Source organism: Megalobrama amblycephala, linkage group LG5 (assembly GCF_018812025.1).
Source record: "Megalobrama amblycephala isolate DHTTF-2021 linkage group LG5, ASM1881202v1, whole genome shotgun sequence".
NCBI classification, from domain to species: Eukaryota; Metazoa; Chordata; class Actinopteri; order Cypriniformes; family Xenocyprididae; genus Megalobrama; species Megalobrama amblycephala.
Window position 1 is genome coordinate 1,762,909 of NC_063048.1, and position 60,948 is coordinate 1,823,856.

General features: G+C 38.4%; 1 protein-coding gene across 1 annotated transcript; it reads left to right on the top strand.

Moving 5' to 3' along the window:
• Positions 1 to 31,152: 31,152 nt before the first annotated feature.
• ddhd1a (DDHD domain containing 1a) lies at positions 31,153 to 60,678 on the top strand. The gene is given in 16 exon segments (XM_048190359.1): positions 31,153 to 31,468; positions 31,831 to 32,559; positions 37,021 to 37,197; positions 39,122 to 39,217; positions 46,223 to 46,351; positions 48,620 to 48,767; positions 48,866 to 48,975; positions 49,238 to 49,344; positions 50,266 to 50,482; positions 50,485 to 50,527; positions 50,710 to 50,785; positions 50,862 to 51,011; positions 51,101 to 51,165; positions 52,493 to 52,659; positions 58,821 to 58,994; positions 59,378 to 60,678. Coding segments are annotated over 15 exon segments (2,526 nt in total). The 5' UTR covers positions 31,153 to 31,468; positions 31,831 to 31,877; the 3' UTR covers positions 59,563 to 60,678.
• The last annotated feature ends 270 nt before the right edge of the window (positions 60,679 to 60,948 follow it).

A 60,948-nucleotide genomic window follows, 5' to 3' on the forward strand; every position in this document is an offset into this window, starting at 1 on the left:
AAACAGATACCGTTACCTGTCGACTGCTGAGGATGATAACGCTGTTTGAGATGGGAGTGTTGCCTGCAGACCATGAAGCCAGTTACGTGACAACAAGCCATCTGAAAATGTAGATCTAAAATCCAGCAAAGAGAGAAGATACAGATCGGTCTTAGTCAGTCCTGAGATTCTCCAGAGATTCTCTCGTTCCTGCTAATGATCCACGTTATCACTCCAGAGGTATTTTGATACTGATAAACTTCCTGGATATGAAATAAGAATCACATTACAAAACACCTACAGGAAGATCTTGTCTCATGTTGGTCTGTAGGTTTTCATGTGTTTTGAACTCAAGCTCTTTTAATCTTGCTCTTCATCGTGGTTTTCCATCAGTACACAGCCCTGTAATCTTGACAGCTGTCCATCCGCCAAAGCGTGGCGTTTCACAGCTCTGATAGATGACTTAGACCTTTATCAGGACTCACATCCCTCATGGAATCACTCATGGGAAAGAGATAAATTTGCAGAGGTTATGAAAAAGTGATTGCCATTTAAAATGCAACCTCCAGGTTTTGCTGTGCTTGTTTGTAGGGCTGTACAATTAGGCAAAATAAATATTTTATTATAAAGAATTTATTATGATTATTAAAAATAAGAAATATAGAAAGACTATTGTAATAATTCTATTGTAGGGGTGTGACGATACACTTATCTCATGAGACGAGACGATATTTTAACACTATTTTTAAGAAAGCTTGGAAAGACTGGAAAAAATCTTTTATTCAACTGAAAGTCACAAAACGCAAAACAATGCAGGTGCATTTTGAAATGTTTTATCTAATCTAGTGCAGATTATTTTGGTAATCAAGTAATTGGTTGATTATTTTGAAAATTAATCGAGTAATCATATAATTATTGTGGTTATAAAAATAGACCTAAGTGAACAATAGCCTTTAAAATCACTTAAAATACATATAACAATAGGCAATAATAATTGGTTTATAAAGTAAAATAACAAGCTTCTGGTGTGACAGCCATACGCATTTGTTTTACAGCTAAAATGCGTTAACTTCCGCGACATAGTACGCAATGACATGACGTACTACATGTTATAATGTAGGACATAGTGTAGGGTGACAATACATCCTCTTTTTCCTATACATGTCCTCTTTTTGAACCTAAAATTTCTAGGATTTCTAAATCACCCAAAATGTCCGGGATTTGGCTTTTGCTTTCTGCAGTCGCTATTCCTACTCATGTGCAAATTTGGAAAATCACATAAAACATTTGCATTTCCATGCAGTGAGATGAAGAGAACAAAATCGTCACTTCCTGATAAACTGGTGCTAAATATCACTAAGAAAAATGGAAGTTGCTGCAGTAGAAGGCACTGTATTTAATCATTTTTGTATATAATAAATGACTTGCACCTCATAGCGCACAGATGAAAAGAAATAAACGCTGTCATGTTATCTTGCATTCAGATGCCTGGTGTTTGTGAACGCAGTCGTGTGAGACTCTTCTGGGAGGGAATTATACTGAACCACTTTAACGACAGACTTTGCTCAGGCATTACAGAATGACCAAAACAGCATTTCAGATGCTGTGCAACGAGTTATGTCGTCCCGTCGCAAAGTCAATTATGTCTTTTTTGATGTGCATCATGGAATTTATTCAATAAAAGTGTTTCCATCATAGTTTAAAAATGTATTCAACTTAGTTGAGCGCATACGTTTTTTTTTTTTTTTTATGTGCATTTTTGATTTTATGCACATCTTGGTGTTTCCATCTAGAGTTTTTTTTTTTTTTTTTTTTTTTTCAAAATGCGCATAGGTGGACACAATACAACCTTAAACACATGCCTTGCAAAGACTTTCATGCCTACTTGATTGGTTACAAAAGAGGCTTTAAATACATGAACTTAGGGAACACATGACTAAGACAACCAATGACACAAGGAACAAGGGAACCAATGACAGAACAGAACTGAGAAACCACATGACCAAAAACAACCAATCAGCACATGACACATTGACTAAAGGAGCACATGATAAGCAAGGTAAGCAAGCCAAGACACAAACAAGCAACATGAATTACAAAATAAAAGACACAAACCATGAACATGAAACAAAACTATACATTACAGTATGGCTGTCACGCCAGAGGCTTTCTTATTTTAAGTTTTAAATAGGGATATTTTTCTTACACAAACACATCGATTCCCTTCAGAAGGCTTTTATTAAGCCCCCGGAGCTGCGTGGAGTACGTCTTATGATCCATGGATGCACTTTTTTGAGCTTCATAATCTCATAATCTCAATTTGTTCATCTCTCAATCATTGCATTGCATTATATTATTTAAAACTACAAAGCTTTGATCATAAAACTAATCATTGAAAGTCTGCATGAACTGGACAAGCAGCCATCTTTACTTCAGTGTTGTGATGTATTTCCGAGTGAAATGGAATATTGAATAGATTGAATAGATTTTCATTAAAGATTACCACAACAAATTAATTTTGTGTGTGTGTGTGTGTGCATTAACTTGCACAGGTTAATTGTTCACCATAAATAGTAAATAGTGTCAATTTTGATTTCATGACAACTTTAAATATCATCTTACTATTATTGGCAGATATAGAGTGACAACTGACATTTATATGCATTTTATGTAAGTATCTGCTATACTGTTATAAAGATCTCACTGATTTACAAGAATCAGAATTTCATCTTTCTCTTGCTATGGTTCATATTAATATCAGCATCTGCACCAAAATGCATATTTGTGCTCAGTTTGGACCTCTGAATAGAATTGAGCTTATTTTTCCTCCACAATCTCACCTTTTTCAGACTATATGAGCCATAAAAGCCTGATGTATCAAATATGATGCACAAAAACACATTTGCAAACTTTAAAAAAATATATTTTGCCTAAAGGTTCCATTAAAAAAAAAACTCTTTTATTTCATAAGTCAGACTTTACAGGGTTAAGAACGAAGTAACATTTCAAACATTTCACAATATTGTTTGCATAAAATTGTAAGGTCTTTTAAGGTTACAAAAACAGTAATTTGCATTATCATAGTTTATGCATTTGGAGCAAATGCTTGTAGTCTAAAGTTCACCTGTACCAAACCTGCTTTCTACATAAAGTCTGATCTGCTGTCTGGCAGTTCGTCAGAGATCTGCTCTCCCTTGGCCACCTTTAAAATCTGGGCTCAGACTAGCTCATTTTAGGAAGAGCATGCATCCAAAAATAAAAGGTGCACCCAAGGACAGAGGCCTGGAATATTCATCCACTCTCGGTGTACAGTACACACACACACACACACACACACACACACAGGATCGAGCTCAAAATGAGCAGAAATTAAGGCTTGTGTCCAAAACAGTCTCTGGACTGCTTTCATACAAAACTACAAAGACAGGAATCCTTGCACGACATGAAACAAGCAGCCCCAGCCTTACATCTCCTTCCATGTTTCTAATGTGCCATACGGGCCAGGATGGAGAGGCCCTCATGCTTCTGATAAGAAGTTCCTCAAGTTCTTATCATCATGCATCGCATATTATTTCACATCTTATCAAAGTTTAGTGTTGAAAAGAGCAAATGCCCACATAGCACATGCAGGAAAACAGTGTCTGAAGCTAAGATGGTTTTGGCTCTTTGGTATCTGTACAGATACAAGATGAACATGGGCATCATATTTCCCACCTCCAGCAGTACGACATGTTTCTCTGTGAAGTGTGAACAAAGGCATGACATGGATTCCTGCGGTGTGAGGCTTATCTTCTGTTTTGGCCACCATAATTGCAATATGTGGACCCAGTACGATCAAACTCCCTTTCAAAACAGTATCATTGAGATGCTATTATAGCTTTTATTAAATTATTTTTATATTTAATTAGTTTTCTTTTTCATATTTTCATTTTTTATTTTAATTAACGTTTTAGTCATTTTATCTTTATTTTGGTATCACTTTACTTAAAGCTTTTATGTATAATGCATTATAAATGTAGTCATAATGTAATTTATAATATATTTTCATAAATAATTGTAAGCAAAGTTAAAATGTATTATAATTTTGCATATTCCTTGTTCCATCTGAAATTGGTTGTTTGTTGTGTTTTAACGAATTACACTTTCTAAAGGTGTGCTCCATGAATAGATAAGTATTATAATGTATTATAAATGTGGTTACAATTATTCATGAGATCATACAATGCATTTGAAGTTGCATTACAAGGAATAATTGTTGCATTAAATATACATTATAATGCATTATATACAGTATATAAAGGCTTTAAGTAAAGTGTTTCCGTTCCCTTTTGAGTGGATCTCAACGCTGCGTCATGACATCGATGCTATGGGAACGCTTCTGTGTGATCCGGTGTCTGAAGCATATGTGGAAAGACGCCAATCCTTATTGTATAGCATGGTCATGTGACACAGCGTAAGCATGTCACCAAGACCATAAAATAGATGTTGTCTTCAGGAAGCCGTTTGTTTGCATGTGTGTGGAAGTCTTGTCTCCTTGTTAGAAGTTCAAAATAAAAACAACAAAGACCAAAAACAAAAAGAAATTTGTCTGCTGTCATTGTGTGAAAGAAATGGCATAAAAAACTGAAAAGCAGTTTGTTTCGCCATGCTCTCGCTATATTACCAGGTATGACAAACACAATATTTGTGTCATCTGCTTAAGAGCGAATCATGCTCGATATGCTCTCGAGAGACAATTGCAGCACTCTGAGAAGTTCATTTTGAAGAAGCTCTGCTCACGTCTGGCTCACTTCATGAGAAAGCGAGTGCTGCGTCTGCCGAAGTTTAAATCATGGGGATCGCAGATGGATCTGGTTGATGAGTTTGAGACGGGCTCTGCCATTTCTCTTGCTCAATCAGCAGAATCCAAGGAGTGTGTTTTGGATCCAGAACAGTCCCGTGCATTTGAAGAATTGTTTGAGGTGATGACTCTCTCTGTAGACAAGCTAAATTTGGCTGGAGGAGAAAGAAGATGTTAGGAGAAGTAAGAGAAATAAGATGTTAGAAGACATCTTGACTGATTAAGGTCATATTGCACCCAAGGCTAGATTACGTTCCAAAGGTGCCGTTTTCAACCATCCATCCGGTCATGCTTCCTGAATCGCAAGAGCAAGAAAAGCTTCATTTTTGAGTTCAGTCAGGGCTTTGAGGATTTACACTGACCACTTAGGCTTGTGGCATAAATCCGACCAGTTACTGAGACTGAAATCCGACCAGTTAGGTTCCCCCTTCTCTAAGCAGTGGTTATCTTATTGGATTATTGATGCAAGTTTGTTGTTTCAGCTGGAATAGTCTTGATCCCACTGATTAGAAAATCTTTTGGTATACCTTTCTTTACTGACAGTAAGGTTCATAAACAACCTTATTGGGTGGCTATTTATTTTTCCACTTATGAGGGGTGCAGCATGCTTCTCATCTAGTCACCAAGCTTATCACAATGGGACAATATGAAATGTTTTGTGCTGTGGTTGTCCCTTTCATGTATGTTTGTTTTATGTGTTTTCTGTGAGCAGTTATGTCTTTATGTCAGGTCAAGTTCCTTTTCAGGCCTAAAAGGTGCACAGTATGCTACAATAGGCACTAGGAAGACTACCTTCTTGGAGAAGTATTTTAATTCTTATAGCTCTTTATGTTGGTGCTTGCCCTTTCCATACACATTCATGTATGTTTATTATTGAGTTGGTTCCTTTGGGTAACCATTCTTGGACCTCAGGGTTTGTGCTTGTGCATACTTGGATTGCTTGTGCGACATGGGTATTAATATTGAGTTTAAAATAAGTTTAAGGTTTTTTAAATTTAATTTTTTGGTTTTATATTGTTTTTTTAAGGTGTCCATGTTATGGTGTAATATTAATTAACTACATGTTTTTACTATAGAGTTAGGATTTAGTTTGGTTTATGGTTAGTTCCATGTAATTATGCACAATTTATAGTAATTAGTAACTACATGTAACACATGTAACAAAGACAAGTGTTTCCATTTTTCAAGTAATGAAAGTTTTTATGGTTTCAGTTTTAATTAACTATGATAACCCTGTTCCCAGCATTCATCAATGAAGTTTTTCTCAGTGAGTTTGTAATTGAATATATATAATGATATATTAAAATACTGGTCCTGCATGCAGGAACACGTAACACAGAACATCTGAGGTCTCATCTGGCCTGCTGCACACTCAATCATATGTGAGAGCGAAGAGATGTGAACACTAACCACAGAAATCTGGAATATATTTGCTCTCCAAAATGATTTTGCACATGACAGGCTGGTCGGTCTTTTACAAGATTTCATCCAGACCCAGTTTAAAGAACATTAAAGCTGATACCTTATCTTGCTAACATGGTGCTCACACATTTGCACTCTAACCTATGACATCTCTCTTTTGTATACATATGTATATGATATATATGATACAAAACAACTTCAACTTCTGATTCGACCAATTTATTGGGGTTAATTATGGCATCGGTTAATCATGGAAACAGTTGAGAGCGCATCAGTGGCAGGTTCTTTAACTGAGATGATCTGAGATGTTTTTTTTCAGTTCATCCATCAATTTCCCTCTTTGTCTACAAGTCTGTTGCTGAGCGTCCTTCTGTTTGTGTATGTAAACCTGAACACACTCATGCTCATATTTACACACAAAAATGTCAAACTGCAGCTTGATCTTGTTAGCACTGCGGCCATAAATGCAGCCACACCTCAGGACAAAAAATTAAAAGCAAGGGATAGAGAGCATTCACAGACCAGACTCTTCCCGCTTACATTATGTCGGGTGTGGATCCTCTGGATTCATTTAAGACTGACAGCACAGCTCTCTTCACACTGCCTGTTTCACTCTCTTGCACAGGACTGATGCGACCACCAGAGTCACCTGATTCCTGAAGGGATTACTGTTTACTCAGAGGAACAGCAAAGACAGATTGTGGAAAGTGCACAAGAGTTTTTCCCTAATGGCAAGAGGAAATCAAATGAAATTTGAGCAATAAATCACTCTTGAAAGAGACATTATTAAAGGGGTCCTTGATTATGATTTCACTGATTTAACTTCAGTTAGTGTGTAACATCTGAAAAGTTACGATACTCAAAGTTCAATGCAAAGGGAGATATTTTCTGTTACAAAAATCACTTTTTAAGGACTACAACAACTGGCTGGTTGGGACAACAGTGAGCTTCTTCCTGGGTTCGTGACATAAACAACATCTGCAAAGTTACGACGCTCAAAGTTCAGTGCAAAGGAGATATTTTCTTTTACAGAAATCGTTAACAAATGGCTGGTAGGGACTATGAGCTTCTTCCCTGGTTAGTGACATCATAAACCCTAAAATTTACATAAACCCCGCCCCCGAGAACACGCGACAAAGGGGGCGGGGCCATGTTGGGCTGCTTTAGAGAAGAGGAAAGAGTTGTTGTAGTAGAGTGTTGTTGTCATGCCGTCATTTTATGCCGGACTGTTTCACAAACGAGGGTCAATTCAACACAAAAGATGAACATGACGGCACATGCTAGTGGATGAGTTGAATCAACTCCACAGCAACTACATCAATTTATCCACTAACCATTCAGAAACGTCTAAAAGTTGTAACTTCTTCCTGAGTCTCTCCATCAGTGTCGACTCCGGTTTGAACAATGTAAGGCTGAACACCGTTACTGACAATCCTCATTTTGGCTGCGTGAGATTCTCCAGCTTTGTTGCTTGTTGAGCTGTTAAAGCTCCGCCCTCTTCTGGAAAGGGGGCGGGAGCAGCAGCTCATTTGCATTTAAAGGGACACACACAAAAACGGCGTGTTTTTTCTCACACCCAAATAGGGGCAAATTTGACAAGCTATAATAAATGATCTGTGGGGGATTTTGAGCTGAAACTTCACAGACACATTCTGGAAACACCAGAGACTGATATTACATCTTGTGAAAGGGGTACTATAGGTCCCTTTTAAGACAAAAATGGCTTGGAAAAAGTCCCACTATTACATACAACCTCATAAGTGTCACAATCATGTCTATTTAGTTTCATTATCATGTCCTTTTTCTGTCTTCTATGGTGTGGTTGCCATGGTTTATTATAAAATTAGGTTAATGATATGATTAATTTATTCCAATTGTATCTTTATTAAGCAACAGATTAAACCGAATGACCATTACTATTATTTGAAATGTCTTTAGGGATACACTACGAAAAAAAACAAAGAAAAGATTTTTATACTAAGTATTTTTGTCTTGTTTTCCAGTACAAATATGTAAGCATTTTTAAATGAAGATACATTTGATGTTAAGTCTTATACATATATTTCTTACCCTTTCAAATAGGGAAATAATTCTCCATACCAGCAGATGGCAGTGGTCTGTATTCATCATTCAAAAACAAGAAAACTGCATAGGTATGTTTTGCACACTTGATGTTGTCATTTGGGTACTGGTAGGATTCCAGAAAGACCACAAAAAACGGTGTGTGTACAAAAGTTTTTGAAGTCTGTTATTATGTCACTATTATGGGGATCAGTGTTCCATTTAGATTGCCAATTGGCCTTGACTTTTGTTAAATTAATTCCACTTTCAGCAATTGTTAAAAGTTAAGTTTTTCTTATCACTCACTGGTTTGCTAAGAGTGGTCTGTCTCACCAATGGACTCTGCCACAGATTCAACAATTTACCCAGCAGGGGTCCGACTAGTTCCAACGAATGGAACACCCCACAAAATCTTGGCCAACAGATGCTTAACAACCCTACATGGGCCATCTGTCAGCTTGGTGTCACACCATTTATGGTTAGAAATAATCAAAAACTTTGTAAATTTACAACATTGTGAGAATAGAAACACTCACCTAGAGGTTATACTATGAATGATCATTATTCATCATTTGACAGACTGGTTTGCAAATGTTCTCAATTTTCTCAGTTTTCAATTTTCAAAACACTCAATAGACCATGTGCTTTAACACTTTATTAATATCAGTGTAGTAAATGAATAAATAAATAAATAAATTGATGAACACATCTGGTGATTGTGTGTGTATGTGTGATTCATGGTTTATCGATCAATGAGCCTCTCATTTGTAATTCCTTGCGCAAATAGTGGCGCCAAACAGTATTTCCCCAACAGGTTGAGGAAGAAGGAAAGCACCACAGCATTTACACTCTTTAGGAAGTCAATCAACCAATATCTTACTTAAAATTGACTACATATTAAAGTGGGAAACTAGTAAGAATTTAATATTGCAGAAAAAACAACTCTACCTTATCTTTAGTAGGGGAAGCAGAGGACTACTTCACAATCAAGCGCATACTTACGAAGGCACACAGCAAGTTTAATTGTGCACATCATTAGCCCCATCTCCGGCTCTTCATGTGTTTAGTGCGGCAGCCTGTCGGCCTTTTAATATTTTCAGGATGCGGAGTGCGCTGGGGCGCTCGGAGCAGCCGTGCCGCAGGCTATTATAAAAGCGGGTCAGCACGCATTCAGGTCTAATGGGATTTTAAGCATGACTCCCAGTGTGATGAATAGCGCACACCTGCACTGCTCACGAGAGTGACCTCGGCTCATAATCTGCAACATGAGAGCTCACCTGCCCCAGTCCAGATCACTAAAACTGTCCAAACCCATCCACGCAACCCCTTCCCCCACTCAGCTCTGAAGTGTTTGTCTTGCTAATGTGGGACACCTCGGGGAGCGTCGGCTTTAATGCAAGGAGACCGGCCAATCGGACACTGCTGGAGTTGCAGCAATGCTTCCAGCCGGGCTCTCATGAGGGGTGGTGGGGGGGTGTTGGATTGTTTTACAAACTGAATTCCTTTAATTAATCACTGTGTTTGAACAGCTGGGCCACTCAAGTCAAGCCGTAATGGGATCCCTACATGGAAGTGTGGATTAGACACAAATTTCGGCAAAATATATTTGTCAGGCACTGTGGGTGGAAGCCATAGAGGAGTACGCTCGGGGCCCGGTCTGATCTCCGGGGCCTGGTCAGAGGCCAGAGAAGCGTGTGGAGGCCCTGCAGATAATCCAGCTGCGTCTGGTGCTCTAAATACTCGAGATTTGTAGGCAAGTGGAAACACTATAAATGATACTACCACATGTCTTCGTTCTTCCCTCTGTCTGTCTCTCTTGCAAAGAGTCTCAATGTAATCCCAGACATACACATTTAATATATGTTAATGTGTATATATGTGTATATATTTATATACACATTTAATGTAGAAAAGTGATTGATCAATTTGAAGGAATTTAAAGCTTAAGTGCGTAATTTATGTGCAAGCACCAAATAGGTTCCAGAACACTCCCATTTGCAACATGTTCTCCAACCAATACGTCTATATAGGACGTTTGTCACTTCCCTGAAATACGACCCATAGGAGTGTTTACTAATGTTACGCCTCTATCGACAACAGGACACTTTCATTTAAATTCATGAAATACGACCCATAGGAGCGTTAACTAAAGTTGCGCCCCTTTCGACAACAGGACACTTTCATTTTAATGCATTGATCCCTTTTTATCTACATCATATTTCGGTTTTGCGTAGCTCAATTGGCAGAGCATTGCAATATATAACAATATGCAATCATGTGATCATGCAATCGTGGGTTCGATCCTAGAGAACACATGTGCTCATAAAGTGTAAATGCACTATAAATCACTAAGTGTTTGGTAGGTGTAGTTGTTAATAAAAAAATGAGTTTTGCTAAATGGAAATAGGACAAATGGTGTAAAAGTCCACACATTGCATTTAAATGAACACGCATTTTGATTGGTAACGACAGTCATATGTCATATTTCATGACGACAGACGTAACACGACACTGTCATTATTTTTACGCCAGCTAGAGGGCGCATGACTTTAAAACATAAATATAGGTCGTAATAAGGTGCTTGAGAAACGACCTATATGGTTGTGTTTTTTTGGAGGACAGTCTGCCCATTTGCCACTGGTCAGCAAACAGATGATTTAGCCAATGTCATCATGCTGGTCGAGAAACTCATACAGACATATTAATGTTTGGATAGAAGAGTGTTAAGCCAAGGTCAAGCTTAAAATCACCAAACTTGAACAAATTCAAAACAAACAAATTCTTTGCATAAGCTTTTCCTGTCTTCAGAATTCACATGTGTATGAAAGTCACTAGAGTAAAGTCTAGTGTGACCATCCCTTTAAGGCAGGAACACACCAAGCCGACGCCGACAAACTAGTGGCGATGAAAGCAGACTGTGGGGTTGGCTCACGTCGGCAGAGTCTGGGTCCAAAGTTGCCCTGACACACCAAACCGACGCTCGACAGCCGACGGCCAAGTAGCACGTCCGTTCTGCGCCTGCATGAGATGAAATGCCTTTCCGTACCAGTAGGTGGCAATAGCTGAACAGCCAATCAGAATGATCAGATGGCCCGACAGACCGACGAGCTCCGACGCCGATTCAACATGTCGAAGCGGCCGAAAAAAAGCCGACGAGGACCAACTTCAGCCGAAGGTGCGGAACACACTGAGAAAACTTAGTCGGCCGACGAAGAAAAACTGCCCGACGGCCGACCGTCAGCTTGGTGTGTTCCTGCCTTTACACATTTCAGTGGAATCAACCTACAAATGGCTATGGCTATGCATATCAAGCTAGGATGGTTGGCTTTCTATGCTTTTCTGGCAAAACAAACGTTTGAAGAGAATATTGCTGAGCAAAGTTTTGTCATGCAAATCGCAAGCTCAATAATAAAATGCCCAGTTTAATGGCACAGACATTTGAAGGACACTCTATCGCCCCTTTGATTTCTGGTGCTGTTACTGCTACAGTAATGTAAAAGCTGTGGCACACCAAGCTGGCATCAAAGAACTAGTGCCAATGAAAGCTGACTTTGTTGTCGCATAAAAGGTGCCCTTGAACACACTGCAAAGACTACAGTCAATGGCCAACTAGCATGTATGTTTTGCATCTGCATGAAAGGAAATACTGTCTATACCAGCAGGTGGCATTTGTCATTCAGGAACGGAAACAGGGACCAGGAATGTGGATATACAAACCGTTTAAAAAGCAGTGCTTGCTTACCATTTTGAATATGAATAATGTTGATCAACAGGTCTTCAGTTTCTTCATTTCAGATGGCCATGTCATTATGAAAATATTTGCATGTTGGAATGCTTGAATATGTATATGTAAAATTAGAAGAGCCTTTTGTGTGTGACTCTTGACTTTGATGTTTACTTGCTTTTCTCACTTTCGTTTTGCTAAGCTGAACTGCCAATCGGAGTGGTCTCTTTCATCAGCAACTCAGATGTCAATTCAACCTGCTCAATCGGCTGAAAAGCCACAGACTATAGCCTGACTAGTGCCAATGGTGCAGACCACACCACAAAAATCGAGCTGAACATTTCGGTTTGTGTTTGAGTAAGGCTTGGGTTCGTTTTCTAAAGGTGTCCTAATTATATCATTACGATTCCATCAAATATTGTCAGATATATTTCTCAGTTTAGTCTTGTTCTTGTAATGGTAAGCCTTCAAGATTCTTCCAAGAGTTTAGAAAAACGTCAAGTCTGTGTTAACTGTGATATTTTTGGCTATAATTCCAAATGATGTCTCATTAGATTACATGTTTGTATATGTGAGTTGGTGTGTGGCTGTGTATGCTTGTGGGTTGGGGGGATTTGGCTCTGTTGTGTTTAGATTGTCCTCTGCAGCACAGGGCATGGGTCTATGTGTTTATATCTTTGTTTCCTCTCTGCGTCTGCTCACACAAAGCAGCTGTCAGTGTTAATGTGTTTTGAACAGCAGAGAGGAGTCAGAGTCTGTCCTGGGAACACCATGCACTCAACATTCACTTCTGCTTCCAGTTATGTACTCATAATCTTTGGGGCATGTTAAATGTGCTTTAATTTTCTACATCACTTTCAGAGCTCATTGCATCCCTTTATTGTGTGCTTGTTAGTGTACTGTTCATTACCACGATTTCCTCCAATGTTAGGAACAATATAGTTATAGCAATTGTTACTGTACAGTCTGTCTGCAGGGCCAAAGTAAGAAATTGTTAAGTCTGGTACAAAACATTCATCACAGGCCCCTGGTGTGATCACACTGAGACCCTCGTTGGAATTGGACCCCTTGCTTGAAATCACGATCGCTTTCCACCTCACCCTATCCATTAAGGCACCCCTCAAGCCTGGGCCCGGGACAAAAGGTTCAGTTGTCCCCCCTTTTCAGTGGCCTGGCCTGTCTGTAAAATGACCTGCCACAATGCCAATATGTTCCTATGCAATTGCTACAGTGTTTTTAGTGCATGGCTATATAGTTGCTAGGATGTTCTGCTTGGTAATTGCTTACAGGTCTAAGTCAAAATAGTCCACCCTCATGTCTCTGTGATATTCTGGTGTTTAGATATTGCCCAGGTCTCTCTATGCCATTCCCCCCATTTATATTAACATTAGTAACTATGATATTTTGGTTGGAACTGTGTTTACCAGAGTTAGTATTTGTGACGGGTGAGAACCCTGTTGAAAAAAACAGCATATGCTGGTTAGGTATGTTTTGAAGCATGGCAGCTGGTTTGAGCTAATCCTTAGTTGGTCCTTAGTTGGTCATGTGCTGATTTAAGTGCTGGTCCCAAGCAACTAGCTCCAGCTCAGGACCAGTTTAAACCAGCTCATGACCAACTAAGGACCAGCATAAACCAGCTCAAACCATGCTTCAAAACATACCAAACCAGATTATGCTGTATTTTTCAACTGAGAAGTGTGTTGAATTGAAGGCTTCTCTAGAAATGTTTGGTGACGCCTACCGTACCCACATGCGAGTACCGCGTGCAGGATGGGCCGCTCCCTGGTCCCTCCCCCGGTGATCCTGCTTTTCCCGATTTGCAGCAAGGGACAGGAAGTGGACGAAGGATTTACTGTTGGGTCCTGACTTGCACAAATTCCTGGTGCTTTTTTTCTCCCCTCGGCCCCTTGGCCATACCAAAGGCCCCTAAAACAACAGCCTGTCAGGTTGTGACAGCTGGCTTCAAACAGCTCCTACTGCAGTCATATCGCAAGGTTCCCAGGCGCAGCGGTTGGTGCTGCATGTGTATCTTTGAGGTGCCTTTGAGTGATCGTCTCTGCGTGTAGATGTTAAGGTGTTTTACTGTACGACGTTCTGCAGTGTTTGTTGAGATAAGATTTGTCGTGTGATTAAAATCTCGCTTCTCTTTGACATTGCACAGTGATTCTTGTGGTATGCGTCTCTCTCTATGCGCGGCGCATCGGTTGGGCGTGCTCTTGGCGCAGGTGGTCGGCTCTGCTTTGAAGTGCTGGCCGCTTCTCTGCAATTCCTTTTGCAGTGATTCCTCTTTCCAGGTGTAGGAGGGCTGGCCTGTCTGAGAGAGGGTTTTGTCTGGGTGCTGTCAACCAAGAAGAGACCATTGATCTTTGCAGCCCACCTCCTGCACCCAGTTCTGCCTTAGATGTAGAGGTACACCTCTTCACACTAATAGGATAATTGTTGGCAATCCAAATGAGGTCACAGCTCAAGTGTGGCTCCTTTTGAGTTGGGAGAGATTAGAATTCCACAGAGATTTGATAGACGTGGGAAATGCACCTACACGTGCATATGTGTGGCTGAAAAAGAGAAGAAGAAGGTGAAAACATTGTAGACCAGGAACACATGATCCATCCAGGGTCATCGAATCACATGGACAGTGCTAAATAAATATAAGTGGTCCGCTCACTCAAACCACGTTCGGAGGTAATTGCTAATGTAAAAGCTAATGGGACCTGATGTGTCCTGAGAAACAACAAAGAGTTGACTATTGTTTTTTAAACTTTGCCAGCTATGTATGACTTAAAAGAATTGTCCAACCGAAATATTTGGAGAAGCCCATCCCCTCATGTAAGCAACGCCCCACCTATTTAATTGCCAGAGCAGCGCCCCCTTTGGCCTCTCAGTCAGGGTTAGGTTGCCATCAGATGAGCTACTAAATCTCTCACTCAGGACTGAAGAGAGTGAGTTTCAGCACTTCATAAACTATAACTCCACACACTCTACCACAGTGGACACTATGTGTGTAGCTAACCTGGCGGTACTATGATCAAGGTTACACTCTGAATTATGCCAAATGCCCACATGAGGAAATCTCAAATGCATTATTTCTGATAATCAGTGAATATGTGCATCGCTGCAAGGTTGCAGGTGCAATTCCTGGAAGAGGTGAGCGATGTGAGGTCACCCTTACAAAACAAATATGAAAGGGAATATACTGGAAAATATAATGCAATATATTACATAATACAATTCCATATATGGGAAACTAGTGCTTATATTTTTTTCAATATACCGCAGTATATGCATGGACCATGTATGGCTATATATTGATACGTATACAAATGCATATAGCAATGAAGACATAATCTGCAATGCATTTTCACATGTAAGAGATTTATTGAAACAATTCATTCATTTCTCTTTCATGAGTTAACACGTTTACATAAAGCTGAACACATATTAAACTTTTATCTCACTTTATTGTTTGCATATATATGAAAATAACTGTAATAGTATATATTCCAAGTATAAAGTCCATACTAAATAAATAAAGTGTGGTCCCGAAATCAAAATGTTTTTTCACACAGAACACATTTTTCCATTCCACTGTGCTACTTTTCCAATGTTTCTCAATGTGAACAAGCGCTATACGGACCTGTTTGACCATGGAGCTTGCGTCTACCATCTTTTGCAGCATCTCTGGCTTGTAAAAACATGGTGTTCAAGTTTAAATAAGTTCAGTTTTTTAAAAAATGCATCTCTAGGCGTTGCGGTTTTTCCCCCTGCTTCACAGACATGCATCTTGTGTTTTAACCGCAAAATTGAATTAGCATCAATATTGTATAAAGTAGAATTCTGTTGACTTTAACGCTGACTCTTTCTAGGTTTATGGCATCTCTATATTGCACATAATGTGTACATTTCTTTGCAAACATGATTGTTCAGATTCCAAGACAAATGTCAGGATTGGTTCAAACAACCAACTCGGCTAGAACAAAGAGAGTCTCTGAGATCTTTATAGCAATGTGGTGCTAAAGGTTAAAGGGTTCATGAACTGTGTTGTTTTTATTGTTTTATAGAGTTTCCTTAGCCTGACTACGTCAGACTTCCTACTTCCGCTCAATTTCATTTCGCTTCTGTACTCAGTCTGATACAGCGTCATAGCTTTGTGTTTGCCACCGGTCTGGAAACAGCCGGGCCAATCAACGAACAGAGGGCGGGCTGAGAGCCGTGACGTAGATGCTAAGCGCCGAGTTTTACATTGTAGGTTAGAGAAATCGAAAACCGAAACGACCGCGGAAATGGGAAACGAGACACGGGATGCAAACTTCGGGATGCATTAACTTCGCATAATCTGCAAAAGTCGTTTACAGCCATGTTCACTCCGGTATTTCGCTCACATCATCATGTGTTTACAACAGGTTTACAGTGGAAGTTCAATCATAGATTTGAGTTAGATGCATGATGTCTGTGCTTCGATGCGACTGTACAGGCCCATAACATACGTCATAACTAAACGTATCTGATTGGCTTACGGGTAACCAATGATTTTAAACTTCAGACAAGCGTCCCCTAGCGAGAGAGAAAACACTTCTCTATTATGCCATTCCAGACTCTGTCTACGAAGCAAAGTGAAGTAGCAGAGTCTGGTATTACCAGGCTAGAGTTTCCTGGGGTGCACTTATAATGTTAGTATGCTTTTTACATCAAAAAGTGTCATAATTTAGAAATAAAAGGCATTTTTGCTACCCTGATTTTATCCTCTGATTTGAACGCACTGTTTTAAGGGGCGTGTCTGCTGTGAGACTGCGGTGTAAACGACATCTTTGCATTTGAAATAACTAATTATTACTCTCTAAAAAGCTTTTAGCTCGTTTTTACTATTACAGCTCTCAAGGTTAACTAATCGTGAAAAGGGTTGATTATTGCATTACATTTAGATTGTGGCATGAAAGGTTGCAGTGATGAACATTGTAGTCGATCACAGACATGTTGTTGAGCTCATGAAAGCAGTGATCTCGTCATTGCAACTCAATTTCTGCACACTAACTAATGCGTTCATCATGACTAACAGTGTAAACGTGATGTAACTAAGAGATTTGTTGAATAAAACGGGAGTTTTGGCTCGAGTCCAGAACTCAGTCACTGATAAACTCACGCTGTTTGATTGACAGCTCCAGCGATTGTAAAGTGAGCGTTCTTTGATCAATTTCTATGTATAATTTAAATAACAGATTATTTTCATCCTACTAAGAGAATCAAGGTGAAGTTGAGCGTTTAGTCACTGGTTTGATTTACTGACACACAGACAAAGATCATCTGACTGTACATGAATCATTAATATCAGATCAGGCATTAGAATGAACACAGTTACTGACATGTTGTTGCATTACTGTCGAGTCCATATCGTAAAAGTCTGTTTGCGCCGAAATGCGATTGATTTACCAAAGAATCCACAGTGAAATGAACCGAATACAAATCAATAAAGCTCAACTGAGACATTCACATTGTTGAAAATAAATAACCATATTCCTGCATTAGGATCCTTTGAAAGGTAATGTTATTTTAGTCCTGTATCGCTCTTCTCTCCTCCTCATCTCACTAACACACCAGTGGGCGGGGCTAACGCTGCAATGATGAAGTGGGCGTTGATTTCTTCTGTGGAGGCGGAGTTTCACCATCTATAGACACATTCCAGGATCAGTCGTTCTCTGGGTCTGGAGTCAATAAAAGCTTTTATTGGACTAACAAGGAAGATTTCAGTTCTGAAACTTACAGGATATTCTTATAGTACGATGAACTCTTATATATCAAAAGCTCAAGGAAAAGTTGATTTCTCAATTCATGACCCCTTTAAGAGCCGAGAGAGCTTTCTGAGAGCTTTCTGCCCTCTGCCAGCCAGGCTAATCTACTTCCCTGAACCTACCAAGACACCACAATGGTACAACAGGAGCGTCCCGTGAATCAATTTCAGCATATCAGAGTCAAGGCGTCTGGGTCCTTAAAATATAAAGGAATGGAGATGCAGACAAGATGGAACGTGAAAGAGAGAAAAAGAGAGAGAGGGAGGATCAAAGTCAGCGCAAGAGTACATTTCATTAGATGTGATTGAATCAGGCGAGCGTCAGACTGGAGCGTCCAAGTAAAATCAAATATGCATGTCTGGTTGACCCTGAAAACATATCTGAATGAAGACAGGGTCACATGATGAAAATAACACACAAGAATTTTCCACTGTAAGTGAGAGTAAAAGTAAGAGAGTGGAAATAGATGGTTGTCTACACTTAACAGTTTGAACTGTTTCAGAATGCATCAACTCTAGAAGCCGTGAAAGTGTTAGAATGAATTGAGACATTGTTATGCAACATGACAGTAAATGAATCAAGAGGAACCTGGTGATGTGCTTTGATGTTTTTATACATATTATGTCAAGATTTGACTTCCTGCAGGTCATTTGTCTAGAGTTGTGATGCTCAACGACCCTGACCAAAAAAGTCAGCCTAGCAATCACCTAACAATATTGCCAAGAAACCATCTAGATTACCCTGCCAGCTGCCCAGAAATGCCCTAGACACCATGCAAAACCAAAGAGATCTCGCCCCCCATTGACTACCATAGTACGGGAACAAAATACTATGGTAGTCAATGAGGGGCGAGATCTGCTTGGTTACAAACATTCTTCCAAATATCTTCCTTTGTGTTCATCAGAACAAAGAAATTTATACAGGTTTGGAACAACTTGAGGGAGAGTAAATGATGACAGAATTTTTCCATTTTTGAGTGAACTATCCCTTTAATGGCTCGGCCAGCTGAAAAGGTTCTTGGCCTCTGCTTTAAGGCCTTGGCTAATGTACATTTGTAAATTTTTGCCATTTTTGGACACAACTTCCCCACACACCCCATGCAGAGGATCATTTCCTCCTGTCCACACCATAGACTGAAAAAAATATGGACGTAGTGTCCGTGACGTCACCCGTAGAGTTTACAGAAGAGCATTTTTGAAGCGAAAATGAGGCCCCTGCCATCTTAGCAGCGCGTCATCACGCGTCACTCCCGGATAATGGGCAAAGAGGCGGGACATGGTTGGAACTGAGGTGCTGAAACCACACCCACCTAGCTCGACGTGATCATGTTAGCAAGGAGATATTTATCTATCTGAGACACTATCAAAAATATTAATAAAGATAACATGTTATGTCATTAGAAAGTTCTAAAGGTTTACTGTCAATCTACGGTGTCTTTTTAACGATACAGATGTTCCAGCGACAGTAATTGCAATGTGTGTCAGGTGTGCAATTGACAACATGCAAAATCAAACGGTACTTCACACGTTTATAATGAAAAAGTGATCGCAAGGTGAATCCAAGCTGTGGCACTTTGTAAAATATCCATGAAAGTCCATTGAAAAACAAAAAACAGTACTTTTTGTCCACAAAACCGTTAAATCCATGAAATATTGATTTATTATCCATTGTTTGCATCACATTTCTTCTGAATGATCTGCTCTCCATTATCATTCTTCAAGAAATTATGCAATCTGAGCAGCGTTTATGTTGTAAAACTGTATATGATCGTATACATTAGACTCTCACAAACAAATGAGTCCGTATCCAAAATATAATTTTTCAAAATGCAGCAGTTTTAGTTATAATATCCAAGCAGTGCTGTCTGAGTTTTATATCCTCCCGTCATTGTCATTGTTACGGAAGAGGATTAGGGCCAAGCAATAATAAAAAAATAAAATCATCTCGAGATTAAAGTTGTTAAATTTCAAGAAAAAAGTCAAGATAAAATGTTGAGGATAAACTCGTTAAATTCTGAGAAAAAAGTCAAAATTTTAATTCTACTTTTTTCTCGAAATTTAACGGCATTTTTCTCATAATTTAACGAATTTATTCTCGTAATTTAACGACTTTTTTCTCATAATTTAACGAGTTTGTTCTCGTAATTTAATGAGTTTATTCTCAACGTTTTATCTCAACTTTTTTCTCGAAATTTAATGACATTTTTCTCATAATTTAACGAATTTGTTCTCCTAATTTAACAAGTTTTTTCTCGTAATTTAATGAGTTTATTCTCAACATTTTATCTCGACTTTATTCTCGTAATTTAACGAGTTTATTCTCAACATTTTATCTTGACTTTTTTCTCGAAATGTAACGACATTTTTCTCATAATTTAACGAATTTGTTCTCCTAATTTAACAAGGTTTTTCTCGTAATTTAATGAGTTTATTCTCAACATTTTATCTCGACTTTTTTCACGAAATTTAACGACATTATTCTCATAATTTAACGAATTTGTTCTCGTAATTTAACAAGTTTATTCTCAACATTTTATCTCGACTTTTTTCGCGAAATTTAACGACATTATTCTCATAATTTAACGAATTTGTTCTCGTAATTTAACAAGTTTATTCTCAACATTTTATTTCGACTTTTTTCTCGAAATTTAACAACTTTAATCTCGAGATGGTTTTATTTTTTTATTATTGCTTGGCCCTAATCCTCTTCCGTACATTGTAGTAAATCTCAGGAAAAAGACTTTTAGCCAATGCCACGATCCATGTTTATTTTCCACATGCGAGCACATCTACACAGATGCACATCTGTCTCGAGTCTCAACCATTAACGCAGCAAGCCATAATATTTTCTAATTGTATATATTATTATTTTATAATTGTATAAAACAATCCAGAAAAAAGCACAAACACGGCAGAGATGAATTAGCTGAGGTAAAGTGACGGCTCACAGACAGCAGCGTGATCTACCTGTCACTCAAGTGACCACGCCCTTAATTACGCAGAACTTTAATGAATGAGTTATAAAAAAAATTCACCACCCTCAGAGTTGTCATGAAGGGCAAATTTAGCAGTATAGACCAAAACCACAATTTGATCCAGGCTCTAAACATGTTTATTTCTGCTGTAAAGTTGGGCATTTTAACATGGGACTCAATGAGATTCTGCTCTCTTTTGGAGCCTGTCCCTAGCGGCCAGTCGATGAATTGCAGTTTAGGTCACTTCCGTATTGGCTTCACGAGAAACTGGGGGAGGTTGCCGCTTGGTCCACACACACACTTTTACTCAGTAGAGTGACCTTCGACCTCCAGGGGGTTTTTTTTGACTCCTAACATGTCCATAAGCAAGCAAACGTGTGCTGAATGAGAGTGCACGAATAATGTTGATGTGGTTTTATGTTTCTGAGATGGACAGACTCAACACACTTAAACACACTGAACAACACGCAACACTTCCTGTGTCAGCTCACCTCTCAGTGATAGACATGACTTAACAGTAATTAAAGTTAATATGGATTTATGTTTTATATGTCTCTTCTGTTCATCAAGGTTGCATTTATTTGATCAAATTACTAAATTATTTAATATTAAATGGTTAAATATTATTACAAATTAAAATAACCATTTACTATGTGAATATATAGTAAAGTGTAATTTATTCCTGTGATCAAAGCTGAATTTTCAGCATCATTACTCCAGTCTTCAGTGTCACATGATCCTTCAGAAATCATTCTAATATGATGATTTGATGCTCAAGAAACATTTATGATTATTATCAATGTTGAAAACTAAAATGACAATTTCAAAAACAATTATTTAATTGTTATTCTTTATACATTTTACTGTTGACTGTTGAACGGCAGGAGCGCCATTCGCATTTTCCCATAATGAAACCTGTCTTGTCTGCTACAGTTGGTAAAAGAGGAAGTTGATCATTGTCAGATGAGTGTGTGTGTGTGTGTGTGTGTGTGTGTGTGTGTGTGTGTGTGTGTGTGTGTGTGGTGATGAGAGAAGGTAATGTCATACTCATTGTAGTATACAGGGGTCAAAAGGGTCTCCAGACAGACCCCTGTCCTCACCTACCTCTCTCACAATGTTTTCAGAAGGTTTCTTTTCAGACCTTGTATAGAAGTTTAGTGGGAAACCCAACCCAGCAATAATAACCATACACAAAGCCAACAGGGGACATGTGGTCACCAGACCTGCGGACCCCTCATCCCTCCCCTCACCTCCCTTGAAAAAAAGCATACATGGCTTCCTCTTAACTTGGATCCATGTGTTTATGTGTGTGTGTGTGAATGTTTGAAGAGGCCCAGGACGGCCATTGATGCTCTTTCAAACTGTCTAACACACAGCATAAATTTATTTCATAGCAACATAACTCTGGCTGTTGTATCCAAAAGAGAAAGTGGCCCAGATGGAGATTACTGAGCATAAACACAGCTCTGTTCCTCTTCTGTGTTGTGTGTGTTATTCTCCAGACTCTCTTGTGCTGTGCTGCCCTCATGTGGAAACGCACTCATACAGCATTCCCAGTCAACTCTAAACAGCTTCTCGTCCAGCATCAGTGCTGTTGACCTCCACAACAATCACCGAAGAAGATGCAATCGCTGAAGACATTTCTCCTTGTACAGAACCTTTCTGGCATCAAGGGTTCTTTAGAATTGAATCAGTATAGAACTCCACTGAACCTTCAATATTACATTATGATTTGTGATTTTGAATGCTTCATTAGAATGACACTATAAGAAACACTGGAGACTTTTATAAGTCCTCTGAAAGCCACACAATAGCTTTTGTGTGATAAGTACAAACACTTGTGACTCAAATTTAAAGGAATAGTTCACTCAAAAATGTAAATTCTGTCATCATTTACTCACCCTCATGTTGTTCCAAACCTTGCGAAGAACACAAAAGAGTCTAGACAACATTGACTTTTCATTTTTAAAACGTGAACCATCACTTTAAGTTGTATTTGGGCATGAACATTCGGTCATTTCTATTCCACTGAAGAAAGAAAAAAATTGGTATAAATGTTTAGAAACAACATGACAAGTTGACAACGTGTAAATGATTTTTACGAGAATTATTCCTTTCAGCCCAGCTAACAGAGAACATTACTAGAACGTTCTGGCAAGGTTCTCTCAACATTATGAACAAACGTTCTTCCAGTAACATTAATAGAATGTTTGTCCAAAATTATCTTGTCTTTGGTAATGTTCTCAAAACGATAGCACAAAAACGTTTTTTAATCATTGTTTATGGAACTGTTTTGTGAAACGTTTTAGTTGGATGTTTGTCTAACATTTTTCTAAAATTCGTCTAATGCTCCCATAATTTTTGCAAAATGGAACGTTCCCTTAAAGTCCCCCTGTAATCAATTATTTTATCCCTTAAAACTCTTCTTTGATCACCAAAATGACATTTAAAAAAAATTCAAGTGAAAAAATTTCTTCATGCCTTAAAATAGCTTGAATGTAACTCTACACCCTTGCCTCATTTAATATACACGGGTCAATGAATATGCAAATTAGCCCCGCCTCCACACGCTCGCGCCAGCTCAGAGAGTCTAGTGTTGCTGCAGTGACAAGCAATTTATAGTTTGAGTTGTGGATATTTAAGAAAAAGCTTGCTTCGCTTTGTATATTCAGTTTAACAGCTGTGCAACTGAACTGCTCATATTTTCTGACACTTAAATTGTGTTTTAAATTATGAATTGGTAAAACGCCTTTGCAAAATGGTCTGAATCCACTTGCATTCGTTTGGACTGCTCTCTTACTGAAACACCTGAAGCGGCCGTTTTCAACAAGCAGTGCTAAATGGATGTTTGACAATTTCGTTGCATTTTGGAGTTTTCCAATTTAAAAAGTCCTGCAGGCGCCCGCCCGTAACATAAAATACTCAGCAATGGTGCTGACTTATGAATTTGCACATGGTTTGTCTTAAAGCATATTAAAAACACCACATAGACATAAACCACATTAAAAACCTGATTTTCACCACAGGGGGACTTTAATGATTTCTCTAACGTTCACATAACAAAGAAAAACTTTTTTTGTTTTTTTTTGTTGAACATTTAGAGAATATTGCGAAATGAAGTTTTAATGGGAATGCTAGCAAACATTCTTAGAACATTTTTGTTTGAGGTTTGCAATGTAAGAAAGAGGACTTGAACTGCTTCATGGGCTTGTTGCACACTAAGAAGGGCGCGTTCACTGACCCACAGGTGCTGGAAGCAGAGGCACGGGGGGAGTTACAGAGGACACATCAAAGCTCATAGAAGCTCTGACCATTCCAGCGCTGTAAGAAATTATAATGTGCATAAATGTAAAATAGTCAGTGAGATTGGCAAACACCTACTTGTTTTGAGTACAATCCCTCAGAAGGGCATTTACACAACAAACCCTCACAGAATGAGTCATGGGAAATGAGGAGGAGCTGGTGGAGTCTCGTTGATGGAATATTTATTCTACTAAACCTGAAAGAAACCAGAGTATCACAGAGACTTGATGGTGGACTCTTTTGATGTGAACCAGTAATCAACCACCTAGAAACCACTCAGGACACCTTAGCAACTGCAAACACCCACAATGAGTTTTGTTAACATATTTATTGGTAACATTTCATGACTTCTGTTTTGAAGTTATGCTTGTGCACATGCTTCTCAGTTGTATCGTATTCTGTGTTGTTGAAGAAGTTTCAGTGAGTAAACATCTTCTGCCAAAGTGATGTTTGTGTGTTTTTTCCTGAACATAGCATTTGTTGACGAGGATGGCCTTATGTCTAACTAGTTTCTGAAATTTTGATTTGATTTGACATGGAATGATCCAAATGTGTTTGTCTGAGAACCTTTACATCTTTTATACACATACTTAACTGCAGATACTAAAATGACAAACACTTTGTGGTACAGTACAAATATTTTGAGTGTGTGCCTTATTTTGTCCCTTATATTCCTTTCCTGAAGTTGGCAACCCCAGGTCTTCCAGCTCAGATATCACACCACTGCAGTCCAACGTAGAGGCCATCCTCCCCAAGCCAATCTCATCCTTCCTCAGCATGACTGCTTACTATCTCAGATTCTTACCTCAGTGTTCTGCAATCACTGCCCCCCTGTGACATCTACTCAAACATAACACGCCCTGGGCATGGACAGTGGAGTGCAAACGTGCTCAAGCACCTTCTCACCTCACAACCAACACTAGCTCATTTTGATCTCTCCAGTCCCACACTGGTGACTTGCGGCACATCAGCAGTGGCCGGAGCAGTCCTGTCACAAATGCATGGTGGCATTGAAAGGCTTTTGCTTCTTGGGCTCTGAGAACAGCTGAGCAGAAGTACTCAGTGGAAGAGAGAGAGGCACTGGTGTGGTTTTGGGCATGTGAGCGCTGGCACATGTACTTATATGGATGATCCTTTACACTCAGAACAGACCACCAGGCGGTGTCTCTTGATGAACTTCAGCGGGAGTAGTAACTCTTCATTTCCCTCAGCACCTACATTCGAAAGGCTGGCCAGCTCAGGTGAGCTCTGACCTGAAACCCTACTCACGAGTTAAGACAGATCTGACATGTTGGGGGAGTCATGCATTCACAGTCATTCCTCCACCGCTTAAGGACGCGGTTCTGTTAATGGCACACAAGGGGGTAGTTAACTGAAGCAGAGATGCAGAGACATGGTTTGGTGGCCAGGGAATAACAGAGAGCTAGAAGCACTAGAAGTACCTGACTTTACACCTTGTCTGCTACTCCAACCACCCTTGCAGCCTGTCGACTGGCCATCCAAGCCATGGGAGCATCTCCAGATAGACCTCTGTAGGGAGCTCGCCTCTGTTCCCCCTCCTCTTTTCCTGGCATCTCGCAGTTCATTATCACAGACAAAGGGCTGCAGTTAATTTCCAGTGAGTTTTAATACCACCTATCAGCCAAGGGAATAGCCCACATTCGTACCTCCTTCTACCATCCCCAAGCTAATGGTATGGCTATAAATTAAAGGTGCCCTAGATTCAAAATTTGAATTTATCTTGGCATAGTTGAATAACAAGAGTTCAGTACATGGAAATGACATACATTGAGTTTCAAACTCCATTGCTTTCTCTTTCTTATGTAAATCTCATTTGTTTAAAATACTTCCGGAAAACACGCGGATCTCAACATAACACCGACTGTTACGTAACAGTCGGGGTGTACGCCCCAATATTTGCATATGCCAGCCCATGTTCCCAACATTATGAAAGGCATTAGACAAGGGCAGCCAGTAACGTCTGGATCTGTGCACAGCTGAATCATCAGACTAGGTAAGCAAGCAAGAACAACAGCGAAAAAATGGCAGATGGAGCAATAATAACTGACATGATCCATGATATCATGATATTTTTAGTGATATTTGTGAATTGTCTTTCTAAATGTTTCGTTAGCATGTTGCTAATGTACTGTTAAATGTGGTTAAAGTTTACCATCGTTTCATTACTGTATTCACGGAGACAAGAGCCGTTCGCTATTTTCATTATTAAACACTTGCAGTCTGTATAATTCATAAACACAACTTCATTCTTTATAAATCTCTCCAACAGTGTAGCATTAGCCGTTAGCCACGGAGCACAGCCTCAAACTCATAGAGAATCAAATATAAATATCAAAATAAATACTTTACTCACCTAATTTGAAGCATGCATACAGCATGTATGACAAACATCTTGTAAAGATCCATTTGAGGGTTATATTAGCTGTGTGAACTTTGTAAATGCGCTGTAATATAGTCGAGAGCTCGTGTGGCAGGGAGCACGCGAATTAAAGGGGCGGCGCGCTGAAAAAATTAGTGCATAGTTAATGATGCCCCAAAATAGGCAGTTAAAAAAATGAATAAAAAAAAATCTATGGGGTATTTTGAGCTGAAACTTCACAGACACATTCAGGGGACACCTTAGACTTATATTACATCTTGTGAAAAAGCATTCTTGGGCACCTTTAACAAAGAATATGCTTCAAACCTGAGTATTTTATTTTGAAAAGGCACATTTCATGTCACAACTATGCTTGACTTGATTTCCTGTTTATATTGTCTTTCATGAGCGGTGATGACATTGATTTGGGATTGTTTAGATCTGCACACAGTGCCTGGATCTTTTCAAATAATGGCTGGCAACCCCAACACCCGCCCAAAACATGTGTTTCTTGCAGTCTGTTAGTGACGGGACATCCTGGTGATAGATAGATAGATAGATAGATAGATAGATAGATAGATAGATAGATAGATAGATAGATAGATAGATAGATAGATAGATAGATAGATAGATAGATAGATAGATAGATAGATAGATAGATAGATAGATAGATAGATTGATTGATTGATTGATTGATTGATTGATTGATTGATTGATTGATTGATTTTGCCTGCTAGTCAATGCCTTATATCAGTAAAACAATTTAGGGCATTCTTAATTGAGGATTTCTTGTCCAAGTACACTGAAAAAAATAAAATTCAACATAATGGTAAGATATGCCATTTGTCCGAATGATAGAGGTCAGAGGAAGCATATATATACAGAGAATAGTAAGGCTCCTAAAACTGACCCCTGAGGAACCCCACTGATGATGCATATATTTATCTAAGTTTTACATCATATGTACATGCCTATGTTTACTTTCATCTTTCGTCTTACAAACGGGTCAGTGGAGGATATTTACAAAATATTTGCTTTAAAAGCTCTTCCGACATTTCTTTTTAGATCAAGGCAAAACTGAACGTGACAACTGGACGCCGTGCATGCGCTGACGTTTGTTCAGAATACATGTAATATGTGAATCGCATTGTAAAGGTTAGGGTTCATATAAACAGAACTTTCAGAATCTGAAATCAGATTGGATTTATTCTGATTGATGAAAATTAGTGGATGTAAACTTGCTGTCTCTAAACCTTTCTTTACGAGTGAAGTGACGTGTAGCCAAGTATGGTGTCCCATACTCGGATTTGTGTTCTGCATTTCGCTATTGAACACTAATGTGAGTACTGAACACACACACACCCAGGCAGTGGGCATCTGTTTTAGGGCACCTCAGTTGTGAGTAATGAGAGTGGAAGAGAGCTCATAACACCATATGCATGTCACCCTGTTGTTATATCAACTGTACAGATCATGTTTTCTGAATTTTCCAAAGCATATACTGTATTACATAACAGCCCTTTTCACTTAGTTCCATCAGTGATGAGCACATCTGTAGCTCTCCATCTTGTTTATATTGTGTCTCAGGGTGTAATGCTTTATGAGAGAAGTTTTCCCTCACTTTTATGCAATAGAAATACCATTTTCATAACTTAATAGGAACATCAGCAAAATATTATAACATGTTTTTGTTAGCTGGGAAGACATCTGCCAGCATCTGTGTGACCAGCTTGTATAGTGAGGACGAGCGAGTGCACACTAGAGGGGGGCCGACGGGCAGCGGCTTCAAGCCAAGTGTTCACAGCAGAACGTTCTGCTCTCCATGTGGACTCAATGATGCTGTCCAGAGCATGCTGCGTTCCTATGAAATATGAAATCCCCTGCTAGACCCCGAGCGCGGACAGACCACCTGCAAACGTGGAATGTGGCGAGCAACAGATCCGATGTCCGGCACACATGCAACATCGCACACATAAAACGCCACTTTCATAAACGCACAGTTTGATCTCGTTGTATATTAAAGAGGTTTTTTTCTCTACGGTCAAATGCTCTTGACGTGCACAAACACGCACATGTCATAAACAGGAAGATTCAACATGAATTCTGCATATTCACAAACTCTCCCTTCCTCCGTTCGCAGACTCGTACCAGATGTGCCCTAAAACACCAGACATTTATCGTAAATCAATTAGTGTAACCTAATGCAGCTTTTGGGGATTAAAGTAAACAAAAGCAATGTGTTTAGCTTTATTTAACTCATTATATCAGCAGAAGCTAGCTCCTTTTTTGTTGTTGTAATAATGGTGTATGTGTATAAACATCACAGGCAGCCTGATAACAGCTGCACACTTGTAGAACATTAGCTAAACTAAAGTCGCTCTCACAGACCATGTAAACAGTATAAGCAGACACATCCATTTTGTTCTCTGCATGGAAATCACGAGATCCACAAACCATGGTGTGACTGAACACAAATCACAGCAGAGCAATATACGGGGAGCGAAACACAGGCATAACTTAAGCTTCCTTGGAAACATGGCTATAAGAACAACGGCTGCTTGACAGGGGCCTGGTTGAGTTACGCATTCACGAGGGCCCCTTGACATTCCCACGTGAGCCCGAGTTGTTGCCCCAAAGTAGGTTTCATGGCAGCTGACTATTAGCACCTGTAGTAAACAGGCCAGGAGCAGGGGCTCGATGCTGGAGACATTAATACTGAGGCACACAAATCTAAATTTAGGTCTGCACATCCTTGGACAGCAGGTTCAAACAAACCTGGGGTGAGTTTCCCGAAAGCATCGTTAGCCAACTATGGTCGTAAGTCCCATTGAACTCTATTGGTAACGACGGAACTTGCGACCATAGTTCGCTTTGGGAAACGCACCCCTGGTCAGAGGAACTGAGAAACACTACAAAATCAGTTGATGAATGGCCAGTAGCAAGACAACAGCGCCATCTTGTGGGCGTTTGTGTCATTACCATAGTAAAGAAGGTTGATGCAACCAAAGTTTGAGCTAATAATAAATTCACTCATTATCTGGTAAAAGTGATTTATTCAAACTATCAATAATGCATTTCCAGATTTCCTCTAATTTTCATTATCTGTAATCACTTATGGGATTGTGTAAAGCATTTTTGTGGATGCATCATTGATAAAATTCACATTTAATTATTGAAGGATCCTGGATGGCAACCCAAAGGTTCAAACAATATTTAATTAAAAAATAGAATACATAGCAATTAACCTAAATAACATTAAAGGATTAGTTTACCTTCAAATGAACATTAGCCAAAGCTTTACTCCCCCTCAAGCCATCCTAGGTGTAAACGACTTTCTTCTTTCTGATGAACACAATTTGAGAAATATTAATAAATATTCTGATGCATCCGAGCTTTATAATGGCAGTGAACGGGACCACTGAGTATGAGCTGAAGAAAGAGTCTCCATCCATCATAAACGTACTTCACACGGCTCCGGGGGGTTAATAAAGGCCTTCTGAAGAGAAGCGATGCATTTGTGCAAAAAAAAAAAATCCATATTTAACAAGTTATGAAGTCAAATATCTAGCTTCCACCAGACCACCTTCTTTATTCCACTTATGAAGAAAGCTTACTGAGGTGACGCCAGTTCTGTTTTTTTAATGGACTGCAACAGAGCAGCATCAAGAATCACCCAAAAATGAAAATAATGTCTTTAATTACTCACCCTCATGCCGTTTTACACCTGTAAGACCTTCGTTCATCTTCAGATCACAAATTAAGATATTTTTGTTGAAATCCGATGGCTCTGTGAGGCCTGCATTTCCAAAAAAAAACAAAATAACGACCTATATAATGATGGCCGATTTCAAAACACTGCTTCAGGAAGCTTCGGAGCGTTATGAATCAGTGTGTCGAATCAGCGGTTCGGAGCGCCAAAGTCACATGATTTCAGCAGTTTGGCGGTTTGACATGTGATCCGAACCGCTGATTTGACACAAAAGATTCATAACGCTCCGAAGCTTCCTGAAGCAGTGTTTTGAAATCGGCCATCACTATATAAGTCGTTATTTTGTGTTTTTGGCACACCAAAAATATTCTCGTGGCTTTATAATATTAATATTGAACCACTGTACTCACATGAACTGATATAAATATGTTTTTAGTACATTAATGGATCTTGAGAGAGGAAATGTGCTCAGGCCTCACTGAGCCATCGGATTTCATCAAAAATATCTTAATTTGTGTTCTGAAGACGAACGAAGGTGTTACGGGTGTGGAACGACATGAGGGAGAGTAATTAATGACATTATTTCCATTTTTGGGTGAACCAACCCTTTAAAGGGAGAGTCCACCGCTAACGCCGCCCCTGAGGGTGAGTAAAGCTTGAGGTAATTTTCATTTGAAAGTGAACTAATCCTATAACTCCCACATTAGCATGTGCAGTATGTAATATTTCATAATGTGAGATAATTACCGCACATCACAGCCAACCTGTAGGTCTATTTAAAAAAAAAAAAAAAAACTACAATACACAAAATATATCTGTTATTAGATTACATTCAGCCAAATTCATTTAAATTCAAAACAATCCACTGAACACGCGCACCCCCAAAGCGCATTCACGAGTACGTGCGCGCTCTGGCAGGTGAACAGCCTCCTCCCTGGTTGCCCAGTAGCAAGTGCGGGATGCTCTCATCACGTCACTACGTCGGCTGTGACGTAAGCTCGTACACCCTGCACTTGTCAGTGAGCCAGCAGGTCAGTGTATTTCCCTGCTGCCCTCAGACTGGCTGGAATAGTGCACAGACTTATGTTTCTATTTGTGACACGGACTCATTTCTGGATAAACAGAGCGGAAGAGCGTGATTCTGTGAAATGACGCGCTCTGGTTGACGGCAGGTTTGCGCGAGCACAATCCGGTACGTCAGGCAGGAATCAGACCGGTTCTTCTGCTTTACATGGTCGCTGTAAAACAGATACATAGCATGACATACTGTCGGTTAATGTGCGTTTAAAAGGGGTAAGTACTTTTTATTGTGGTATGACGTCATATTGCCAGGTAGCCTATATACAAAGTAACATCGTGCTAACGTTCCAAACGCGTTTCTGGATGTTCTCTGGAACGCGTCTGGATTTGTAAATGTTTATGCGAACGTTCTATTTTGCCAACATTCTGTGATTGTTACTTTTGAATGATGTGTAAATAAATGAACATTAATGACCAGATAACTCTGAATGAACCTTCTGTTAGTGTTAAACATTTGCTCATATATTTGACAGAAGCAGCAGCTGAATAACATGACAACGTGTCATTTTAGCTGTTAAATGATAGAGTGTCTGCTTTTGATATGAGGTCATGACCCTTGTTAAATGACATCACAGAGGTCAGCTCCGGTTGGGACAGCCCCGGGCTCCACGAGCAAGGAGTTATGAGCAGTCTTACTAAGAAGAAGACACGGTTTATTAAAAATCCTGGCAATAAACTGTCTTTTGGCAATAGAGACTGGAACGATGACTTCATCAGCCTCTACGACGAGTCCTTTGGGAGAAGGATGTACGGATTGCAGCCAAACAAGGACAGACACCCTTCACCACGGGACGGAATGACGCTGAGGCTCAAAAGTCCTGCCTCGGACGTCCTTCCTAGAGACCATCTGGACCTGAGCACAACTTCTGTCATCAGCTACCTCCACAGCGGCAATACCAATTACTGCACGAGCCCGGCCTCGGACTACCACGAAAACGACCGTCTGCTGGACATCCGGAAACGCTCCAGCTCTTCCAGACGCCGGTTCGAGGTGGTCACCGAGCTGGGACCGGAGGAAGTCAGGTGGTTTTACAAAGAGGACAAAAAGACATGGAAGCCCTTCATGGGACACGACTCTCTCCGGATAGAATTCATGTACCGCAGATTCTGCGAGCTGAACCCGGAGAGCGGCCGTGCCGGAGAGGAGATCCTCAAAGACGGAGGCGAACCGTCGCTGGAGACGCGTGAGCCCAGCGAGGAGACGTGTGAAAGCGTTGACGTCGCTATAGAAGCCGTGTGTGTCCGAGGAGGACTCTATGAAGTGGACGTGAGAAACAAAGAGTGCTATCCGGTGTACTGGAATCGTAAGTATTGATCACTGATGGGTTCAAGTCGAGCCACGTTTATCTCTGAAGCTCTTTATACAGTACAGACTGTTTCAGAGCGGCATTAATAAACTCTCAAGCTTGTTAAATTCATCAATTATGAAACAAATTTGATTTCAGCTGTAAAGCAGCTCTACAGAAGACAATAATGTCATTATTCAGATCAGTTACAGTGTCAGTGATGCACGCTTAATTCAGTTTTCATCTGATAGTGTCAGTGCAGTTAAATCGATTATATTGTTGAATATTAATTGTCTTTTAATCCCCAGTCCATTCGACTAATTACTGAGTATCAAGCGCTGACTATTTTTCATTTCTGTAATGAATTAGGTTCGAATCATCCCTGCAGATGTGCTCTGTAATCTGGTCTACTTACTGATAAAAGATCAGTTTTAGTATGTTAAAGGGTTAGTTCGCCCAAAAATGACATTTCTGTCATTAATTACTCACCCTCATGCCGTTCCACACCTGTAAGACCTTAATTCAATCTGAGAGGTTTTTTTATCCACATTCAAGGCACATTCATTAAAACAGTCAACGCAGTGGTTCAACCTTAATGTTATGAAGCAACGTGTTTGTGCCCAAAACAAAAATAATGACTTTATAGTTTATTGAAGAGATTTCTCGTCTCTTCGTAACATTAAGGTTGAACCACTGTAGTCTCATTGACTATTTTAACAGTGTTTTTACTACTTCTCTGGACCTTGAATGTGGTAATTTCATTGCTTTCAATGGAGGATAAAAAAACTCTCAAATTTCATCAAAAATATCTTAATTTGTGTTCTGAAGATGAATGAAGGTCTTACAGGTGTGGAACGACATGAGGGTGAGTAAATAATGACAGAAAATTCATTTTTGGGTGAAATAACCCTTTAAATCCCCACACCAGGAATATTTGATCCAATCTCTTTACCAGATCCCATCAGAAGATGTCTGTTTTCTCTGAAATCCTAAATTAGGATAACTAAAATGAATTAAAAATAAGCTGTATTTTGTCTGATACCCAAAAAGTCTTCTCTCAGCTTGTGGAAGCAGTGAAATGGCAGAAAGCAAGAGAAGAAGTGATGGTAAAAATGAGTAGAGTTTATTGAATAATCATGGTTTCATATGACCAGCACAAATCCAACAAGTGTTATTATCAAAGCAAAAGCAATGGAAAGTGACATTAAAAATCTTAAAATGGAGGCATTCTCCAATGTCTAACTCTTGAAGACAAACATCTCTAAACAACAATAAAATGCACTGCAAGAGTGAGGAAAATAATAAAAATGAATACATGTAAATAGTTACGTGATTAAATAAACACACACAGTTTGCTGTTGAGACGCTCCTAGTGTCAGTGAACACTTGTGTGCTTGAAAACATGCACATCCTTCCATGAAAAGCACCTGCCCACTGAATTATTCACATTCTTTGGTGTCTGTGACACCTGGAGGTTTGTTCACGTCAGGTGTGAAGTAATCTCTCTTTTTATTGAGAATTCTCAACATTGCAAACAATTTTGATGCAAATAAATACAATAAATCAAACCTGTATTCTCCTGTCTGGATTGAATAGTTTGAAAGCACTCTATAACATAACATATATATACTTTATAACATATATATACACCGATCAGCATAACATTATGAGCACTGACAGAAGTGAATAACACTGATCATCTCTTCATCACGGCACCTGTTAGTGGGTGGATATATTAGGCAGCAAGTGAACATTTTGTCCAAAGTTGATGTGTTAGAAGCAGGAAAAATGGGCAAGTGTAAGGATTTGAGTGAGTTTGTGGGGAACGAAGGCTGGCCCGTGTGGTCCAATCCAACAGACGAGCTACTGTAGCTCCAGAAGTTAATGCTGGTTCTGATAGAAAGGTGTCAGAGCATCAGTTTGTTGCGTATGGAGCTGCATAGCTGCAGATCAGTCAGGTGCCCATGCTGACCCCTGTCCACCGCCCAAAGAGCCAACAGTGGACACGTGAGCATCAGAACTGGACCACGGAGCAATGGAAGAAGGTGGTCTGGTCTGATGAATCACGTTTTCTTTTCTTTGGCCGGGTGCGTGTGCGTCTCTTACCTGGGGAACCTTAGGAAGGTGGTCATAATGTTATGCCTGATCAGTGTATATATATACAGTAGTCGACATTTGAAGTGGATCAAAACCTTTCATCAAAGTTGACCTAAAACCTTCTTCTTCGTTCTTAGGAGAACTTTGATTAACTTTTTTGATCCACTTCAGATGTTGACTACTATATATTAGTGTTGTAGTACTTGAGACCGGTTTTAAGACTACTTTTTGAAAGTCTTGGTCTCAGACTAAAAGGACTCTAGGACTTTAATTAAAGACCGGTCAAGACCACAACCTCGGGGATATCGCTAAATTGCCGTTGCATTGTCTAATTTCTTTGTTAATGTTGTTAATTTGATTGGGTGTAAAACTTCCTGCTTCAAATTCAATCAATAACTTATTTCTAATTTAATTTATTTTGTTACTGTTGTGCCGGGTCAGAGGGGATTGTGTCAAAAATGTCACCAAAATTAATACAAATGCCCACAAAATTCAAGATATGATTGCAAAAAAGTACTTGTGTAAGATCTTGATATTTCTATACTGTATGATATAATTTAGCAATATCTCAAGAAAGAGGGCTGTTTTCACAAATATGAGCACAATTGCAAACGTGATATTGATTTTTTTTTTTTTTTTTTTAAATGTTATTTTTAAAACATTAATCTCAAAATTATTTATATTTATTTATTCAATTCAGATGCAACTTCTGTTCCACCGCTGTAGTGTAAAGATGAACTTTGTTGTTTCAGTCGTTTGGAAACGACTGAGTCTTATTATTCTAAATATAATTATTGATTAAAAATAAGACATTTCTCAGGTAGTAAATGTGGATCTTTCAGATTAATTTGAGGAGTGCTAGTCTGGTCTTGGTCTCGGTTTAGATAGTCTTGACTACAACACTATATATATACAGTACAGTCCAAAAGTTTGGAACCACTAAGATTTTTAATGTTTTTAAAAGAAGTTTCGTCTGCTCACCAAGGCTACATTTATTTAATTAAAAATACAGTAAAAAACAGTAATATTGTGAAATATTATTACAATTTAAAATAACTGTGTACTATTTAAATATATTTGACAAAGTAATTTATTCCTGTGATGCAAAGCTGAATTTTCAGCATCGTTACTCCAGTCTTCAGTGTCACATGATCCTTCAGAAATCATTCTAATATGCTGATTTGCTGCTCAAGAAACATTTAATGTGTACAATTGTACAAAATATTTGTGTACAATATTTTTTTTCAGGATTCCTTGATGAATAGAAAGTTCAAAAGAACAGCATTTATCTGAAATACAAAGCTTCTGTAGCATTATACACTACCGTTCAAAAGTTTGGGGTCAGTAAGAATTTTTATTTTTATTTTTTTGAAAAGAAATTAAAGAAATGAATACTTTTATTCAGCAAGGATGCATTAAATCAATCAAAAGTGGCAGTAAAGACATTTATAATGTTACAAAAGATTAGATTTCAGATAAACACTGTTCTTTTGAACTTTCTATTCATCAAATAATCCTGAAAAAAAATATTGTACACAAATATTTTGTACAATTGTACACATTAAATGTTTATTGAGCATCAAATCAGCATGTTAGAATGATTTCTGAAGGATCATGTGACACTGAAGACTGGAGTAATGATGCTTAAAATTCAGCTTTGATCACAGGAATAAATTACTTTGTCAAATATATTCAAATAGAAAACAGTTATTTTAAATTGTAATAATATTTCACAATATTACTGTTTTTTACTGTATTTTTAATTAAATAAATGTAGCCTTGGTGAGCAGACGAAACTTCTTTTAAAAACATTAAAAATCTTAGTGGTTCCAAACTTTTGGACTGTACTGTATATATAACAAAAAACAAATAAACAATGTAAAAATATGTTTGTAAAAGTGAAGTAACATAGTTGACGTTTTTGTGGACTACTGTAACTTAAACTTTCTCAGAGAATAAGGACCTCTATTTGGTGCATAATTTGAAAGGCTACATGTTTAGTTTCTTTGCATAATTCTTAAGTGTATTAACATCTCAGGTGAAGGTGAATCACTTCAGTCTGTCAGGTGAGGTGTGTTGCCAGTAATTTAGTGTAAATCTTTTACAAAATGTGTAATAAATTTGGTGTAGGATTTACTTCGAAACAATTATCTAGTTAGCTAGTAATTTTTATAAATGATTACAACGGAATGGCAAATAACACATTGAATTCATCATGACATATTTTTGAAATAGTATATTCTTGTAAAGCATGCTTCAATAATCTTTGTTGTATTTACAGCATTAAAAAATCATTCTTAAAATACAATTTACCCAAGGTTAATACATGTTTGATTGTTTCTCTGTGTCCTTTACTGTTTGTTTTGCGTCTCCCCCCTGTAGAACAGGAGTGCATCCCTGTCATGAGAGGCCAGTGGTTCATTGACGGCACATGGACGCCTGTAGAGGAGGACGAGAGCGACCTCATAGAGAAAGAACACCTGGCTTGTTTCCGAGGACAACAGGTACAGGACGCTTTTGAGACTGACGCGCTGGCCAAGACTGTGGACAGGAAAGATGGTGAGAGAATTCACTACTACCACATAATTTGATTGATCTATAGAGGTTAATTGTGAAGAGAGAGCTTTCCTCCTGATTGTGAGGCTGTTCGTCAGTTTAGAAGTATTGAGAAACCAATGAAGAATCCATCAGAAAAAGGTCACACCTGCCCTTATTGCCAGTATCTGTAGAAAAATGACTGTTTGTGTATGATGGTGTGTATGTTTGCGTTTGTGACGGTGAAATGATCTTCATGCATCACAACACATCATGGTCACATTTGCATCAAAGGCATTCTGTACTTTTTCAGTTTTCTTTCTATCCATAAAAACAATTAATTTAAATGTTAAAATGTTCTATAATGATGTCTATAGTTATGTATGCAAGATAAACTCCTGGATTGAACATCGACAAGATGGTGGCACACAGAAAAGTGAAATGGGAGCAACAATGGAGACTAAATAGAGTTAGGATAAATATGCAAAAAGTCATGTGCATTCACAGAAATCAGCTTTCTTCCACGTTGCAACATAAGGTGAATCATGTAATGGAGTGTAGACAGGAAGGGAGTTCAAAAACGACTGGGTTTTTAGAGATTTTCAATGAGACAAAAGTCGACTTGAGGATTTTGCACAAGTACTCTAGACTGGCAGAGACAGAAGGGCCGTGTCATTCTGATACTGATACTGAGAACGTCCTCAAATTACTCTTTTGCAAAAAGAAAAAAGATGTAAATGTGCTGCTGAGTCATTGTGACGATACAACAGGGGATTAAGTAGATCTGCCATCCTTATCCTACTCCTCCTTTCTGTTAAGCTACACTACATTTGTAGTTTCTCCTCAAAACGAAGGGAACTTAACAGTGCTCATGAGGAGCTGAATGTGGGTCATGCACAATTACATCCAATCTGTATTTAAACATTGAGTCACATGGACGCTGAATTCATTTCTCCCACCGGAATCTAACTTTTAATCACAAGTAAAGGACCAGAAGAACTTGTCTAATCCGCTCCAGACAGTCTGTCCAAATCTCTTCATCTGCGTCTTTACAGTTTTTGTCAGATTTTATTGAATAAGTCCCACAGGGTTCTGTGCTGGGACCTCTGTTGTTCTCAGTCTAAATCACATCATTCAGTCATGAGAAAGAATTATGCAAAACTCTTGCCTTATATGCCTCTTATGTGTTTGAGACATTATAGTGTAATAAATATGGTTTTAAAACGCAGACGGCTTGAACTTCATGACTCAAATGACGCTTGGACTGTGTGTGGAGATAAATCTGATGAGAGAGGAATGAGTGCTTGAGTTTATTGAACATGTAGAGAAAATAAAGGGAGTGAAGGACAATATATAACACAGCCTCACAGAGGAGTGATTGCTCTCTATAAAATAGCATTTGTTTTACTGAATCATTTAGAAATAGACCATGTTCACATGCACATCATTTTCTGATTAAGCTCTGCATTCTGGTTAAGCCAGAAAAATATGTGTATAATATCAGCAATTTTTCTGATATTTTTCTTATGGAAATACTGGAGATATTCTCCTTGCCATTTACTACACTGCATATTTATCATGGTTTTAATGTAAGAGTTTATGCAAACATTGTAATTTATGTGACAGCATTTGTCTTTACTATTGCAGCATTCATTGATTTGAAACTTAAATGATATGAGAAATGTGTCCTGGGTAATATCACTCGCATTCACGTTAAAAAGACCCTTATAAAGAACTGAGCCAGTGAAAAGCATGATTTAAGTGTGCTGCTGTTGGACTAACACAATATGATGGTATTACTTGTATTTTGAGCTGAATATTACGCAGTACAACACAGCCTCATAATTGGTTTTTATTAAAACTGAGAGTTTGTGTATATTGTTGTGTAGGCTGATAGAGAGGTGACACTGCCAATAACGTGACCACTCACTGTTTTTTGGTTTGTTAGTTCTTTCCCACTTCCCCCCATTCTACCTCCCCTTTCTATTCAAATGGAGCGGATATCAGACGAGTGCTAAAAGTCACAAGCGAAAGCGATGTCAAGGTACTACAGTCCTCCATTTTTACTCCTTGTAGATGCTGATTCTCCTTTTCCGCCTTTTGCTCATTAGAAACCCTCCCATTAGCTTTAAACCCAGTTTCACAAAAGTGTGCTTTTTGGCTCTCGTGTTCTTTAAAAGTGTTCACTTTTCCTATTTTCCCTGCTGTATTTCCTTATTATGTTACTATTATTAGAATCTGATGTTTTCAAAACACTCAAAGCAATGTTTTGAATACATACAGTGTGTCAAAAGTTATATGAATGGTGCCCATTTCTACACTGGAAAAAAAAATAATTTGGTGATTTAGTTTGAAACAATTTTCACTTAGAAAATTCCAGCAAATTTCACAAATAATTACAAAGAAATGGCAAGTAACACATTGAATTTTAAAGTAGAAATAGTATTTACTTCAATAATCTTTGTTTTATTTACAACTAGTTTGAATTAAAAGAAAAAGCCAATAGTTCACAAACTTAATCACCATGAAATGACATTTTTTTTTTTTTTAGGGAATATTGCAGTGTTTATAAGAAATGAATTAATTTTTGCACATCATTAAGTTCATGTGCCTCTCGCGTCGACATCTCTTCTCTTCTCCTCCAGCAACCTGTCACTCATATAAGATCTCATCAATTAGCAAATTAGCAACAAAATCAAGTCCCACCCTACTTTTTTTGTTTTGTTTGAGAAGCTGTTTTACTCAAATATATACATCAATATCACATGCAGACTCAACAAGACATTATGTAAAAAAATCATTCATTGAATCTTTATTTTTAGCAAACATCATTAATAACTAGAGAAAATAGACACAAAAATTCACAACTTTTTCATGTTGACTGTGTAGCATAAAGCATGATATACAACCATGAAATGTTATGCAATATAGTATTACAGGCTATATATATATTGTATTCAAATCCATTTCTCCTAATAATCCCATATATATGCTCATATTTAAAATTTTCTGCATAATTACGTATATACAGAAATATATTTTGTGTTAGGTCCACACTCATCTCATACATCGCTCATCCTGCATGAATTGATGATAAAAATTTCAGACATCGACACTTAATTTACAGACATATCCTAAAAACGAATCCTGCTGATTGATATGCTGCACACTGCGTCATTTTAGATCAAGGTATCAGATGTCAGTCATTGACAGCCTCTATATTCTGTGAAAATACATGAACATAAACCACAGTGGAAACACCTTTACCAAACCAATTATTTGATGTGAATCAAAAAAAGTCATGAGATTTTGCCTAAACAATTACAGTTACCTCCGAACATGCTGTCATTCTGTCACAGCATTGTTTTGTCTGTGTTCTGCAAGTCATTTATTACATTGAACAAAAAGAGAACATAATATCAAACTTAAATTTCTGTTGATCTTGAGAGTAAATGTTTCTTATTTTGTTCTCTTAAACAAACGCTTCTTGTTCACAGAAATTAAATTCCAGCTTGAGTGTAACCCCGGCTAGAGCGAGGCATACCCTTCAAAATACACAGAGAAAACCGAGTGCCTATTGCTGCTTAAAATCCTGACAGGCTGCCTTCTAACACAAGCCCTGTTAACCTTAGTTGGCTTCGTAATCCTCGGAGTTAAGTTGGTCCTGCTCTAATACGCCGCTTCTCCAGTTATGCTGCACATATAACACAACGTGTTATGTTTTGGGGATGTTTTTTTTCCAATATCACTTATTCCACAGATTTATATTTATATATATATATAAAAAAATCTTTCAGCCATATTTATACATGTACTCTGTCCCCCTGAGTGCCTTTAGTTCAGCTCCTGACCCCGTAATGGGCTTATGTTGTGTATGTAGGTCAGTAGAGTAGTACTGCATGATTCCATTGAGTTTTCTCTGGGAAACAGAGTTTGTTCAAGTCATTTCAAACACAGATATGTCGATCCTCTTGCAATAGTGTCATACAAGACCCAGAGAGTAAGCCAGTTTTTCAGCCGATTACCATCGTTGCATTGGTCAGTTCCAAAATATCTTGTTAATGGATATTAACTTCAGTTTAAATTTTTTGGTAAATTTTGAGTTTTGTTTTGTTTTTTGTCATATTATTGATTATTTTTGTCATATTGCCATATGCATTTAATAGTTTGTGAATGTATTGGCATTATATCAGCCACTCTGCACTTTAGATTATAATAACCATCGACATCAGCCATTGAACCAAAATATAGTTGCTTACTGTTTATACTTTTTTGTTATAATTGTTACTAATTTTTTTATTTTAAGTTATATTTTTATATAAAAAAAAATCTGCTGACCCACTTTGTTGCATTCATAAGACAACGTATCTGTTAAAATAAGATGGTGCTAATATGGTCTCCCTCTATTAATATTTCAATGTTTGGTTCAAAAATGGAAAATCTTTTGTCGCCTTGTCATTGTTATGATAGATGTGATTATGAAATGTCATATTGAAGGTTCCAGTTAGAGCTCAGATTGAAAGATGTCCTCTGTGTCCCTGGGAAATGCATGTGTGTCTATCAGAAAACTCAACTCAACACTGTAAAAAAAAATCACAAAATAAATTTGGCAGCTGTGGTTGCCAGAATAATTTAGTAAAAAATACAGAAAAACTGTAAACGCATTTACAAACAAGAAAATTTGAATGTAAACCAGTAAATTTAACAATGCACATCTGTTTTGTACTTTTAACATATACTCACAACCACCATAACAATGCAGGTGGTAAAAGAGAAAGTCACATGAAAACCACATGAGTTCATCACAAGTAGCTTTTCCACGAGCTGAAGTATAGAAGATGTACAGAAGATGTAACATAAAACCCTAATGGACATAACTGATAACAAAAACTATTAAGAAACATGATTATTTAAACAAAATATTTTCAAGTGTGGGAATATTAGTTTACAGTTTTTGACTGTAAATTATACATTGATTTTGTCTTTTTTACTTATAAAAATGGTAACATTTACTGCATTTTACTGTGAAAATTACATAAAATGTCTGGTAAGAGCTTTTACAGTTTTTCCCTGTACATAATATGGGAACTTACTGTTAACCTATTTACAATTTTTTTTTTTTCGTAGTGTTTTTACAATATTTAACCGTTAAAATCGCATTAATTTTTTACAGTGAAGGCAGATTTGATCACCCCCTGTCCTCTGAATGTCCTCACTTACACAGATGAGATTGAGAGCAGGACATTCACCTGACTCCAATCTATAGAAACTGTGGTTAAAGGGAACAGAACTGTCAATCATCTGTCCTTTGTCCCTGTCCAAATCCATCACTGTAGAGGACATGCTGTTGATGTTAGCGGTTCTGTATTTTGGCATGATGATCTAGGCCTCTAGTCCACCTTTGTTTGCTTTTCTAAGGCGATCATCAGCCGTGGACACCTGAGCACAAGAGCAGCTCTGAGAACAGACTCAGATTTATGAATCCACCCTTCGTAATGAGCACAGATCATAACTGGATGAATTTAGAAATGTGCAAAAGTATTAGTATGTTCAGGTTCAATACAACACGTCTGTGGCATGCCGTCAGTTACCACGAGAATCATTTTCATTCGTCCCTCAGTTTGTAAAACCACACTTAATACACTTACAGCAGATGGCAGACGTCTGGGGGAAAACTTAGTGTTAAAATACTTCTTACCAGCACCAAACAATTGTGAGAATAATGATTGTTTTCAAAGAGGTTTCCTGAACTCAAGAGGTCAAGAGATACTCCCGCCCCCAAACTCACGCTATTGGTTGAGTCTGACTGTACGTCGAATATTTGAAAGATTAAATGTCTTTCACAGCAGGAGCGCAATTCTGAGACTATATATGTGTTCAAAGCGAGTTACAGTTGCATTGTCTCTGCTAGTCCGATTTTAAACCAGACTAGTACAATTTCAGTCCGACTAAAGAGTTTACACAATGCTGTTGATTTAATTATTGCTTTAATCGAATTGAAACTTGACTTTTAAAGTGGATGTAAACACATTCTGGCTCAACAGGCTGGTCGGGATGATCAAGCAAACATGTCAGTGTTAATCAGTTATAGCAGGGCCACAGTGGTTTGGGTTACACAACATACAAATGTCTTTCTTATAGTTGTTTCTGCATATTAAAGGAATAGTTCACCCAAAAGTGAAGATTATCCCATGATTTACTCACCCTCAAGCCGTCCTAGGTGTGTATGACTATCTTCTTTCAGACAAACACAATCAGAGATATATTTTACAATATCCTGGCTCTTCCAAGCTTTTATAATGGGAGTGAATGGGTCTTAAAAGTAATCCATACGGCTCCAGTGGGTTAATAAAGACCTTCTGAAGAGAAGTGATGGGTTTTTGTAAGAAAAATATCCATATTTATAACTTTATAGATTATAATAGATGGCTTCCGGAAATGGCCGTACGCATCGATTTGCGACGGAAGAGTGACCTCTGACCCGACGCGTGACGTAGGATGTTCTCTTTAAAAATTATAATTTTAGACTTCTAATTCGCGACCGGTGTTTTGTTTTGCTCTATCCTCTGCACTTCCGTGTTTGTCAGTGTGTCATGCCAGAACCGCCAGAGCTAGACTTGCATACAGTGTTTACCATAAGCCAGTTATTATCATTTATCAAGTTTTAAATATGGATATTTTTCTTACAAAAATGCATTGCTTTGCTTCAGAAGGCTTTTATTAACTCACTGGAGATGTATGGATTACTTTTATGATGGATGGATGTGCTTTTTTGGGCTTCAAAATCTCGAGCCCCATTCACTCCCATTATAAAGCTTGGATGAGCCAGGATATTTAATATAACTCCTATTGTGTTAGTCTGAAAGAAGAATGTCATATTACACCTATGATGGCTTGAGGGTGAGTACATCATGGGATAATTTTCATGTTTGGGTGAAAGTTGACACAGGAGAAAGTATTTTAACATCCCAAAAATCACCTTTTGTGATTTATAATTGTTAACATGAGATGTCTTAAATCCATTCATATCTAATATTTCATGAAAAGCCTGTTTAATTTTGTATTATACATGCAAGAATACTGTACATGGTGTACAAAGTACTGTTTATAAGAAGAAAAGTCCACTCAAATGAATTGCATTGCAATGCATAATATATTTGTACCAAAAAATAAATAAATAAATAAATTTTATATATATATATATATATATATATATATATATATATATATATATATATATATATATATATATATATATATATATATATATATATATATATATATGAAGACTTCAGATGCAAAAGCCTCTAAGTGCCGTCTGAAATTTTCTTCTAAAATTAGCATGTTTAGGTTTAGTTATTTCACTTAAATGGCAATTAATAGGTCCTTTTCATCACCATTAAAAAAAGTGAAATAACAGAACATAAACATGCTCATTTTATAAGAACATTTCAGATGGCACTTAGAGGCTTTTGCATCTGATGTCTTTATATATATATATATACAGTACAGTCCAAAAGTTTGGAACCACTAAGATTTGTAATGTTTTTAAAAGAAGTTTCGTCTGCTCACCAAGGCTACATTTATTTAATTAAAAATACAGTAAAAAACAGTAATATTGTGAAATATTATTACAATTTAAAATAACTGTTTTCTATTTAAATATATTTCACAAAGTAATTTATTCCTGTGATCAAAGCTGAATTTTCAGCATCATTACTCCAGTCTTCAGTGTCACATGATCCTTCAGAAATCATTCTGATATGCTGATCTGCTGCTCAAGAAACATTTAATGTGCACAATTGTACAAAATATTCGTGTACAATATTTTTTTTCAGGATTATTTGATGAATAGAAAGTTCAAAAGAACAGTGTTTATCTGAAATCTAATCTTTTGTAACATTATAAATGTCTTTACTGCCACTTTTGATTGATTTAATGCATCCTTGCTGAATAAAAGTATTCATTTCTTTAATTTCTTTTCAAAAAAATAAAAATAAAAATTCTTACTGACCCCAAACTTTTGAACGGTAGTGTATAATGCTACAGAAGCTTTGTATTTCAGATAAATGCTGTTCTTTTGAACTTTCTATTCATCAAGGAATCCTGAAAAAAAAAGTACACAACTGTTTTCAACATTGAAAATAATCATAAATGTTTCTTGAGCAGCAAATCAGCATATTAGAATGATTTCTGAAGGATCATGTGACACTGAAGACTGGAGTAACGATGCTGAAAATTCAGCTTTGATCACAGGAATAAATTACTTTGTCAAATATATTCAAATAGTACACAGTTATTTTAAATTGTAATAATATTTCACAATATTACTGTTTTTTACTGTATTTTTAATTAAATAAATGTAGCCTTGGTGAGCAGACGAAACTTCTTTTAAAAACATTAAAAATCTTAGTGGTTCCAAACTTTTGGACTGTATAGCATTTTAATAAAAATACAAGCTGCAAAACCGTCAAGATTGTCTTTTCCCACAGACTTCTAATGTAAGTGAACTACTCAAGCTCGGAGGGATGAAATTATTTTTTGTGGTAATCAACAATATGCCACAGATACTATTCATATAGCTTAGGGTCTTTTGAACCAGGAACATATGTCATAATATTAAAAACATTTACCCTGTGGATAGAAATATGAGATATTCTGAATTTATATTCTGTGCGTGTGAAGTGCGAAGCAGGGCTGCTCTTAACATCAGGTGAACATCAGCTGATTTGATCCACTAGCCGGATTCATTTCTCTGTTCATATCTCTCTGTTTGTAAGAGAGAATGACAGGCGGCTTTTCAGTGTGCTCTTTACAGGATACTTTACTGCCTAATCCCTATCATTCAGTGCTGCGGCACTCTTAAAACACCTCAAATCAGACCCTTAGAGAAAACCGGACATGTCTGTGCACTGAAAAGCACTGCTTCCTGTAGTTTTGTGTCATTTACTCTGTGAACTGTGAGGTGTGTTACTGTATAGCCCTGTCAGTGAACGTAATGAATGTTCCTTAATGTTGTCCACGTGTCCTTCTCCCCATCACCGAACAGCCATTCACAGTCTGCAGTTGAGCCGCAGTCATGTCGACTGGTACAGCGATGATGAGGTGTATCTGTACAGCGACGCCACCACGTCTAAGATTGCTCGCACGGTCACACAGAAGCTGGGCTTCTCTAAAGGTGAGCTGCAAAACTGCACAGCAGATCATTCTGTCCATACACCAGATTCTGTGTTCATTGTGTCATTATACATCTCTCTGCAACTGTATTTTTGGATAATTCCTGTAAAATTACTGTTAAAACTATGCAAACACATGGACCTCCAAAGACTTGCATTAGAAAATATCAAAAGCTTTTCTCATAATATGGTGCCAATGTCCATAATATTTTTATTATCTAGTGTTTTTTTTATAAAAAGCAATAAAGGTACAAGAGACCATATTATATTGTGAATATAGTCACAGTTGAGGGTAGTGATGCACCAAAATTCATTTTTTACCAAGGCAGTTTTTATATCAAGTTTTTAATGGCTGTTTTCATGACAGATTTATTCAAACATACATTAAATAATGAAGGGAACATGTTAACTAAAAAAGTAATGAATATGGAATATAGTGCAAATATTTAGCAAAATGCTCCTCTCTATAGTTGTTTTCTAGCTAACTATCGAGTTTATGGCTTTTCTGAGGTAAATGTGATGTTTACTTGAGACATGATTCATCTCAGTAAGTTTTACTGTATCTTTCAGCATTCCTTCTGATGTTCATTCAAGTTTATTTGGTGCTGTAACTAGTAGTTAAGAGGAAGAGATGATCGCTTCATTTCCTGATGAAGTTGACCATTTGAAAGCCGAGTCTTTGTTTCATCTCAAAAGTAACAAAGCACAAAGGTTAATGTGATTATTGGATGGCAGTCTCCACAAATAACAAGTTTTGTTTACACATCATCTGAAAGCACAGACTAAAAGATTTCGGTTCATCAAAACAAGGATCGGTTGATATCAAGAAATCGATATTGTCAACCCAGCTGACATATTTACCTCTTGTAGCTTATCAGTGTTGCCAGGTCTGTGAAACAAAACTATCCCCATGACCCTATCCCAAGTATCAAAACTCAAAATGTGCCACTTCCATACCTAAAATACATATTTTACATTCACTGTATGCGTTATTCACAATGCACTATATAATAGTACTCATAAACACTGTCTGTTTTCATAAAGGAGCTCCCTACCAATGCCCTTCCTCACAAAACTCATCATCTAGCACAGTTGTGTCATTGTTAGAATATAAAATGGCTGAAATATCTCAATACGAGCATCTGAGTCAAATAAACCTTTAATCCGCAGGAAACAAAATCAACATTATAAAAGTAGCCCAATTCCACGGGAAAACTGCATGCTTGGCAACCCTGACATATTTACGAAACGGACACTGCTCGTCATTGGAGAAGTGCTAATTTAAAGGATTAGTTCACTTTCAAATAAAAATTTCCTGATAATTTACTTGATGGAAATTTTCCTGATAATCACCCCCATGTCATCCAAGATGTTCATGTCCTTCTTTCTTCAGTGGAAAAGAAATGAAGGTTTTTGATGAAAACATTCCAGGATTTTTCTCCATATAGTGGACTTCAATGGGCACCAAACAGTTGAAAGTCAAAATTCAGTTTCAGTGCAGCTTCAAAGAGCTTTAAACGATCCCAGACGAGAAATAAGGGTCTTATTTAGAGAAATGATCGGCCATTTTCAAAAATAATCTAAATGTATGTGCTTTATATAAACAAATGATCGTGTGCTTCTGCCAAAACCGCACTTTCGTATTCTTCAAAAAGCTTAAGCTGTATGTCCTACGCCTTCCCTATTGTCCTTTTTTTTTCTTTTTTTTTTTTTTTTTTTATAAATGAGTGATGGTTTCTCTAGATAAGACTCTTATTCCTCGTCTGGGATCATGTAGAGCTCTTTGAAGCTGCACTGAAACTGACATTTGGACCTTCAACCGTTTGGTGCCCATTGAAGTCCACTATATGGAGAAAAATCCTGGAATGTTTTCATCAAAAATCTTAATTTCTTTTCCACTGAAGAAAGAAAGACATGAACATCTTGGATGACATGGAGGGTGAGTAAATTATCAGGAAATTTTTATTTGAAAGTGAACTAATCCTTTAACGTCAGTTTCAAAAAATACCAAAAAATTTATTTTCGGCCACTGAAATTTTGAGACTGGGATAGCTGTAGGTCGGAGAAATGAGCGTGCCGAAAGTTACTCAATGCTGCAATAAATACTAACCCCTAACCCTAACATAGCTACATCTTACCAAGCAGCTTTCACGAACGATTGTAAAGACCTTTCGGCATGCCCATTACTTCTATTTTTGGTGCATTACTAGATGATGGTGTTGTAACAAGGGTAAGTGTCCTTCATCCGTGTGTCCTATCATTGTCCTCAGCCTCCAGCAGTGGCACTAGACTGCACCGCGGTTATGTGGAGGAGGCCTCGCTGGATGATAAACCTCCTCAGACCACACACGTTGTGTTTGTGGTTCATGGCATTGGACAGAAGATGGACAAGGATCGCATCATCAAAAACACTGGCATGTGAGTCCTCAGGAGTGCTGTTATTGATAATGACCCGTGAGTCTTCGGTGAGATGCCTTGTGATGAGCTGGAGTGTGTGTGTGTGTGTGTGTGTTCAGGCTGCGGGAAGCTGTGAGGAAGATGGAGGAGAAGCACTTTGCTGAGCAAACAGAGGAGCATGTGGAGTTCCTGCCGGTCGAGTGGCGCTCTAAACTCGCTTTGGACGGCGGTAAGACAGACGCCACACCACATGTCTGTCTGCGTTCAGCTGCTCTGATCACGACTGTCCTTTTACCTTTTGTTCACAAGCTGTTTCAGATGATGGCGAGAGAATATTATATAGTTCATCCCTCTCTCAGCTGTGTAAACAAAGCAGCTCAAACAATGACATGCATTAACATTAATAACGAAATGATGAGTGAAAAAACACATGAGCCGTTTGAGCATAGTTTGCGTTCATATTTTAATAGCGTTTTCCTCTTTAAACACAGACACAGTGGAGTCTATCACACCAGATAAGGTGAGAGGCCTGAGAGATTTACTCAACAGCAGCGCCATGGACATCATGTACTACACCAGCCCTCTCTACAGAGACGAGGTGAACGGCGCGCTACGTTTGATTAGTTCACCTGAAAATGAACATTTTGTCATCATTTTTTCACCCTTGTGTTGTTTCAGACTATAGAATGCAATTAGAATTACCCATAAATTCAAGATATTGGGGCATTTATGAGTTTTTGTCTTGTTTATATCATAGTGTATATAGTTAAGCTGTTTTTGTCCTGAATAGCACGAGTGCAAATGTGATATTGATTTTATACTAAGAAACTATTCACAATATTGTCTTTTTGCTCAATTCTGCCAATGAAAATATTACCTATAAAGCCACAGCAGAACCGTTTCTGCATCTCCAAGCAACACACAGCGATGCTTCGTTTCTGAATAAACACGTTTTGCATGAATCAATTGGGTGAACCAATGATTCAATGACCCATTCATAAAGAGAGCCATTAACTTCATTACTTGAATGAATCAGCTGTTTGAACGATTCGAATGAATGAGTGACTCAATGGCTGCGTCTCATTTCGGAGGCTGTGTCCTCACATTTGAAGGCTGTATATGTCATCAAGGATGTCTTATTTAAGAAAAGTAACTGTAATGAAGTTGACTGATATTCCTCGTGAATTGTTAAATACTGTAATTTCTTTCTTACTTTGGTTATTTTTCTTAAATGAGGCCGCCTCTGACATATGCAGCCTTCAAATGCGACCTCCAGAGGACGCAGCCTTCGAAATGAGACGCAGCTCAATTAGACATTTACTGCCACCTACTGACAGTTTTAGTTTCGGAGGTGTGAGCTCCAGGCCGTCAGCGGCCGTTCAGTGCTCGTGTACCCGCCGAGAACAGCTTCATCTCGGCCAGTGCTTCGGGGATTTGCCACTGGCTCTTATAGTGGTTAAACATGAGATATAATTCATATTAAGTATTTTGTTATATATGATAATGTTCATCCTTCCAGATCACTAAGGGTTTGACGCAGGAGCTCAACCGCCTGTATTCTCTCTTCTGCTCACGAAACCCTGAATTTGAGAAGAAAGGCGGCAAAGTGTCCATCATCTCCCACTCTCTGGGCTGCGTGATCACCTTCGACATCATGACCGGCTGGGATCCTGTGCGCTTCTGTCTGCAAGAACATCACGACCAGCTGCTGGGCGACGATTTACACTGGACGAGTTATGAGAGCGCCACCTGCTGGAGGAAGTGCAACTAACCAGACAAAGGTGCCGCTATTTCACATGTCTAAATCATGTCAAGTCAAACTTTAACATTTATATAGTGCTGTTAATGAAAACTATGATGAAAAATGATGCCTTTTTTTCATGGCTAGAAGATGACATTGAGCTGTGACTATATCATCATGCACTGTTGTTGAGTCTTGTAAAAGGTCTTGTGTCTGTGACAGGTTACGAGAACTGCAAGATCAGCTTCAGGGCCTGAAGGCATCGACACCTGCACCCTTCCCTACGTTGAAGTTTAAGGTGATGTAGTGACATTAACACGGTGATCAGCTCAAATGAAATGTCCATGTAATAAAGCTCCATAATTGTACTGCAGGTGGAGAACTTCTTCTGCATGGGCTCTCCTCTGGCTGTGTTCCTGGCTCTGAGAGGGATTCGGCCCGGAAACACCGGTGACCAGGACCACATCATGCCCAAATCCATCTGCCGACGCCTCTTCAACATCTTCCACCCAACCGATCCTGTGGTGAGAAGACGTCACTACATTCACTCTGGGGCTTTGCTGTTCATTTGAGGAGAGGGGACTGATTTATGATATATTTCTCTGTCTGGCAGGCCTATCGACTGGAGCCTCTTGTTTTAAAGCACTATAGCAATATTGCACCTGTCCAAATACACTGGTGAGTCTTCAAATGTTATTGTTTGAGTATAGTTTGTACTTGTCAGGAAAATTTATTCGCATGCTTATGCATGAATGTTACACTTTATTTCCTATTTTTTTGTCATAATTGTATAATTGTTTAAAGCAGTAGTTCTCAATCTTTTTGTCTTGTTGTCCAATACTAAATTTGAGCCCCAACAATAAGATTTTTTCAGTATTTCTGAACTGTATTGTAAACTGGGAGTGTTGATTTGTTAAATTTATTAACCACAATTCAGTTTGTGATTTCAAAAATGTTCAAGAACACAAAAAAAGTTATTGAGAGAGACAAAAAGAGGTTGATTTTTATTTTTTATTTTTTATTTTTTACCATTTTAATTTAGATTATTAATTTAGAGTTTTGCATACATTACCAGTCAAAAGTTTGGAATAATTATTTTTTTTAGTGTTTTTGAAAAAGTCTCTTCTGGTCATCAAGACTGCATTTATTTGACCAAAGATGCAATAAAAACGGTACTATTTTGAAATATTATTACAATGTAAATCAGCTGTTTTCTATGTGAATATATAGTAAAGTGTAATTTATTCCTGTGATTTTCAGCATCATTACTCCAGTCTTCAGTGTCACATGATCCTTCAGAAATCATTCTAATATGATGATTTGATGCTCCGTTATTATCATGATGATCAATCATTGATAATGGCTCTTATTATTAATGTTAAAACACTTTTTGCGGCTTAATATTTTCTTCAGGTTTCTTTGATGAATAGAAAGTTCAAATATTTGAAATAGAAATATTTTGTAACATTATAAATGTCTTTGCTGTCACTTTTTATCAATTTAATGCATGTTTGCTGAAATCATCATATTAGAATGATTTCTGAAGGATCATGTGACACTGAAGACTGGAGTAATGATGCTGAAATTCACGTTTGATCACAGGAATAAATTATTATTTTTTAAATATATTCACACATATATATATATATATATATATATATATATATATATATATATATATATATATATATATATATAAAACAGTTATTTAAAAAGGCTAATATTTTGTCACAATATTACTATTTTTACTGTATTTTTGTTCAAATAAATGCAGCCTTGTGGAGCAGAAGAGACTTCTTTCAAAAACACTAAAAAATCTTAATTATTCCAATCTTTTGACCAGTAGGGTGTATTTATTATTATTATTATTAATTTAAATATGTTTGGAAGTTTGCTGTGGGCCCCAAACCCCTGGTTGAGAATCACTAGCTTAAATGTTGCATTTGCCAGAAATTTGGTATCATTTGATATGATTTTGAATGTTGATTTTGACGTTGTTTTAAAGGTGTAACACTATCAATGCCACTCCATATGATGAGATCAGACCCACATATATAAACGTCAGTAAGGACGTAGCGTCCGACACGGAGAACGGCCCCAGCACCTCACCTGTCCTGGCCAGTAGTTACTACGGAGAGTCCATCACCAACCTGGGCAAGGCCAGCATACTAGGTACATGTGACAACATATTCAATTAAAATGTAAGAATCTGATGTGCAATGAAGACCTAAACTGCACTTCCACCGTTAAAATGAATGGTAAGGAACGGTTACAGTTATTTTTACACTTGAACTTGGTTTGGCACGATTACAAACCGTTTCAGCCTGGAATTCTCGGCACGGTTAACCTTACTGAACTGTGCTGGTAGAATGCGTGTAGAGATGTCAATTCAATTCAATTCAATTTCAAGCGCATTATTAAAGCTAACTTTGCAAGTTAGTAATAAATTAGAAGAAATATCTGATCATCACCCATAACGGCTGATGCATTTGTATTACATTTAAAAGAGCTCTGTTATCAGCCCCACAGTGGAGAATGAAACCATAACCGTACTGGCTGGGCCAGATCGTTACAGAAAGGAACGGTTAAGCAGTGAGAATGATTCGGCCCGACAGTGGAAAAGCAGCTATACTGTCACTTTCAGAACTCATAATATCTCCTCCAGTCTAAATAGAGCATTTATTGAAACTGAGCTGTGAAAACAACTCATTCTGGAACATTCTTGTGTCAGACAGATGGGTTCATACATAACACACAATCACATTTCAGTCTGATCTGAACAGTTTGAGCGGCACATTTCAGTGCTGGTAGTTTTATGACAATGCAGCTTCACAAAGAGGCCATTATTGAACGTTGGAACAAGTCATTACTATATCAGAGCCAACAGAAAACCGGCAGCTTGTGTAAAAAGAGGATTTTAAAAAAAGAACAGTGCAGTGCGATCGGTACAGAGCAGAAACCGTGCTCAATCAGGAAATGCACAGTTAAACAGACGTGTTTTTAATCTGAACTTAAAGGAAGCTACCGACAGGGGCACATCTGACATCCTCTGGAAACTTTCAGCTACGCGTGGCATAATAGCGAAATGCCATCTCACCATGTTTTGAATGTACTCTAGGTGTTATTAACTGGCTTGATCCTTGCGATCTGAGAGCTCTGTTTGGTTTGTATTCTACCAACAAATCTGCCATGTATTTTGGTCCAAGGCCATTATGGGATTTGTTTATAATTAAAAGTACTTTTAAAAGTAATTCTGAATAAAAATGGAAGCCAGTGTAATGACCTAAGAACTGATGTGAAATGTCCAGTTTTTCTGGTTTTGGTCAGGAACCTGACAGCAGCGTTTTGTATGAGCTGCAACTGTCTTATAGTCATTTTGGGAAGGCCAGTAAGACGTCCATTGCAGTAATCTACGCTGCTGGTAATGAATGCATTAATAAGCTTCTCTATGTCTTGCTTAGACAGGATAGGATCTGATTATATTCTAAACATTATAGATAGCAGTAGGCTGGTTTAGTTATGGCTTCTGAAGCTACAATCAGAATGCAGGATGACGCCAAGATTCCTGACTTCATGTTTAGTTTTCAGACCCCTGGTGTCAAGGTATGCATTTACCTTTGATACTTCATATTTATTGCCAAATACAATGACTTCTGTTTTATCTTTATTAAACTGAAGAAAGTTTTGGCACATCCAGCTGTTAAATACAAAGTTCTGTCATGAAACTCTAGATGGCGCAGGCTGATAGGTCCTTAACTCAATCTGGTTGTAATCACATCATTCTCTATAAGGCACAGCTGATTGGTTCTTGCTGTATCAGTAGCCAATGAGCTCGCTGTTCAACCTTCAAATACTTGGTCAGCTTTTGCTGTAGCAGTTGCAGAGTGCTTTCAGAATCCCTCCACCTTCCCCAGCTCCACCTGTATAGATCTGCTATGGATAATTTATATATGCTGTATTGTAATGCATGTCTTACTTGCTCACAGCGGTGTGTCATGTGTATATTGGCAGTAGCAAGTCCCGTACTTGCTCTGCAGCAGCAGCAGAAATAACCAACAGCAGCAGCAGCAGCAATAAACATCAGCAGAAATAATAGCAGAAGTAGCAGCAATAACGGCAGCAGCAGCAATAAGCAACATCAGCAGCAGCAGCAGCAATAAACATCAGAAGCAATAGCAGCAGCAGTAATAACCAACAGCAGCAGCAATAACAGCAGCAGCAGCAATAACCAGCAGCAGCGATAAACATCATCATCAGCGGCAGCAGCAGTAATAACAGCAGCAATGCATATCAGCAGCAATAACCAAAATCAGCAGCAATAGCAGCAGCAGCAGAAATTACCAACAACAGCAGTAATAAACATCTGCAGAAATAACCAACAGCAGCAGTAATAACCAAAAGCAACACCAATTGCAGTAGCAACACCAGCAGTAGCAATAACAGCAGCATCAATAACCAAAAGCAGAACCAATACCAGCAGCAGCAATAACCAAAAGCAGAACCAATAACAGCAGCAGCAATAACTAAAAGCAGCACCAATAACAGCAGCAGCAATAACTAAAAGCAGCACCAATAACAGCAGCAGCAGTAACAATAACAACAGCAGCAGCAACAACAGCAGAACCAATAACAGCAGCAGCAATAACCAAAAGCAGCACCAATAACAGCAGCAGCAATAACTAAAAGCAGCACCAATAACAGCAGCAGCAGTAACAATAACAACAGCAGCAGCAACAACAGCAGAACCAATAACAGCAGCAGCAATAACCAAAAGCAGCACCAATAACAGCAGCAGCAGCAGCAGCAGCAGCAATAAACATCAACAGCAGTAATAACAGAAGCTATAAACATTAGAAGCAGCAATAACCAACAGCAGCAATAACAGAAGCAGCAGCAATAACCAAAATCAGCAGCAATAGCAGCAGCATCAATAACAGCAGAAGCAGCAGAAATGACCAACAGCAGCAGTAATAACCAAAAGCAACACCAATAACAGCAGCAGCAATGACTAAAAGCAGCACTAATAACAGCAGCAGCAATAACCAAAAGCAACACCAATAACAGCAGCAGCAATGACTAAAAGCAGCACTAATAACAGCAGCAGCAATAACCAAAAGCAGAACCAATAACAGCAGCAGTAACCAAAAGCAGCAGCAATGACTAAAAGCAGCACCAATAACAGCAGCAATAACCAACAGCAGCAACAATAACAGCATCAGCAGCATCAGCAGTAAACAACAACAGCAGCAGCAATAACAGCAGCAGTAATAACCAAAAGCAGCAGCAGCAATAACAGCAGCAGAAACAATAACAGCATCAGCAGCAATAACCAACAGCAGAAACAATAACAGCAGCAGCAGTAGTAAACAACAGCAGCAGCAACAACAGCAGAAGCACCTATAACAGCAGCATCAATAACCAATAATAGCAGCAGCAATAACCAACAGCAGCAATGATAGCAGCGGTAATAACCAAAAAAGCAGCACCAATAACAGCAGCAGAAATAGCAGCAGCACCAATAACAGCAGCAGAAATAACCAGCAGCAGCAATAACAGCAGCAGCAATAATCAACTGCAGCAATAACAGCAGCAGCACCAATAACAGCAGCAGCAGCAGCAATAACAGCAGCAGCACCAATAACAGCAGCAGCAGCAATAACAGCAGCAGCACCAATAACAGCAGCAGCACCAATAACAGCAGCAGCAGCAATAACAGCAGCAGCAGCAGCAATAATCAACAGCAGCAATAACAGCAGCAGCACCAATAACAGCAGCAGCAGCAGCACCAATAACAGCAGCAGCAGCAATAACAGCAGCAGCACCAATAACAGCAGCAGCAGCAATAACAGCAGCAGCAGCAATAATCAACTGCAGCAATAACAGCAGCAGCACCAATAACAGCAGCAGCAGCAGCAGCAATAACAGCAGCAGCAGCAATAATCAACAGCAGCAATAACAGCAGCAGCAATAATCAACTGCAGCAATAACAGCAGCAGCACCAATAACAGCAGCAGCAGCAGCAATAACAGCAGCAGCACCAATAACAGCAGCAGCAGCAATAGCAGCAGCACCAATAATAGCAGCAGCAGCAATAGCAGCAGCACCAATAGCAGCAGCACCAACAGCAGCAGCAGCACCAATAACAGCAGCAGCACCAATAACAGCAGCAGCACCAATAACAGCAGCAGCACCAATAACAGCAGCAGCAGCAATAACAGCAGCAGCAGCAATAATCAACTGCAGCAATAACAGCAGCAGCACCAATAACAGCAGCAGCAGCAGCAGCAGCAGCAATAACAGCAGCAGCAACAATAACAGCAGCAGCAGCAATAACAGCAGCAGCAGCAATAATCAACAGCAGCAATAACAGCAGCAGCACCAATAACAGCAGCAGCAGCAATAACAGCAGCAGCAATAATCAACAGCAGCAATAACAGCAGCAGCAGCAATAACAGCAGCAGCAATAACAGCAGCAGCAGCAATAACAGCAGCAGCAGCAATAATCAACAGCAGCAATAACAGCAGCAGCACCAATAACAGCAGCAGCAGCAATAACAGCAGCAGCAATAATCAACAGCAGCAATAACAGCAGCAGCAGCAATAACAGCAGCAGCAATAACAGCAGCAGCAGCAATAACAGCAGCAGCAGCAATAACAGCAGCAGCAATAACAGCAGCAGCAGCAATAACAGCAGCAGCAGCAATAACAGCAGCAGCACCAATAACAGCAGCAGCAGCAGCAATAACAGCAGCAGCAATAATCAACAGCAGCAATAACAGCAGCAGCACCAATAACAGCAGCAGCAGCAGCAGCAATAACAGCAGCAGCACCAATAACAGCAGCAGCAGCAGCAGCAATAACAACAGCACCAATAACAGCAGCAGCAATAATCAACAGCAGCACCAATAACAACATCAGCAGCAGCAATAACAACAGCAGCAGCAGAAATAGCAGCAGCAGCAGCAATAACAACAGCAGTAACTAGCTGCAGCAGCAGAATAGCAGATCTGTTCCGCCAAGACCACACATATCAACATTGCCTTATCCATTACTGTGCCAAACACTGAGAGAGTTGTCATGACAGAAGTTAATTTAAGCACTGGCACAGGGAGTCTATGGGACTGAAGTCATTCAGTGATAGAGCTGGGTAGATCTGTGTGTCATCTGCATAGCTGAGATGAGCAACATTGTTATTTTTAATTATTTGGCCTATTGGGAGCATATACAAACTGGACAGTAGAGCCGCAAGGGTTGAACGTTGTGGAACTCCATGTGTCATAGCAGTTCAGTCAGATTTGAAACTGCCTATACTCACAAAGTACCCTTTTCCTTCTATATATGTCCTGAAGCATCTAAGCACCGTCTCAGACAGTCCTACCCATTTTTCCAGGCTGTTGAGGAGTATATTGTTGGTCAACAGAATCAAATGCAGCACTAAGAAGTAGTAATACTATTCACACTGAAATTTTGCCAGCATCAGCACTTAATATCTTAATCAGTGCTGTCTCTGTGCTGTGCTGTGATATGTTTGGAAACCAGAATGGAAGTTGTCCAAATAGTCATTTGAGTCTAGGAATTTGCTCATCTGATTGAAAACAATCTTCTCTATTAACTTGCCAATGAAGGGGAGATTTGTGATAGGTCTGTAGTTCTTCAAAACCGACTTATCCAGATTGCTCTTCTTTAGAAGAGGCCTGATAACTCACATTTTTAAGGACCTTGGGAAAATGCCTGAAATGTTCAAATGGAGCTTTGTTCTCTTCCACATACATTCAGCTCTCCTGCATTTTCTATTCATGCATTTACATAGAAGTCTTAAAATCGCCATTAAACAGAAGTTGCAATAATCTTTTCTTCCTCTATTGTGCCGTATATCCGAGTGAAACGCTTCAGGAACAAGAACAAATGTTGGGCGGGGCTTGATTTTGTCTGTGGGGAATTGATTGGATGGTTGTGGTTTGCTATTGGTGGATCTCATGTGAGTGACAGGTTGCCCCGCCCTCGTCATCAGAGAAGAGAAGAGATTCTGATTCAAGATTACCAGGAACATTAATTAAAAAAAAATAAAATAATGATGTGCACCGATAAATACACTGCAATATTCCATAAAAAATAAGAATTGACTGATATATTCCATATAAAAAACAAGAACATTTTGATTTCATGGGGGAAAAAAACATTTACTTGGTAGGGATTAGTGAGAGATACTGTGATAAAATAAATTTTGGAATTAAAAACTTTGTATGTGGTTCACAGAAAAGATAAAAATGGCACACAGTAACAGTCCGAATGACCCGTGTTGTCTGCTAATCTATAACCTGGTGTTTGTGCAGGTGCTGCGAGTCTTGGAAAGGGCATCGGCGGGATTTTATTCTCCCATTTCTCTCGCTCACCCAGCCTGCCGTCAACCGGGGATTCTGGGATGGGTGACAGTGAGGACAGCCAAAGCACTTTTGCATATTCAGCCATATCTCCATCCTCTTCCTCCTCTTTATTTGATGCAGCAGGTGTGTACAGCCAACGCTTTCCACAAAGATATTAAACATTGATAATAATCATAAATGTTTCTTGAGCTTCAAATCATCATATTAGAATGATTTCTGAAGGATCATGTGACACTGAAGACTGGAGTAATGATGCTGAAAATTCAGCTTTAATCACAGGAATAAATTACACTTTACTATATATTCACATAAAAAACAGATATTCTAAATTATAATAATATTTCACTGTTTTTACTGTATTTTTGATTTAAATGAATGCAGCCTTAGAGAGCAGAAGAGACTTTAAAAAAAAAAATTGCAAAACTCTTTTAAATCTCAGTGTAGTTCACCTAGAAATGAAAGTGTTGTCATCATTTCCTCATGGTTTTGGTGGTTGTGTGTCACAGTTGAGATGGAGCATCGCATGGACTTTGAGCTTCGGGAGGGTTTGGTGGAGAGCCGCTATTGGTCAGCTGTGACCTCACACACGGCCTATTGGACCTCCCACGACGTCGCCCTGTTCCTCCTGACATTCATATACAAACAACAGAGCACAGACCAGGCAGGAAACACCTCACACAATAAAGACTGATCCATCCTAGGACACTTTAAAGAACACTTGGTGCCTCTGAGTTTCTCTCCGAAGCCTTCCGTACGGACAGAGGCTGGACTATGCAAAGCTGCATTATTAAGAAAATGTAATATTTTTTATATTATATAAGTCCAAAGAAGATCCGTAGGAAGTATATGCAGCAGACACGCACAGACATTCATGCAGCTCTAGGGCTCAAATCAGTGTCTTTAATTGGTCAGCAGAACATGATAAACCCCTAATAATGACCGGCACTTATTGAAATGTGTACGTTTTATAGATATATTTGTTTTGACCTGAGAAATCAATGTCTGTTTAATGCAATAACATGTTTAACAATATGCATAACTAAATGTTTATTGTTAACACGGTTGTATTTTATGCAGAAGGGTTCGTCGTGACCTCACAACTAGATAATTTATTTATTTTATTGATGTGCACATGATTCTGAATGATTATGGATGGCTTGGGAAGAGATTTCCACTTGCTGCTGGCACAGTTTTTATAGCCAAATCATTCCATCATCGAATCTCACAAAACTCGGCATGGGCTGCAATCTGTTTGGGGAAGATTGTCCCTTCACTCGTACTATAGTTTGTGTGTTTTTTATGTGCCACAAATAACAACACTATTAACATGTAGACACTAGCTCACGGAAAACATGGTATTTAGGCTAGACTCTATAGATGTCATGTCTGCAGGGTAAGACGCGATGGGGCTCAAGACTGTTCTGTCGTGTAGTTTCATGTTCCTGTTTCTTTGTTTATATGTTCATAAAGGTCACATGTTTATGAAATGTGTCGATGCTACTGATACTGGTGTTTAGTTCATCTGTTCACCTGCACTTTAAGAGCAGAAATGTCCAAGATGTAAAGGAGAATAAGAAGTGAATTGGCTTAGATTGAGACTGGCATGGGTGGCATTATCTGTATTTTTTTATTTTACCCATTAGACCTGTGTTTCCCAACCTGTTTTTGTCTTATGTATCCCACGTGCCCATCATAAACTTTATCCACTACAGAAACGTGTTCCTATTAATTCATCTTACACTGGATCTGTTACTGTTATTAAACTGGCTATTTTTATTTATAAATGAAATCATTCAACAGTTGTAAATGATTTGCTGTTTTATGTGGTGCAATTTAAGAATCACTAAGTAGGAAAAATTGACATTTTATTCATTTTGCAGATGTTTTTATCCAAAGTGACTTATAGAAGAGGAACAAAAACAATTCATCAGAGCAAAGAATATTCATCATATACGATGCAAACATCACCAGATAAAGAGGTTTTAATGAGAATCGGACATTGGAGAAGATTAACTCTATAAAATAAAGAGAAAGTTAACATTAATCGATAATGATAACACTTATACGTACTACACAA